Raw genomic sequence first — 65,911 nt, 5'->3', positions numbered from 1 at the left:
AAAAAAATTCATCAATTTTTGGAAAGTTTCAAAAATATTTACTGACATGCGCATACCTGATGATCACACAGTGTTGATGTGCCACCTGATTTTGGGTTTATACTGGTCACCAGGGTAAAATAACTGTAGCCGCCAGGGGGTAAGCCAGGGTAACTGTAATAAAATGGATAGTGTTGCACTGCTGCAAGTTTTATTTAGGTCATATGATTTTAGTTGTTTAGTGTAGTTGTATTTGTCATGAAATGATAGATGTTGTCATGTGTGATTATGTGATGAAGCTATGGCTGTGTTGTTTTTTCTTTTATCATTTTCACATCTGTAAGAATGTTATCTTGTGACAGAAATTCCTTAAAATACATCTAATCATTTTATCACTTTTTCATGCGTAAAAGTTCATGCTTTATTATAAATGCATATTGGCAGTTATTACCTCTGGGCTGTAAAATTCTAGCTTAATTAAACTATAATCAGTTTAGACCAGGCTGTTGATATGACCTGCTTTAGTTATCGTATAATTGATTCTTTCACCTATATATTAAGTTTGTGTATTTTTGAGAGGTATTTTAGTTTATGTTAAATATTGTTCCTACTTGTATTAACGCACACCTAGGAAAGGGACCATGGGATTATTACGGTGAGTCCACTCTTTCTTTGTCATAACAATCGATATACAGGTATAACAAGGTCAATGACAAGTTCTCATTGGTTAATTTAGGTCACATGATTGTCAATAATTGTTCAAAATGTATCTCAGTCATTAAGAATTGAAATTATATTCATTCAAGTATAACTGTCACACTATTTATAAAATACTTTAACTGTATAACTTTCCTGGTGAAGGAAACATATTTTATAGAAGCTTATTTATTAAGAATTTCACCTTTTATGTTGCAGTCCTGTAGAAAATTAGAATTGTTTTAGGTTAATGTCTTGATTCAGTATGGATATACTACATGGTATATAAAATATCTAGAGCAGCATTTTATGTCCTGATTCAGAGATGATAATAAATGTCATTAGCTTTTGTTTGTGTGCTTTTTAGCTCGACTATTCGATAAGAATAAGTAGAGCTATTGCAGTCACCCGAGCGTCGGCGTCGGCGTAACCACTTACGTTAAAGTTTTTGTAATAGTTCAAATATTTTCAAAGTCCATAGACATATGGCTTTGAAACTTTGCACACTTGTTCAACATCATGACCCCAACCTGTAGACAGCAGGAGGTAACTCTATTAAGCATTTTGACAGAATTATGCCCCTTTTTCGACTTAGAATTTACGTTAAAGTTTTTGTAATAGTTCAAATATTTTCAAAGTCCATTGACATATGGCTTTGAAACTTTGCACACTTGTTCAACATCATGACCCCAACCTGTAAACAGGAGGAGGTAACTCTATCAAGCATTTTGACAGAATTATGCCCCTTTTTCGACTTAGAATTTACGTTAAAGTTTTTGTAATAGTTCAAATATTTTCAAAGTCCATTGACATATGGCTTTGAAACTTTGCACACTTGTTCACCATCATGACCCCAACCTGTAAACAGGAGGAGGTAACTGTATCAGGCATTTTTTTTACTATCAAGCACTAAGAATAGTCGAGCATGCTGTCCTACCGACAGCTCTTGTTGTGATGTTGAATCCAAATGTAACTTTATATCTGACGCAAGAATATTGAATAACCTCAAAGTCAGGAAAGAGTTTTGTGCTTTGTTTTAGAGAATTATTTACTCACAAAAGAATAAAATGTTACATTATCTTTACTCCTATGAATGGAGGCAAGTTATACTAGCCTATGCTGCTAGAAATATCATCAAATACCATACAGTATGTCCATACTATATTTCTGATATATTTTAAATTGCGACATGTAGGAATATGTGATTATATTGATAAACCAATGTGTTATAATATCATTACTCATGGAGATCCTTGCATAAATATTTTAGTTTAATTATTTTTATGAATTTCTGGACAAATTTTGCATGGCTTAAATTATGACAAACAATAAAAGAAGGTCAGAAGATCTCAGGTTTTATCTTATATTTGCATCAATTATTATATTAAGCATAATTTTGATAGTTTCAAATATCATCAATGTGTGACATGTATCTTTTGTTGTAATCATTAAATATTGATGTTCAAATAGTGTTCATATTATGAGGAAATAAGATGTTTTATTAGAAATATGTTCTTCTTCCTGATCACCTTTCTATCTTGGTTCAATAGCAAACCTTGCTGTTTGAAGATTTGGAGTTGTAATTTATTTCATAATGAGGATATTCTTCACCATTATCTACATTGAGCCTCAGCATCTGACATATGAACCATTTAATAGAAAAATGCATTTTCAACTTTTAATATATAAACTCAATAAAAGGCATCCATACTTACATTACAGAGTGGGAAAAGTTTGTCTATTTTGATTCTGTAAACCTTTACCCTCATTGATTTTTGTTCAAATAGAGGAGAACATTGCAGATTCCTTTACAATGAGAAAGAGATAAGGCTTAAGCTAGATGCTGTAGATTGTTGGCTCTACCATGTTGTTGACTTGAGGGTGAATTAGTTAAAATTGAGACCTGGAGTTCAAATGTCTAACTTGCCATACAATCTGGCAAGTTTTGTTTTACTTATAACTCAGGCAGCATGAAGATAATTCATACAAATATGACAATTTTAGAAAATTTTCCTCCCTTAAGTAAAGTGAGATTAAAGTTTGAAGTTAATATTTTCCAGTATGGGACGGTCTTTCAGACACGAGCAGCCCTAGTCATAGATCTAAAATTGGTATGTTAGTATTGTAGACATGTAGACAAATGTTTTATTTCATTTCTTAATTATTGATCCCTCTTGTAAGAGTCTATTAGCTTTGCTGGCCAGTCTAGTCTGTTTGTAATTAAAATATTTCTGTGGCCTGATCTTTATCTACCAAATGTTTGACTTACTTTCTTTATTTCATTTCATTTATCCTATGTCCTTAATATGCTGAACAATGAAACAAACACTTTATTATGATTCACATTTTGAAGGTGAATCTTCATTCTGATGGTTTTAATTTAATGCCAAGGACAAAACAATCGTGAACATTCTGTGATCGTTGTAACATTTAACAGGCCGGTTAAGGGAAGGGGCAATATATGTCTTAAAATTGTAACATAGAACTGTTTTAATTTATTCCAATGAATAAAAGTCTTTTATATATTATACCAATGGAATCACAGAGATTATCTTTTAGATTATTATACTGTATTCATTTCAAACATTTTTTAGCACAAACGTTAATGCATACCTTGTACGCTCATTATCATGATTCATTAATTTATCATTATTGATAAACAAGAAATTCCTGTATCTTATTGGATACAGTTAGGTTTATTATGTTACCATTATACGGGACTACTTTTCTTGAGTATTAAAATGGTTGCAATTTGCCTTATGCACACTTGCTAGGATCACACGGGTCACCCAGACATTATGGTTCACCGAGGTTTCACGGGTCAGATGTTGGCTTTGAGTGGGATGATGAATTCTCGTATTATGATGAAGGTACACTGTGTGTAGTGTCAGACTCGTGTAGCTATCTACGTTACAATGATTTTGTTCTACGAATGAATTTTTGAATAATTTTTATATCTATCTGTTTTATTATTTTTATTAAAAATCTGTGTCAAGAAATGTTTGTATGGTGCTATGTTTAACTTGATACTGATTACCCGTTTATGTAAATAATTTTGGTAAATTCTTATAGGAGCTCCACTGAGGTCAAAATACATAATTTGATCTGAAACTTTGCTTAGTTATTAGTCAAGACCTTTGTCAAATGGTACACGTTTAAAAAAAACAAAAACTTCAGTCCCTTCATGTGAAAGAACCTCAGTGGAGTAACCTTTTACTAAAAAAATAAATGAAAACAATTGTCACTATTATGTTATATAATGTTATAGCTTACATACAGTATCATTCATTAGAAATACTGGCACTGTACAATAAAACATTTAATATAGAAAGCAAGGGTCTCCATGTTATATAAGATATATGAAATATTTAGTTAGAAATTACAACAATAATACTATAGGGAAGATAAATGTTTAACAAACAATACCCATAATACACCTTTATAGTATCAGAATTATCTAAGGAACATTGGTGGAGGGATAGAAAACATGTTTTATTTTTGTTTTATTATGTTTTGTTATGCTTTTGTTTCATATACATCTTTTTATTTTATTATTCCATGCCATTATTTTTGTTGCATACATTTTTTTTGCTGTTATGTTTATACAACACTAGTCCAGTGTTAATTATTGCCAGATATTTACCAATTAGAGAGGATGACTTTAATGTTCTTACAGCCAGGTTACATTTAAACATTCAGTATGGTGAACATGATAATATTGTTAAATTGGTACATTTTGCTTGCTGTTCTTTTAAGTTCTTGTTTTTTTTATACACCTGAATGTCCATGGTTGTGCTATTGAAGTGATTTACTTTGTCTCATCCAAAATATACCTTGACACAATGTTATAATAAGTCTAATTAAATACTTACGAAAAAATAATACAAATTACATGTTAAAGGCAGAATGACTTTTTGACACAGAGTACCTGTCTCTGTTAATTGACAGTTAAGGCAACATTTAGATATTTCAAACTTTATTACTTTTTCCACATATGTATTTTTTGTATGTAATATCATTTTTTATGGTTTTCTTTTGTATCATTTTGGCTTTAGTAGATAAGTTTTTTGGTTCATGGTTCAAGCCTCTACACTAGTAATAATCATATGTTGTCACCTTAGTGCAGTAAAGGATTAACTCCTATTAAGTTATATAAGTAGTTTGCCCATTACTGTACTAAAGTGATGATTTGTCATCTTTTCGGAAAAATGAAAAATTGTCAATAATTCTATAGGAAATTTATACTAATTGTTATTTAATTTTAAGAAATGAAAATATAAAGATATCATTATAATGATATGAAGAATTCACTATGATGATATAAATGATATCTGAGATGAGGGAAAGTATATCATGGAGTACCTTGCTCTTCTATCATTGTTGTAACTGCATGTTGTTCTTATATTTCTTTATTCTACCAATAACTCTAATTACTGTAATCTATCAAATAAAACCATATACTTGTTAATATTTAACCCTCACCACAATAAATGTCTTAAATGCACTTGCCCATCTTTCAACCTAGACAAGACCATTATGATTTAATTTTTTATAGGGAACATTAATTTTCAAAACATGTTAAGAAAAAATAGTAAACAATGCAGACCATGATCAGATGGCATGGATGTGCTAGTTGACCTTGGTCTGCTCAGTGGTCACAATGGATAAATGTTACACTGAGGTCTTGAGGAAGTTGATGAAAGATTTTACAGTCTGGCAGCCAGTAATGTCTTCATATTAAAGTACAACTATTTATTAATAAACTTGATAAATCATCCATGTGTGTTCATGTGTACAATGCCTATGTTATCAATTCCTATGTTACATTTACAGCTGTACCTATATTAATAAACAGAGAGAAACATCTGGTTTTCCTCAACAATGATGGTGGAAAAAATTATCATATCTAAAAGTTCTTTGTCACTCTGAACCAAACAACACTACAAATAAATAAAATTTATATAAGCAAAGATCAGTATTAAAACAATTTCATCAAATCAAATTTCAAGTCTTTAAAGACATGAAGGAAACTGAAATAGAAAGCCTTAATTTTGTGTAAATGAAAAAATATGTGTTTGGTAATAATGATATTTTGAAACAAGAAAATGTCATTGTTTAATTTGTTAAATTATTTATTATTTAACTGGAGTTAATTAATAATTATATTATTAATAAACAATTCACCTTATTTGATGACATGAATTTTAATTATTTGTTTTTAAAGTTAAATTGAATTATTTTTAAATAATGACAATATAATATCTTTATTTACTTAACACAGCCAAGGTTTAAAGTGAATCATGTTATTTTATAAGACATGATGCTTTAAAGAATGGAATATTACAAATAAATGAGTTAATGCTTTATAGAGAAAGTGTCAGGAACTACATGAATATCAGATGATACATTCATTTTATTGTTTTTGTTTTTGTTTTTTTTTAATAAAACAGTTAAAATTTGAATTTTGCTATACATGTGCATGTATAATTGTCATATTTAATGTTGTGTTATTTAGGTATTTATGGTATAGTACATCAATAGACATTTAAGTTAACAGATTCTAGTATTCAATGGTATTTAAACTCACTATAATTAACCATGTGCTATGTGTCTGGGAGAAAGATGCCTGTTTATGTAAAAAAGTCTTTAAATAAGTCAAACTTTGTTTTATTGATGCTATTGATATTTATGTCCTATAAATACATGTATATTGTTTTGTAAACAGGATAAAAATGATTATGTTGTTTGTTTGGTTATGTTTATGATGGTACCTGTATTTAATATTCCATTGATGTGTTTTCACCCTGCACATCACGTAATTATATAATGACATATGAGCCGCGTCATGACAAAACCAATGTAATGCGTTTGCGACCAGCATGGATCCCGACCAGACTGCACATCGGCGCAGTCTGATCAAGATCCATGCTGTTCGCTTACAAACCCTATTACAAGTAGAGAAACTAATAGCGAACAGTGATCAGACTGCGGATGCGCAGTCTGGTCTGGATCCATTCTGGTCGCAAACGCATTACATTGGTTTTGTCATGACGTTGCTCATATATTGATCTAACATGAGAATGTAGTAATGTTATCTGACCAGATTTAGTACATATATATTATATTTATAATCACTGTTCTAGCTGTCTGATTACCACTTCACTGTCACTTTATAACACAACTTTTTTGTTACATTATTTTATGTTTTCACTGTTATATATAGAGCAGCTATAGTTTTGTACTAACACGTTAGTTCTTGTTTATGACGACGATCGTCGTACAGATGATGACCAGGAACCAGACACAGATTCTATTGATATCTCGCTGGGAACCATGCAGCCACAACATAAGATGCCGCACGTGGAGATGGTGGCGCCGGCTCATACTGCTGAGGATAAACCACCAGGTGAGTACAGTTATAAGTAGGTAGTGTTTGATTATAATATAACTTTAAATTACATAGCAGTCTTGAAAAAAATAGAGATTAAATAGAGCTGCTTTAAATATTAAAATCTGGAATAAGGGTGATCCTTCGGAAGCATTAATCACAACATAATTACATTGTAATCATAGACTCAGTTGTAATAGATAAGCTGGTCTGTACTAGAAACCAATGTAATATTCTTATGATATTTCTGGACTAACAGAAAAGATTGTATTTCTTTCTGTTACCTTTGAGGTAAATTCCGATTTGAACCAAATGGGTTCTTATTATAACTGTTATAAAAATAGTTGTCAGAAAATAGATATACAATTGTATCATTGTTTTTGTGAAAAATAAAAATCATGATATTGCTGCATGTAACCGCAGACTTGTTTACATATTTCTTCCTAATAAACTGTAATTTATTTTGTGCACAGTTCCACAGAGAGAGTTAAGTGAGGAAGAGAAAAACACAATTTTAATGTCAGAAGGTTTCCGATCATTTTTGGATCACTCTTCACGTGTTATAGAACGTGCTCTGGATGAGGTTGATTGTGACATAGACTACAGTAGATCAGCTGAGGATGATTTAAATAATCAGTAAGTAAATGTGTCATCATTCATTCGCTAGCTAAAATGTTTATACATCACTACATGACCCTAATCTTTTCAATTTGAATTATCAGATTAGTGGATTACAATAAGAATTTCACCACAACATATTTTTAAACACCTGTCAATATTGTTTTGTATTGTCTGCTACTCAGTAGCTACAACATATAGGGATCACTTCTATGTCTGTTCACCTGTCATAAAACTTGTACAGACTAAATGTTAAAAAATCAATTGAAAATTATAAGGATCTCGTGTAATTAGAACACAATGAACAAAACTGAAGCTACCATGAATATAGAGCCTTATCAGGTTGGCCTGGCTTTATACTCGTCACTTAGATTCTGGCAAGTTAATGGTAAAATAAGTTTAGAATAGTTTAACATGAACTTTGCTTAACTTGAACAATAGACTTCCTCTATGTTTAATTTTTAATTGTTTAAGATATTTTAATATTTTTATGCTTAAAATTCAAAACTAGTATCATATTGGTCAGATCATTGGTCAGACTGAAAAGGTTTGTAGGCTGTCCTGACTGTATATTGGTGACAAACTTAAGTTTCTACGTCTAGCATTTAGATAACTCAGGTATAATTAAAGTATAATTCATAAAATAACAAAGAATAAGAGCATAAATTGTAACATATTAAATTTTGTCTGTCTTTTATAGAGAGCTTGCTGGGGAGAGATTAAAGATGAACAGAACATTTTTTGATGAGCGCTGGTCCAAACATAGAATAGTAACTAGTCTTGACTGGTCAACACAGGTATTATATTTCATAATATAAAAGTGGGTTGTATTTTTGGTAATAATGTCACAGGTTGAAAAAAATGTGCAGCCTGACTGGGACTTGAACCCGGGGCCCTCAGAATACTGTACCGCGGCTGTACAGACTATGCTATCCGGCTGCTTACACATCATCTCCCCTAAATAGTGAACAGTTCGGAACAGTGACATAAACAATGTAATTGTACAGTTCTATATAAAACTTATTAATAATAGCATTCTAGTTGTTAGCTTTACATCTTTTAACAGTGTAGAAAATCATTTATATCCTAAGTTGATTTAGTATTGAATCATTACAACATTAAAGTTCATAATTGACTTCACTTTAATATGACTCAAGCTTATGAAATAACCTTTTGTTTCGAGTGCTTACATAAAAAAGGAATTACTAAAAATAATCCACCAAACTTTAAATATGTAATTTAACTGAGTGTATTTTGATCCTAATAGGATAAAAAATTACTTGAAAATTATAACGGAAATCTAAAAATAATGTTACTGAATATTATTTTTTTGTTAAAGTTTACTGGCAACTACCTACCTATTCATACATTTATTTTACAGTTTCCGGAGTTACTAGTCGCCTCGTATAGTGCTAATGAAGATGCACCACATGACCCTGATGGTGTAGCTCTGATCTGGAACTCAAGATTTAAGAAAAATACACCAGAATATGTTTTCCATTGTCAGGTATTATCACTAGTAATTTAGACTAATCATATACCCCCTTGACTTAAATTTTAATGGCAATATTGATTATTACAATTAGGTTTAAAGTCAGTTTGTTGCATCTTATTGGATATATTTTATATAGTGTTTTATCCATACTATAAATTAACTGGTACAGTTTTATATATCTCAGTTGATATAAAATAAGCCTGTTTTGGTTTTTCAAACAATATTGAATGTCATCAACAGAAATATTACCATTTAGTTTCTATAATGTTACTTCAATAAAAAAAATTGTTCAAGGATGAATTGAAATGTGATTAATTTAATATGTACAACATAGCTACATGTATATAGAATTGTAAAAAATGTTATTTGAAATAGAATTATTTTGATAAAATATATTTTATTTAAAACTGTGTATAATTATGATATATAAAATGTTTTTATATTACAGTCAGCAGTAATGTCGAGCTGTTTTGCCAAGTTTCATCCTAACCTGGTTGTAGGTGGGACATACTCCGGTCAGATTGTGTTGTGGGACAACAGAGTACTGAAGAGAACACCAATACAAAGAACACCACTGTCAGCATCCGCACATACTGTATGTTCATTATTATATATTTACTGAAATCATTATCATTATTGATTGTGTACTGTCTCAAAACAAAAATTAAATTACAAAACATAAATGATTATTACAAAAACAGTTACAAAGACAATGTGTCAGTACACGTAAGATTTGTATATTCCAGTCATGGTATAGAAGATATACTTCTGAAGCTACTACTGAAACATCTTATACAATTTGTCCTCTATTTACTGATTCTGTAATATTTGTGTAGAAGTTAGGCAATTATTTGATTTAAACAGTTTGAAATTGGTACTGAATTCAGTTACACCTGATTTGTAACTAACAGCCCCCTAATACATGTATACATATATAACTGAAAAACTGGTACTAAACCCAACATTATTACCAAATAAAGCTAAACATTTTTGTTATATACCTTGTATATATTTCAGCACCCTGTATACTGTGTGAATGTAGTTGGTACACAAAATGCCCACAATTTAATCAGTGTATCTACAGATGGTAAAATGTGTTCCTGGAGTCTGGATATGCTGTCACAACCACAGGTATAATATATATATATATATATACATCATTAGCTGTCAGGTATTATTTATAAAAAAAATAGCTCCTATATATTATAAGTTATAAAAGTCTCTAATATAGGCTGTATGAGATAAATGTGAATAAATACGAGAAGGGAATTTGGCTGTGAACATTCTGTTACAATATGACAGCATTCCTTGTTATAAATGGACAAGGGTTCAATTTGCTGACCTCCAGATTTGTAACCAGATAATACCTCTATTGTTCCCTGTGCGAATGCCCTTATTAACTCACAATTCCTTACATCTCCATTTAATGAATTCAAAAGGGGAATGTACAGATTTTTGGTTGATTGATGATAAAAGAGAGTCCTTTGAATTTTGGCAGCTTTGTGAAAAATATTTTAATTGATGTCATACATTCTTTAGAATAGCCTCTGTGAATAACGATTTTAGTTTGTTTGAAAATGAAGTTGAGAGTGGTAACATATGAAAAATGTTTGATATAATTGTACCTGAATTTATAGGATTGTATGGAGTTACATCAACATAAACAAAGTCGAGCTGTCAATGTGACATGTTTCTCCTTCTTGTCTGGGGATGTTAATAAACCTTGTTGTAGGTAGTGAGGACTGTTCAGTATATGCTGCATGTAGACATGGCAGGTAAATATATACACATCTATATATACTAGTATTTAGGAAATAGGTATCAGTTTTGAGTGCTTTGTTGTAGAATAATAAATGGTTCTAGTTCAAATGTGTAGGAATATAAACATTAAGACCAATAGGCCTGAGAGATTGATTACAAAGCATTTGAATGATAAACTGTGCATTATTATACTTTATCACACACCCGTGCCGATTTTGCGACTCCGTAAATATGGTATTGCACGGCCGTGCATATATTTTGACGTGACGTCATTAGCGTTATACAAACATAGTGTAAAGACGCGCTAAATGTTAGCGTTATACTATAGGCGGGTCAATGAAAAATGACTCTTTTTTCACTTTAAACGGTCTTATTTTGGGTATTTGATAAATAGAATATTAAATTCGTGTAAGTTCATTACTGAATTTATTGCACTCGTTGAATAAAATAATATTATGCTCGCCAGAGGCTCGCATAATATAATTTTATTCAACTCGTGCAATAAATTCAATATTGAACTTACACTCATTCAATATCCTCTATATAATGCAAGAAAAATTAATATATCTATTTCCATTCTAACATACTTATATAAAAGAGAATGGATAAAAATATGTTGAACTACATGAGCTTGAGCATAGAATTAATTTTTCTGACATCATGTGGTTAATTGTCATCATATTTGATGTCATATGACATGTCAGCATTCAGTTTTCATGCTGTCCATATATCATGTAATAATGAACTTGACTGCCCTATCTTTTTGATAGGGAAATAGTGTGAAGCATGTTAGAATGTTTTTTTAGATAATACATTAACTGCCAGTTGATCATGTTAGTTGTTCTGTTATTTACTCATGGAATGAATTTCCTTCTAGCTAATTATAATACTTGTTTAGTTAGTATTAGACTTTAAAAATAAAAAATTTAGTGATATAATAATAAAACTCACAAAAATTATCGGCATCATTTCATAAAACACATTTTAAAAGTACTACATTAAAATTGGCAAAGAATCAAAGAAAATATGTCATTAAACTTTTTAGCAGGGACTTGTTTCAGCAGTATGTGTCAGTTCTCCTTTAGATTTTACCCTCATACAAGTTTATAAATTACCTTGTGAAATATGTTCTATGTTCTCTGTTCAATTAAGATACTGTCGCAGGTTTTAGGTGTACTGGTTGGGGACCACCAAAACCGGACAACCACCAAACCCGGACAGCCCCGAAAATGCTCAATATAGTATTTTCTTTGTTCATTTGTTGTTGGTCACTTTTTTATCAACAATAAATGCATGTTTCTTCTAAAATTAAGTAAATAATTTTATTTCAACCTCCTTAAATGGTAATATTTTAATTTCTATTTCAAAAATGTTGACGTTGAAATTTGGGGGTCAAGAAAGCAATGCCTGACCTCATATATCAGCTATAGTCATTTGCAGAGTAAACAATAGAATATCCAAAACTTAAGCATTTGTTGCTGAAATATTGTTTATCATGTTAGAGATCAAAAATCAAAAACCCAAGCTTTTATCTGAATTAAATCACGTCATGTACATATCTGTCCGGACACATGGTACTGTAACGTAGACAATTTAGGTAATTTTGATACCCTCCTTGTCGAGCCTCAGATGTAAGTGTCAATACGATCAGATTTAACAAACTAGTTTGTTAGTTAGAGGAAGAACCTAACTGAACTGTGTCCAATTTTTAGGTCTCTAGATTAAAAATTTTGAAATCTGTACGTAAAAATGTTCAAAAAGTGTCCGGTTGATGGTCCCCGACCAGTAGTGTATTTTAAAGGGATAATCACTTCATTGAATGTTTTTGTCATTCTAATATTAGATAAGTAAAAAAGGTAATTTTGATCTACCATGTTGAATATTTATGTTATATGATTGATATTTACAGTATATGAGATTTTTATGTATGTTATATGATTTTACATTTAAAGCTGGCGTAAGTGAGATATTTTTGTATGTTGTATATGATATTTACAGCTAAAGCTGCGTAAGTAAGCTGGCGTAAGTGAGATACTTTATGTATGTTATATGATATTTACAGTAAAAGCTGGCGTAAGTGAGATATTTATGTATGTTATATGATGATAAGCTTTACAGTAAAGCTGGCGTAAGTGAGAATATTCTGTATGTTTTATATGATATTTACAGTAAACTGCTGGCAGTAGCTGTGAGATATTTTATGTATGTATGTTATATGATATTTACAGTAAAGCTGGCGTAAGTGAGATATTTATGTATGTTATATGATATTTACAGTAAAGCTGGCGTAAGTGTAGATATTTATGTATGTTATATGATATTTACAGTAAAGCTGGCGTAAGTGAGATATTTATGTATGTTATATGATATTTACAGTAAAATATTTAAGCTGGCGTTAAGTGAGATATTTATGTATGTTATATGATATTTACAGTAAAGCTGGCGTAAAGTGAGATATTTATGTATGTATGTTATATTGATATTTACAGTAAAGCTGGCGTAAGTGAGATATTTATGTATGTTATATGATGATATTTACAGTAAAGCTGGCGTAAGTGAGATATTTATGTATGTTTATATGATATTTACAGTAAAGCTGGGTTATAGATATTTATGTATGTTATATGATATTACAGCTGGCGTAAGTGAGATATTTATGTATGTTATATGATATTTACAGTAAAGCTGGCGTAAGTGAGATATTTATGTATGTTATATGATATTTACAGTAAAGCTGGCGTAAGTGAGATATTTATGTATGTTATATGATATTTACAGTAAAGCTGGCGTAAGTGAGATATTTATGTATGTTATATGATATATTTAAGTGAGAGTATTTATGCAGTAAAGCTGCGTGGCGTAAGTGAGATATTATGTATGTTATATGATATTTACAGTAAAGCTGCTGGCGTAAGTGAGATATTTTTATGTATGTTATATGATATTTACAGTAAAGCTAAAGCTGGCGTAAGTGATGTATATATGATATTTACAGTAAAGCTGATATTTATGTATGTTATATGATATTTACAGTAAAGCTGGCGTAAGTGAGAGATATTTATGTATGTTATATGATATTTACAGTAAAGCTGGCGTAAGTGAGATATTTATGTATGTTATATGATGATAAGTTTTTACAGTAAAGCTGGCGTAAGTGAGATATTTATTGTATGTTTATATGATATTTACAGTAAAGCTGCGTAAGTGAGATATTTATTGTATGTTTATATGATATTTTACAGTTAAAAGCTGGCGTAAGTGAGATATTTATGTATGTTATATGATATTTACAGTAAAGCTGGCGTAAGTGAGATATTTATGTATGTTATATGATATTTACAGTAAAGCTGGCGTAAGTGAGATATTTATGTATGTTATATGATAATTTTACAGTAAAGCTGGCGTTAAGTGAGATATTTATGTATGTTATATGATATTTTCAGTAAAGCTGGCGTAAGTGAGATATTTATGTATGTTATATGATATTTACAGTAAAGCTGGTGTAAGTGAGATATTTATGTATGTTATATGATATTTACAGTAAAGCTGGTGTAAGTGAGATATTTGAAGGTCATCAAGGACCTATCACTGGTATAGACTGTCATAAGGTAGCAGGACAGTTTGATTTCTCCCCGTATTTCCTCACGTCTTCCTTTGATTGGACCATCAAACTCTGGAGTATGAAGGTACAGTAAATATTGTGTATAAGATACCAAGTAAAGTTGTAGTGCATTTATAAATTTCTGGAAGAATTTGTCACTTTCGGTGATCTTTAAATATCAAATAAGCTTTAAATGAGCCAAGATCAAACAAATTTATGAGCAAAACAGCATTCAATATGATATGCCATATACAAACAGAATGTTAACACTTTCAAAATGTGTTGCAGTATAAATGTGTCAATGAAATTATTATTCTGTTTGTTAATTAAATGATATTATGTTTGCCATTATATATTGAAAATGTGAAGCATACCAACTATTCCTTCAGCTGTTGTTTAAGATAGATATTTGATTTAATTCACAATTTGTTTATGTTTTATCATTATTAGGAAACAAGTTTTTCCCCTTCGTTTTAGGACAAAAGTGATTATGTATAATGTACAAAGGTTTACCCATACATCCCGCATTATTTTTCTAGTGTGATGGTATGGGCCAAAATAGATTATGGAACCTTAAAAGATACTGGGTTGGGTTTTTTTATATTACTTTTTATAAATGATTATATTGTTTAAACTGGCCCCAAGGTTATCAAACTTTACTCTGAGTTCTGTCTGAAATCTCAGGATTTTCATTGGTCAGTGTACTTTCAGTGACAGTTTCTGACCAATCAAATACCTGATCTTAGATAATTGTTTATAACCTGGGATCCTGGTCTAAAAGAGGATATAACTTACAGATAAAAGGTGAACAATGAATTACTTGTTGTTTCTTTTAAACTCTACAATTGTTGTTCATGCTTTGATTAGGCCGTGATGTTAGTTGCTCAAAAAAATTAGGCGCTGAATCAGCTGTAATAATGTGAATAAGCTCAAAATTGAGCTTGTCAAAATAGGTTCAATTAATTTAAACCTATACAGCATGTTACTGTTTATAATTGAACGAACATTCAACAACATGTTAACAATCTACTGTGTATGTAACGAAAATGAAAGTAACTTAACATTTCATTTAAAAGTTTATTTGAAACAATTGACAGACAACAAATTGTGAAAATGAGATTAAAGTATGTTAATTGATTTCAAACATTTTAAACCAGTGAAGCTTATTTAACCCAAGCTTTTTTGAATAAAACTTGTTCAGTCATTGCCATATAACCAAAAGTCTTAAATTTACAAATTCTTCAAGATAGAAATTTCTTCATAAATGTTCATTAGTTGTGTAAAACAGTATATGGATGATACTTGTGTATAAATGACTGTTCAATAAAAATGTAGTAGCTGAGTGGTTGCTGTTGCTGGCTACAAATTACTTAATACAACAAGGAAATTTTGATTCTTTCATGGAAGTAACTGATTAAAGATCAGTGGTTCTACTCTCGTACCCACTTGTGTCAGAAATACAGAGAGGCACTTAAGGTCTTCTTGTACCAGTAAGCTGAAGAATCACTGTATGATCTTTACACCAGTGTGTCTTCAAACCAAAACAAACAAACAAACAAAAAATCAAAGAAAATCTGGAAAAGTGGACTGGAATTCAGATACCATCAGTGGAATAGGGATACCAGTCCATTTACCACATTATTATTATGCCCCCATTTCGAAGAAAAGGGGGTATATTGCTTTGCACTTGTCGGTCCGTCGGTCCGTTGGTCCGTCGGTCCGTCGGTCCGTAGACCAAATCGTTTCCGAGTGATAACTAAAGAACCCTTAGGCCTAGGAACTTCAAACTTGGTATGGTGATTTGGTCATGACCAGTAGATGACCCCTATTGATTTTGGGGTCAAGGGGTCAAAGGTCAAGGTCACATTGACCTTGTAAGCAAAAACAGTTTCCCGATCAATAACTAAAAAACCCTTAAGGCCTAGGAACTTCAAACTTGGTATGGTGATTGGTCATGATGCATCAGTAGATGACCCCTATTGATTTTGGGATCAAGGGGTCAAAGGTCAAGGTCACATTGACCTCTTGGGTAAAACGGTTTCCAAGTGATAACTAAAAATTCTTAGGCCTAGAAACTTCAAACTTGGTATGGTGATTGGTCATGACCGTAGATGACCCCTATTGATTTTGGGGTCAAGGGGTCAAAGGTCAAGGTCACATTGACCTTGTAAACAAAAAGGGTTTCCGAATATAATTAAAAACCTTAAGGCCTAGGAACTTCAAACTTTTGGTATGGTGATTGGTCATGATCAGTAGATGACACCTATTGATTTTGGGATCAAGGGGTCAAAGGTCAAGGTCACATTGACCTCTAGGGTAAAAACGGTTTCCGAGTGATAACTAAAGAAATTCTTAGGCCTAGAAACTTCAAACTTGGTATGGTGATTGGTCATGACCAGTAGATGACCCCTATTGATTTTTGGTCAAGGGGTCAAAGGTCAAGGTCACATTGACCTTGTAAACAAAAAAAGGGTTTCCGATCAATAATAAAGAACTTAAGGCCTAGGAACTTCAAACTTGGTATGGTGATTGGTCATGTCAGTAGATGACCCCTATTGATTTTGGGGTCAAGGGGTCAAAGGTCAAGGTCACATTGACCTCTTTGGTAAAAACCGTTTCCGATCAATAACAAAAGAACCCTGAGGCCTAGGGACTTCAAAATTAATATGGTGATTGGTCATGATCAGTAGATGACCCCTATTGATTTTGGGGTCAAGGGTCAAAGGTTAAGGTCACATTGACAATCTTAGGTAAAAACTGTTTCTGATCAATACTAAAGAACCCTTAGGCCTAGGAACTTCAAACTTGGTATGGTGATTGGTCATGACCAGCAGATGACCCCTATTGATTTTGGGGTTAAGGGTCAAAGGGCAAGGTCACATTGACCTTGTAGGTAAAAATGCCTATACGATCAATAACTTAAGAACCTTAGGCCTAGGAACTTCAAACTTGGTATGGTGATTTGGTCCATGACCAGCAGATGACCCCTATTGAGTTTTGGGTCAAGGGGTCAAAGGTCAAGGTCACATTGACCTTGTAAGTAAAAACTGTTTCTGATCAATAACTTAAGAACGCTTAGGCCTAGGAACTTCAAACTTGGTATGGTGATTTTTCATGACCAGCAGATTACCCTATTGATTTTGGGATCAAAGGGGTAAAGGTCAAGGTCACATTGACCTTGTAAGTAAAAAACGGTTTCTGATCAAATAACTTAAGAATGCTTGGAACTTCAAACTTGGCATTGTTGATTGGTCTGACCAGAAGATGACCCCTATTCATTTTGGGGTCAAAGGTCAAGGTCACATTGACCTTGTATGTTAAAACGGTTTTCCGATCAATAATTAAAAGAACCCTTAGGCCTAGGAACTTCAAACTTGGCATGGTGATTGGTCATGACTAGCAGATTGACCCTATTGATTTTAGGGTCAAGGGGTCAAAGGTCAAGGTCACATTGACGTTGTAGGTAAAAACGGTCTATAACTAAAAAACGCTTAGGCCTAGGAATTCAAACTTTGTATGATGATTGGTCGTGACCAGCAGATGACCCCTATTGAATTTTGGGTCAAGGGGTCAAAGGTCAAGGTCATGACCAGTAGATACTTGATAACCCTTATTAATTGTTTGATCACTGGGTCAGAAGTCATGCATAATAACCTTATCACATGACTAATTGGCTGCTAATAGGGGGCATACATGTTTTACAAACATATCTTGTTTATATTGTATATGATTGATTTATTTGTAGGTGCCTTCAGCATCTGTCTCCATGGATACTGGTGTATCGTTGAATCATTTACGATGGCATCAGAGTGGACATACAATAGCTGTAGCAGATGATATGGGACATATTTATAATTATGATGTAGCTGAGGTAATTACTACCATTCTTCTGTATTAAATCCTTTTTAAGCTGGTCATAATAGTAAAACATATACATAGAGACATAGGTCTGTCTGCACATCAGTTTTCTCTCAACTGGTCATGTTGAATTTGACAAATTTAACTGTATCACAAATACATTGTTAACAATAAAACTGATGTTTTTCTTATTAGCTAAATTATATTATTGATCATATCATAAAGCCCCTGTGATAAGAGTGGGTAATGTTTTCAATTTTGAATTACTAACCCATCTCAAATATGAGATTTTATTCCAATTGGACTTGAGATATTTTAATGAAATAGACATTCTGGTGGCTCACAAAAGTGGGATGGGGTTGTGAATATTCTTTCTGCTCAGTCTCATTATTATTATTATTTTGTGCCTAAAATAATAAATTGAGGGGCACTTGAAGTCTTGCTCCATCAGTAAACCTACAATATTACCATATGACATTTACAGTATTGGTGTGACTGATAATACAGTCAAAACAAAATAATTATGATTATAAAGGTTTTAAGTGCTTCAGCAAATATATAAGGTTTTCTAAAATTTTAATATTTTTTGTGCTGTATTTATTAAGTTGGCATTTTAAAAGGATGTGCAAAGTGCAGTGGATTTTCTCCATTACATTATACTTGTCATAGGTAACTTTTTATCTTAATATACACATATATATTAAGGTATTTTAGAATTTCAAGTATTTTATTTCAGAAAACCATTAAAGATAAGGTATTGTAGATGGTAATTCTGCTGAAAAAGTTTTACTGTCAGTAAGTTGGTAGGTTATCAAATGTTTTGATATATTTCAGAGTTTTGCCAACCCCAAGTCAGACGAATGGTCAAGATTTATGTTAACATTACAAGAGTTGAGACAACATGCGGCAGAACGTGAAGAAGATACTAATCTTGGGGGGTTATCCTCACCTCTACGATGACATCTTTAATGTACCATACAATACTGACACTTGCTGGAAATCTTGGCATTGTTTTTCTTCAGCCTTTCTTAGTGCTTATTATTTATGACTTGAATATTAACTTTAAATTATATCATATTGAACAAATTCATTAATCTTGCCTTATTTGTTATAATTTCATAGGTGAAAGTTTCCAGAACTTTTCTTGAAACAGGATTTTCAGACATTAAAGTGCTCTATATAATACATGCATATTTGTACTCTAAATAGAATGCTAAAAACAGGATATCTTTATAACTTTATATTGAATCAATTAAGGAGAAAGTTGATAAATTTCCCACAAAGAATAATGATGATAAGTTTTCAGTCATATATAAAGATAAGATATAAAAGTATTTACTTAATTAAAAGCTTATGTATATTAATTTTTTTAAATTGAAATGGAAAGTTTTTTTAAAATTTTTTCTTAATAAAAGCTTATGTAAACAAAAATATGTTTTGGCTATGGGATTTTGATGATGTTTATTTAAAGTGCTTCATTGTGCAATAAAGGAGAAAACATATATTATGTAAACCTATGACAATAATAAACATGTGGAACTATTATTTTCTCTTATTCTTTATGAAATAAGATAACATTATATGTCAGGAGTAGCTTTGTGACAGTTCCTGTCATAAACGGAAACTTGATTATGTGTTTGTAACAGCTATACATTAGCTACTGCAGTATATTAAAGTAGAAAATAATTGTCTAGTGTACAATACATTGTTTTGTACTGACCTCAAACACTGTTAGTAGAAAATACATAATTATGATATTTTAAAATATGCCAGAGTTAGTTAAGGTCGCCGACTTCAAATAAATTGGCAATTACAATCCAATCTACAATTAAGAATTCTTTCATATGAGGAAACTATCCAGTATGCTTACTGAATATTGATGGTTCTACTCCATATGTACTCGGGTTCCCGATCCTTGTAAGTGGACACCTGAGGTCATGTCCACCAATAAAGCTGGTAAGTGGCAGTATGACAAATACTGTGTTGATGTGACTTAAAATCAAAAGAAACAAAAATGTGTGATTTGTAAGCAATATTGTGATAAATCGGAGTAAATTTAGTAATATTTACACATAAAGCATTGATATGATTAAAGTTTCCAAATGAGCCAATTATCTATCAAGTACATGTAGTTTGCTTTTTATTTTCAATTTTTTAATAAGAACAAGATTCAACATACATGTATATGTCATTGTTTGCTTTTTACACAATATTTAATTACATTTTGCAAGTTCACCATGTATGATTTTTACAGAATGAATGGCTTGGTTATTATGTGGACAAGAACTGCAATGTTACAATGTTTGATGACCACTGGCGATCTGCATACTTGTTCAATACACACTGTTCATTGTGCCATCTGAAACACAACAAATTGTAACTGTTTCAATTTTGTCATCGTAAAGGATGTGAGGAGAAATGTTTACAATCAACTACTGTTTTGAATAAAATATTTGGTAATTATTGTATTAACCACAATCAGCTGAATGTGTGTAATTGTGTGTAATACATTCCTCATGCGTTTATCTTTTCAAAGCTTCGGGGATTTCAATATCAAAACACAAAATAAGAGTTACAAATAGCATAGAGACTGGTCATACTGTCCGGATGTAAAGGTTGGACTAATAACGCTGGTAGTAAGTGCTAATGTAGTAAATGCTAATGTAGCAAATGCTAATATAGTAAATGCTTATGTTGTAAATGATAATGTAGTAAATGCTTATGATGTACAGGCTTATGTAAAAAATGCCTAAGTAGCAAATGCTAATGTAGTACATGCTATTGTAGTAAATGCTAATTTAGGAAATGCTTATGTAGGAAATGCTAATGTAGTAAATGCTTATGTAGTAAATGCTAATGTAGTAAATGCTTATGTAGGAAATGCTTATGTATTAAATGCTTATGTAGTAAATGCTAATGTAGTATATGCTAAAGTAGTAAATGCTTATGTAGGAAATGCTAATGTAGTAAATGCTAATTTAGCAAATGCTAATGTTGTAAATGCTTATGTAATAAATGCTTATGTAGTAAATGGTTATGTAGTAAATGCTGATGTAGTAAATGCTAAAGAAGTAAATGCTAATGTAGTAAATGCTTATGTAGTAAATGCTAATGTAGTAAATGCTTATGTAGTAAATGCTAATGTAGTAAATGCTTATGTAGTAAATGCTTATGTAGTAAATGCTAATGTAGTAAATGCTTATGTAGTAAATGCTAATGTAGTAAATGCTTATGTAGTAAATTGTAATCACTATTGGCTCCAGCAGGTTAAAGGTTAACACATGAGCTGTTTAATTAAATAATGTAATTATTTTAAACATGATTTATTTCATCTTGGTTAAGATGAAAGTTTACAGCTTATTCAAACCTTCCAACAACAGGTGTAATTATGATAAAACAAAGTCATGACCCTTGTGAGACAACCACATATTATAAATGTACCATATTTTACAATAACAGTTCTACTTACAAGAGGATCTTAAGCGCTTGAATTTCACAACATAAACAATAAAAGCGATCATGCCAAGTGTTCCTATAGTACCGAATGTCAAACCCAGTATCAGCGTCACATTAGTTTTTGAACTGGTTGGATTTGCTAAAAAAAGAAAAAGCAGAAAATAAATATAGTATGAATTACATATATAACACATGGTAAGAAACATCCATTTAATTAAAACTAAGATTAGAATATAAACTATTACTATGAATAAAACTGCATTTGAAAAACTAATACGAGTAAGTATATATTATTATCATTCATAGATACAAGAATATTAAAACATATTATTTTTTCTCGAGATTTCATGTGCAAATACTGTATTTTGTCTTCCCAGATTTTGCAATTCTTGTTCAATAAAACTTAATTCTCAGTTACGTACAGGTAAAATTTTCAACGGATTAAGTTCTATAACGTATGGGGCAGACTTATTTTGGATAATTTCTTGAAGTAATGTGAAAAAGGGCATTCAATCATAATTTTGATGTAAATAACTCCATTATGTGTTCTCTTATGTTTGCAAAAAAAAATCGCTATCTGACAAAATATGCGGATATCTAAGGGTGAGGTTGGTTGGAGGGTTTGGGTAAAATATAGAAATATACTAGTACATTTAGTCCTGAAGGCAACAGATGGATCAGCCAGTGCAGAAATAAACGCATGCTCGTTCACGGCAACAACTGTCATGTTGTAACTTGTGTCACTTGACAGTTTATCTAGCACATATGTCCAGGTCTGGTTGATACCATGGTTTGTATAATTATTGTATACCTTGTCGGAAAACTAAAGAAAGACGAATACAATGTTCCTTATTGTATGTTATTCAAAATGTGAAAAAAATATACTGTTTTGGACTTTAATGGGACTTTAAGCTTATGTTTACCCATAGACACATGTTTATATACGTATACGTAAGTTTGAAATAAAAAAGATTAAATACTTAAAATTAGAATCCAGTCTAATAAGTTTGATCTAACTTGAATACATTGATTTGCAATCTCACTTGTTAATATTGGTTTTAAAGTCTTTCTTGAATTTACAGTAGAACTTCTATGAGTCGAACGTCGATTAGTCGATTGTCTATTGTTTTCAAATCTTACTTTCTTATATAGGATTTTAAATTTTAATGCTTGATTACATTGATTTCGACTTTACATGTTAAGTACACCTATTCTAATTGCTATTAATACAGCGTCAGAAACTTGTGTCAAAAAATCAATTACTTGGCGTTCTCAGGAATGTTGCGAGTTCGAATACCATCTTGTGCGAAATTATTATCAGATGCATAATAACTGATTTCAATTTCTTACTTGTATATATTGATTTCCATTCATACTTGTTTATTGATTTTTAGTATTAAAATACTTGTATATATTGATTTCCACTTTGACTTGTATATCTTACTTGTATACATTGATTTCTATTTTAACTTGTATATATTGATTTCAAGTCTTACTCGTATATATTGATTTCTATTTTAACTTGTATATATTGATTTCAAGTCTTACTTGTATACATTGATTTCTATTTTAACTTGTATATATTGATTTCAAGTCTTACTTGTATATATTGATTTCTATTTTAACTTGTATATATTGATTTCAAGTCTTACTTGTATACATTGATTTCTATTTTAACTTGTATATATTGATTTCAAGTCTTACTTGTATATATTGATTTCTATTTTAACTTGTATATATTGATTTCAAGTCTTACTTGTATACATTGATTTCTATTTTAACTTGTATATATTGATTTCAAGTCTTACTTGTATACATTGATTTCTATTTTAACTTGTATATATTGATTTCAAGTCTTACTTGTATATATTGATTTCTATTTTAACTTGTATATATTGATTTCAAGTCTTACTTGTATACATTGATTTCTATTTTAACTTGTATATATTGATTTCAAGTCTTACTTGTATACATTGATTTCTATTTTAACTTGTATATATTGATTTCAAGTCTTACTTGTATATTATTGATTTCTATTTTAACTTGTATATATTGATTTCAAGTCTTACTTGTATACATTGATTTCTATTTTAACTTGTATATATTGATTTCAAGTCTTACTTGTATACATTGATTTCTATTTTAACTTGTATATACTGATTTCAAGTCTTACTTGTATATATTGATTTCCAGACAGCTCCATAACAATAAAATGTTGTCTTGAACCCATGTCAAAACCGGAAGTCCACTGTAAAGTCACACTGTCTGAAGTGACGTCAGAGATCTGTAGTTGTGTGGGCGTTTCCGGTTTACCTTCAGATATAACATGTCAAAGTTTTATTGAAGAGAAACAACTAAAGATTTGATTTCTGTAGAAACAATTATCACAATTTAAGACGTCACATGTATGAATTGTAGCTTTATCAACAACGCATGATTCTTTAACTTTACTGTAATATAAGAATGAGAGTATAGAAAGATAAATCTCCTCAGTGATAACAGCCTTAAAGACATCACATGGACGACTATTTCTGAATTAGAACTTTCGTATCATTGTATCAATGTTCAATGTATCAATCATACATGTATATCGCTTACCGTCTGCTAGTATTTGATAGTGAGCGTAATTTGTTCCTATTGCATTCGACATTTTTAAAGTATAGTTCCCAAACAAAGGTACAGAAAACAAGGGAAATGTTAAGTTTGTATCATCTAGATCCGTGTCTTGTATTGTTATATTTGATATATCTGTGCCATCATCTTTAGACCACGTGTAAGTTGCATGAGGGTTTGCCTTTGCACTCATGTTTAATTGAACGGGTTCACCGACTGTACCTACAATAATGTAATTATATCCTCCAGTCAATGGTTTAGGAGCGCCTGAAATAAAAGATCAAATCGACATTGATGTTATTGTTTATTCAATAAATTGTTAAAACTATGCATTTTATCGTTGGACAAACTGACTCAAAAAAGTATAATGTGAGTAAAGGTCTTACACGAATATAACCTCTCTAAATTTCCTGAACAGAAAAATTTCATGGATATATTGATTGCAAATTTTCTTGGTCTTGGTAGTTAAGTAAGCCTCATTGAATTTACCACTCTGGACACAGTTCAGCCACTGCATCGTTCCTGGGCAGACTGTCAAGCAGTTTACCAGTATTAGTTGCTATCACATTCAAGGACCTGTAATTTTGTACACGCCAGAGCAGAAGTACAGTGCGAATGACCATAGATTGGATTTCATGATCAATAACAACGTTCGTAAGCTGCACCTTCCAGGAATCGAACCCGGGCTCCAACGCCTTACCTATAGAACTAACCGGATGGTGTTCTTTCGATCGGGAATGCACTACTGATATACCAGCGGTACCCAGAATACGCAGTAAAAAGATCTTTTGCGATTCCCGCCACCACATTGATCCAAATATCAATTTACTTTAGAAACAATCATATTGTGTTTTGTTGTTTGCTTTATTTTGTAAAAAGATGCCAATTGTAAAAATAATAACTTACAGTAAACTGTGATGTTATGTCCCCGTGTAACATTGACACCATAATTTAACATGTTTTTCCCGGTACATTCCCAGTAACCGGAATAGTCGCACGTGACCTCTGGCGAGACTTGGGTAGAATTGTTAGGCCCAATAGCGGACTTCATACCGTAGCCCTTTTCTCTGTTGAATATAGACCAGACTGGAGGAGGGTTGCCTTGGAAATCACAAATGATAGTGAACGTATCATCCTCGATCACTTCGTATGGTTCAACATTGAAATTCTTGATTTCTGCAGGATCTAAATGATATTTTAAAGGCACATTATGCATCAGAAAGGAAAAATCTTGAGAAAGATCAAACTGTAAAATAACGGTTTTAGAACTAGTCTCACCCGAAGAAACTTTCAAAGTAGTGCTGAATGTGAAATTACTTGTCAAAATGTAGCAAAATGTAAATAAAGTAGAATTTTGACTTCTTTACAAAATACAAAATCAGTATTATTGTTCATTTGCCAAAACAACAGAAGCCAAAGATGATTCAGGTTATAGGCCAGTGAGTTACTTTTTGGAACCTAATACGGAACACCAAAAAATAAAAAATATTTTGGGAAATAAAACATAAAGCATATCGGGGCATAATGGGCCTTATAACACAGTTTTGAAAACAAACCTGTAGCTTATATTGAATTATATCATTTTCACATAACCTTTAATATATAATGTATATATATTATATGTTATTTTGGTTTTGGAGTGATATATGTGGATATATTACCTGTTAAGATTTTATATCACCCGAGCCGTTAGGCGAGGGTGATATTTTATCTTGGCAGGTAATATATCCACATATATCACTCCAAAACCAAAATAATAATTTTATTACCCTTCCCGTGCCGAGTTAAGACGATTTTAAAATAAATAATTGCTACTTCAAATGAAACGTCGAAATAAGATTCCCTTTAGGATACCTCTTCACCATAACATGACGTCACAAATACATGACGTATTATCTTTCGAACATAACGGATGTAAACAAGAGAAAAGGAGTAGTCTGTTGAACGCACTTTTTTGGAATTAATATCAAGCTTTCACAAGGTCATATTTGTTTCCTATACTGACGAGAATATGTATCATTACTCTATTTTGGTAAATATTTATCACTTGACAGTTTAAAATTGCTTGTAAATTGGAATTTATATCGCGTAAAATCAAACCGTACGCGCATCGCACGGCGCATGTTGTTTACAACGTGGGGTACCCATCGGGGAAATTTAATGTGTATATTACCCGTCTGGCTCGGTAATATCAATTTCTTTCGGGTGATCAACATCCAATCAAAAAGGCGGAAAAAATCTGGAAGGGTAATAAATGATACTTTAAATAATGAGAATGTTTCATTGCTAAGCTAATACTGCTATTATTTATTTATAATAGTTGTTTATTGATTGGTTACAGTTCTTTACAGTTTAAAGAATGGCACGACTTCAATGGCTTTAAAGCTGAACTATCATTCGTTCTGACCATAAGTTATAGCGATTTAATGTTTTGTATAGAAGACAAATACCAGTTTGTTTATATTTTGCTACCTTTATTACAAACCATTTCACGTTCAACGTCGTTTCTTCATGGAATGCTTTACATCCATTATTATCATTATAAAATTGTAAAATACAGGTTTGCGTTGTTTTCAGAGGAAAATAGTACATGTACTTAACTAGAAGGCTTAATGCGTCTCTCATTTGAATGTTTTACTTACACTGGACATCTACATTGATGACTTGAACGATTTTGTCCTCTTCATAATCTCTGTCTTGAACCGAAAATGACGTATTTAATGTGTGACATAGATAATCTCCGGAATAATTCCTTTTTATGTTGAGAATTTCTAAACGTTTTCCTTTCCTCATAAAATAATGACTCGTATCGTTTTTGGTCCAGTAAACATCAACGTCCGGAGTTTGTATTGTAACGTTACATATAACCAGCAGGTTGTCACCTTCTAGAATCTTATAAGATCGAATCCCTGGTTGATTTGTTGCCGCTTGTTGAAAAAGAAAATAAGAATCAAATAATTAACCAAGTAATATCTTTATGTTGACTATTCTGATACGCTGTATCGTTTAAAGCTGCATTTTATATATACATGTACATGTATATAGAAAATAAATATATCGCCGTATGCCTAAAAACTAAATGTTCTACAATGCCATTAATCTTTAAACAGTATTGTTGTAAATCTGGTCAAATGAGGTAGCAGACATTTACGCTTATAGAACTTATTTTGGTCGTCTTGACAACAAAATAAGAATACGATTCGATATGAAACCCATGTTGTTAACAAATTGTAGCCATTTCTGTTTTTTTAATGAAATTTAGATTTACTAAATGCAGCTATATTGTGTAAAATCGTATTCCAACGAGACTACAAGGTAGATGTGAATACATTTCACATTTTCACAATCAATAAAATTTGGTACATTCCACAGGAATAGCACACACGCATGTCAATTTCCTGCAAGACGAGAATCTGAGATAAAGGTCGGATGGAACTATTTTTTCCGTAGGAATAGGGTCACTGCCGTGTCATTAATATGCTGTTACGACATCACTACTCCAACAAAACATTTTATGAGCAAGTGAGTATATAGCAATTTATGACTTTGTAATGTTTCCTTCCACTAACGTGTTGGAACGTTTTTATTGTTTTTAGTAATTTAATATGAATAATTTAAATGATGGAACACAATATCATTATCTGCTATATGTAGATATGTAATATCAGATCATGTAACTATCTCAAACGCTGTTCAGTACCTGGACGGTTTGATCTCGCACCTTACAAAATACAATAAACAAAGTCATTGTGCAGAGGCAAAGAATTTAACAAAATTATTGAAATTATTACTTAAGTTATTCATTTCATATTTGTTGGATAAGTGTATATTGAAATCTTATACAATTGAAATACGATTTAAATTATATCAATGGTATACTTTTGAATATTTTAGTCTATTGTGATGAACTCTTGAAGTCAATAGGTTTGAACCACCTACGTGCCAATACTTTTTTCATAAGAGGAAACATGTTCGTGACCCAAGAGGGGCTTGAACCAACCACCCCTATAGGTATAGAAACGTCATCAACTATATCTACCAATGACACGTACGAAACAAAATATATGGTTTTATGACAATGTCTTCCTTTTTGTTGACTAAACAAACACCTTACATATTTGCACTTCTTGGTTAGACGTTATTTAAGATGATTTATTTTATGCTTTTCGTTGGATTACTGATTTATGCGTGAAAATTATATTTGATAATTTCACAGTGAAAATTATCAAAATATAATTTCACACTTTTCAATGACGAAACTACTTTTTTAAGATTTTCCCCATGTGGTACCTCACTTTTATTTTTGCTGATAATTCTGACAATGTCAGGCTGTTTAAAGAAAAAGCAAAGCTGAAATTGATAAATAACTTAAATTTCAAAAGTAATAAAAGGAAGAAAACTTACTTCTATTCATTCAAATTCCAATCACCAAATTTCGTCTCTAATTTTTTTTGTTTCATTTTTACAGTCTGAAAAATACATTCCTTCCCCATGCAAAACTGCTCTTGATGACATTTGGGCATATTAAAGTATCCTACGAGCAATAACTGCCGTATGCTTTATGAAAAATTGAAAAGCAATGACAGCCATCACGCGAAGAATAAGTAAAACAACCCAGCGTTCCTGAGCAAGCTTCCAAGTTTTCCATTTTCCAAGCCCCTTTTTTGAATGTTTTCACATCCGTCAACACTTATTTTTTGTCTGTTACAATCCTGAAATAAGTTTTCTTTCTTTTAAAAAGGTGTATGACTAACAAATCCAAATTATATCCCTCTGAATCTTACACAATTATTTTCCTCCCATGAAATACACAACTTTAAAAAATGGCTGCCGCTTACATTTTACAAAGCCAGGTCTAATATAAAGTCGCAGTAAGTAACAGAAATATGGATGGATGGTTGGACTTTTTCTCCTACAAGAATTGTTTGTTTTTATTATTAAAAGAAGCGATCATTCATATTTTTTTAATAAAATGAATAAATATCACCGCCATTTAACGTTGATTGGCGGACTTATTTTTTCAGCTCAAGACTTCTTGTTTTAATGAGAAATTCCGACTAAATGGGGCTCTCAATTGGGGGAAACAGATTTTAATATTAACGTTAAAATTATGGAAATTTCGTTTTAACTTATTTTTAAGCATAAAATAAAAAGAAAATTTGTTTGTTTGTTGTGTAAGATGTAATTTTATTTCATCTTACACACAAACAAACAAATATCCTCTATGTATTCATTACTCCAATATGGGGCCTTTTTGCTATTTAAATGGACATATGACGTCACTTGCAAAAGTATTGCTCGAAACGTTCAAAATAGATATAATATTGATATCACTTGCAGCATTTATTTAAAGAAGTAGATGCTATTGAATGATTACGTGATAATGTATATAAATTGTAAGTATAAAATATATTTACCACTAGATATTAGCAGCGACAATACTGTGATGAAGATCGTAACAAATATTTTATTTACATTTAATTCCAGCATATTTGTAAAATACTCTCCCCACCATTTCTATTTTATCAATATAGATGAGGGTATGTTATCAGTTTCAAGATAAAGTTTGGTACTCAATAACAACGAATAAACAAGAGTAGCAAAGATAACTGGAAGGATAATGTACTAGTTTGTTATCACTTATCATAACGGTCTGTTATCACTTATCATAACTAAACAAAGTTTAGAAAATAGACCAGTTTAGGTGAGGAGTACCTATTGTTAGCACTTCTATTTGTAAAGACCAATAAAAGTTAAAAATTTTGAAAATAATTTAATATAAACACTGAAATACATTATATTTACAATGCATTGCAATAAGATATTTGACAAAAAAGGTCAATACAAAAGTTTTTATACCATTAATCAATCTCAATATATTTAATATACTGTTCGTTGGTGTTATCATGGACTTACAGGTTTGAATTACACAACCAATCATTCCGGGGTTAAACATGATTTCAGCCGTGCCATGACAAAACCAACATAATGGGTTTGCGACCAGCATGGATTCAGACCAGCCTGTGCATCCGCGCAGTCTGACCAGGATCCATGCTGTTCGCTGAACAACCCTATTACAAGTAGAGAAACTGATAGTGAACAGCATGGATCCTGATCAGACTGCGCGGATGCACAGGCTGGATGGATCCATGCTGGTCACAAACGCACTATGTTGGTTTTGTCGTGACGCAGCTCATTTATAGATGTTACTCGGGATTATGTTTTATGAATGATGAAATATAGAGATATTGTGAATAATGTAGGGCATGGATTTCTTACAGATTTTGAAAATTTGAGTACTTTATTATTATTATAATCATTATCATAATATTATAAACTTAATATTGAACAGTTCTCTCCCTTTTTATGCAAGATTTCATTTGAAAGAGCAGACAGACATTTAAATTTAGTTAATATTATTGCACAAGACATTGCATACAAAGCATAAACATCTATGTATCAATAGAAATTGTTCTATAAGTAAATGTATTTGCACATTTTAACATAGAGACGCGTGATAATTGCTGAGATATTAATGAGTCAGATCACTAATTGTTCTTGTTGTTGTTGTTGTTGTTGTTGTCGTCGGCGGCGGCGGCTAGCTTGTTTAATAAACACCTTCCTTCATGGTATCATCTGTAACATGAAATAATAACTGTCTAGATAACATCAGTTCTATAAAAGTGATATAATTATAACTGTCATAGATTACATTCGTCCTAAATAAAGTGTAATATAAACTAATAGGAATTGGTATTTTTTGAAAAACAATTAGATCTACTGAAATTTAATAGAACAAAAAGTTTTAATTAAAAGAAATACCGGATGTTAACAAGAACTTTTAGTTTATGGAATTAAGTACAGAAAATCAATTCAGTATACATTTTTATTTCAAATATAGTATAAAGACACAAACAAATATATTTTCGATTTTTGAAAGGACAAACATGAGTTTTAAGACGTTAAAATAATGTTTTCAGAACGTGTCTGATGCTTATCACCCAGAGAATGTAGGCCTGAATTGTTTTTCATTAAAGTAGCAAAATAAAAAAGTAGTATTGTTTCCTTCATACAAGGTGATAAATAATTACAAATGTACTTATTGCCAAAAAGCGACAGAAGCAAAATATGGTTTAGATAATTTGGAAATTATGTAACATTTTGGAAACTGTAACAGGACGCTAAAAAAGGGCTTTTGAGAATTTTGTTTAAAAAAGAATGTGGGGCATGAAAGGCCTTTAAAAATACACGTTCAGTATCAGCCGAAACATTTGTATTAAATTATAACTACATGTTCGTGTTTATATGACTTGTTTGTTAGCAACAATAAAGTTCTACTCACAAGACGTTTTCAAGCGCTTGAATTTCACAACATAAACAATAAAAGCGAGCATGCCGAGGGTTCCTATAGTACCAAATGTCAAACCCAGTATCAGCGTCACATTAGTTTTGTGTGGACTTCCTGAACAAATAAACACATTGAAAATGTTGTAACACTTACGTAATGATATATAAAATTACAAAGTATTGTAAAACAAAGTATATACATAAGATACTGTTTATAATATGTCGGTACGTATCAAAATATTTTTCTTTATTTCAAAATGTTTCCAAAAGTATGAACGTCGTAGCCAATTACGTCTCATGTCTCATGTCACCGGATCCTAAATGAGCCGCGCCACGACAAAACCAACATAATGGGTTTGCGACAAGCATGGATCCATTCCAGCCTGCGCATCCGCGCAGTCTGATCAGGATCCATGCTGTTCGCTTACCAACCCTATTACAAGTAGAGAAACTGATAGCGAACAGCATGGATCCTGATGCTGATGCGCAGGCTGGTCTGGATCCATGTTGGTCGCAAACGCACTATGTTGGTTTTGTCGTGACGCGGCTATATGTTTGATGATGTTTTCACAAATTTAATGTAAATATACAAAAAGCCAAAATTTCATATGATACCTATGCATTATTATCGTGATTCACAAAACTTAATAACGTGTACATTCTATTTACGTTTGATATAATTTGTCAATAAAGGTACAAACGTTTTGTTTTAAAAGCAACAGATGGTTCAGCCAATCCAGATCTAAATCCTCGATCATTCTCGGAAATAACGGTCAGGTTGTAGTTGGTGTCACTTGTCAATTTGTTGAGCACATATGTCCAGTTCTGGTTAATGCCATGATTTGTTGAATTGTCGTATATATAGTTGGAAAACTGGAAATAAAGTCAAACATTCAGGTCGTAAATGTCCCAGTATACGTTTTACAAAAACTATGAAGATATACATGTTACTAGTATACTGGGAAAGTTAATTAAAGGTACATACATTATGCCTCAGACGGAAATAAATATTTCATTTTTAAGAAAGAGAAAACATAAGTTTTATAACGTTTTAATAATGATTTTAGAACATGTAAGTTAAGTTCGTATCATCTGGAGAAAGGAGCGCTGAATGTGAAATTATTCTTCTTGAAACTATCAGCCAGATAGCCAGTGAGTAACTTTTTGGAAGCTATATAAGTACACAAAAATAGATAAATCTTTTGAGACATAGAAACAAAAGCATTTCTGGGGCATAATTGGCCTTAAATTAGTTTGTTATTGAATTACAGTTGCTTGCAAACAATAATACCAGTATTTTATTATATATTATTACATCCTTATAATATTCAGTATTGATTTTAATTAACAGATATACCAGTAGCCTTTATAGTTGTTCTCACTAAACCTTCAATATATATGAGCCGCGTCACGACAAAACCAACATAGTGCGTTTGCGACCAGCATGGATACAGACCAGCATGCGCATCCGCGCAGTCTGATCAGGATCCATGCTGTTCGCTATCAGTTATAGGTTTTGTAAGCGAACAGCATGGATCCTGATCAGACTGCGCGGATGCGCAGGCTGGTATGGATCCATGCTGGTCGCAAACTCATTATGTTGGTTTTGTCGTGACGCGGCTCATATATTAGTTTTATATATAAAAGATAATTTCAGTCTGATTGTATATACTCAGTACATGTATTGATTTCCATCTTAACATTCAAGTCTTACTCGTATGTATTGGTTTCCAGACAGCTTCATTATAATAAAATGTTGTCTTGAACCCATGTCAAAACCGGAAGTCCACTGCAGTGTCACACTGTCCGTCGTGACGTCAGATATCCTTAAATAAGTAGGGGTCTCCGGTTCACCTTCAAACATCAAACAGATGTAATATAGTTAATTCTAACACTATCGGATTTTTTTCTATATAGACAAAGAAGGCCCGAAGCGTGCATTATTCTACAACAATGCACTCGCCGTTCTTATTACCTCCCTGTGAATTTTCACATTGAGGGCGCCATTTTGTTTAAAAAATCTGATAAATAAAAACATTTTTTGTCGAATTTTGTTGTGAAAGCTATCTAGAATGAAAGAAAATGGTCTAACTAAGAAAATGAATCCGAACACCAATATCTTTAATTCAGTCGTTAACGCTGTACAGACGTTTAAAGTGTTGTTTACGTGACGTCACAATATAGCGCCAAACAGCACGTGCAAAACAATCAAATCAAGAACGCTATTTTAATGTCGCAAACAAGTTAAGTTTCCGTTTATTTCACTTTTAAAAAATTGTATTTCGCTTGAAAAATTATAGAATGAAATAAAATAAACAAACAAAGTTTTACCAACGTTTTCAAAATTTGTTTTTCTCAAAATGTTTCTACACACGGTAGGTTTATCGACACCTTTTTTCAACCAACCGGGACAGCCTTTAAAGAACGTTTCTATGGGAAACTCTGAGGCGAAAACAAATTAAACCACCAAACATAGAGTCCAACTTTATAATAATAATTATATTTTTTCTTGACGTGTTAGAATGGAAATAGATATTAATTCTTCGTGCATTATTGTATAATAATGCACGTTTTTCGTTCAAATGCTTTGTAATTAATCACTCAGGCCTATCGGCCTTCGTGATTATATTACTACGCATTTGAACTCAAACCGTGCATTATTCTACAACAATGCACTCAGAATTGATATCTATTTCCTAAACATAAGTTGTCAGTTATATACGTTATCTGTATAAATATATTCTGTATCTATATTTCAAAGCCATAGATTAAGAATTTTAAATATTTACCAACAATACATGATTTTTAAGAACAAAATTTGTATCATAAATTATTCTTTATCATAAATTAAATGTTTTTTATATTAGTGTTTCAGCACCTTCAGAAAGTCAAAAAATGGTCGACTTATAATACTGCACATTTGTAACAACGCTTTACATTTGCTAATCGAGACGTTTTATAGTTTTATTAACGGCTGCTGTCAATTTATGAAGAAATCTAACTTGTTTCTTTAAAAAATGAAGTTTGCTGTATTATGAATCGGTTTTAAAGATTCTTGACAGTTTATATGGCCATATATAAACGGTTGTTTACAATATAACCGTTTATATATGGCCATATAATCTGTTAACTAATAATATACATTGCTCTTAAGATATACTGGTGTAACATCGACTACGGACTATGATAAAAATTCAATAAATCTTAAAATTACGTGTCCATGTATCAAACATGATTGAAATAATGTGATAAAACCACTTACCGTCTGCTTGTATTTGGTAATGAGCGTAATTGGTTCCTATTCTATTCTCCATTTTTAAAGTATAGTTGCCAAAGTAAGGTACAGAGAACATAGGAAATGTTAAATTAGTTTGATCTAAGTCATCATCTTGTATTGTAGCATTTGAAATATCTGTCCCATCATCTTTAGACCACGTGTATGTTGCATGTGGGTTTGCTTTAGCATACATGTTTGATTGGACGGGGTCACCGACTTTCCCATATAGCTGATATTGATTCTTACCATACATCGGTTTAGGAGTGCCTATTACAAAATATATTTAACAACAATTTAGTTTTTTGTTTTATATATGTATTAATTATCATTGCATTTTACATATATAGATCTACATGTACATTTTTTGAAATTGATACAAAGTTTAAAGTGTTTTTTCCTAAGTCAGTAATTAACCCTTTATCATCGTAAGATCAAGAAATGAGTACGTGCCGCTTTTGCGACTCCGTAAAAATGAATTATTAAGGTGGCTGGCTTTTGTTTCTGATCATAATTATTGTGTTGAACTGTTGATAATGATACATATCTTAATATTTCTTTTGTCAATGTCTGTGGTCTTGTTTCAAAATTAGATAATCCAGATTTTATAGACTTTGTAAAAACATTTGATGTTTTTCATTTGCTGAAACTAAATTAGATGACTTTGACCAACCTTGTTTAGATGGTTATGTCTACTTTGGTAAAAACCGTAAAAAAAATTTAAGAATAAATCTGGGGGAGTTGGGTTTTTTGTTACAAATGAACTGTCTGATAATATTCAGGTTTTAGAACTAAGTACAGAAAATTGTCTTTGGTATAAGTATAATGATTCAAATTTAATATTTTCTGTCATCTACTTTCTACCTGAAGGGTCAGTGTATTCTAATATTGAAATTTTTGACAAGATTGAAAATAATATTGTTGATATTATAACTATGTATGGTGAAATCAGCTTTGTTTTGATGGGTGATTTTAATGCTAAAACAGGTTCACTTAAAGATTATATTGAATTTGATAAATACATATTGGATACAAACTTTGATGGTATTACTAGACAACAGCTGTCTGTTGTTAACCTGTTAAATAATGGTATTACATTGGATAGATCTTCCAAAGATAGTAGTAATGTAAACAATTTTGGTAACCGTTTGATTGACTTATGCAAGTCCATAAATTTATTGATAGCTAATGGTAGATGTGGTAGTGACCTTCATGTTGGTCGAACTACTTGTAAAAATACCAGTTTAGTTGATTATGTTTTACTTTCCCCATGTGTTTTTCAAAATATTGTTGATTTTGAAATTTGAGATTTTGACCCCATTTTATCGGATATTCATAATAGCATTTCTTTTTTGGATTAAGTTTGATTCTATTTTATGTTTAACACAAAATAGTTCATGTGTCACTGGTATTCATGACAGTGGTGCTACTGTTTAAAAAACCCATATGGGATAAAGCTGTGAATAATGTGTTTAAAAATAGTTTTGATTTAGACAGTGTTTCTGTATTACAAGTAGAACTCTCAGAATTGTTGACAAGTAAAACTTATTGTGATAATACTATTAATAACTTTACTGAGAAAGTTTCTCAACTATTATATAATGCTGCTGATAGCTGTCACTTGGTTATTGATGTGAAAAATAGGCCTACTGTACAAAAAAGTACTAAAAGACGTAAGAAATCACGTAGGAAATAGTGGTTTGATGATGATTGTGAAGTAGCAAGAAGAACATACTTGTCAGATAAGAAATATTATAGAAGAAATAAGACTGATACTAACTTCCAATCAATGGTGTCTAGTGGAAAATCTTATAAAAAGATGATAAACAAGAAAATTAAGTCTTATCAAGATAATATTAATAAACGGATACTTGGGTTAAAGTCGTCAGACCCAAAAGCTTTTTGGAATTTGTTAAATAGATACTGCACGGATAGCAGGGATACTGTTAATAATATTTCAAAAGAAGTCTTTTTTGAACATTTTGTTAAATTAAATGAATCTGATCTAGATATTGACAATTTAGATGATTTAGATCTTGAGAATATAAGTTGTAATAATAGCTTCTAAAATGCAGAAATAACTATTGAGGAAATTAAAAAAGTTGTAAAAAATTAAAAAATAATAAAAATTCTGTGTTTGATAATATATTAAATGAATATCTAAAAAATGTAAATAATGAATCTGTTTTAAATGTTATTTGTTTATTGTTTAATGTTATTTTGGATTCAGGTATTTTTCCTGATATTTGGAGTCAGGGTATTATTAATCCTATATATAAAAATAAGGGTGACAAATCTGATCCCAACAATTATAGAGGGATTACCATTTTAAGTTGTTTTGGCAAATTATTTACCAATATACTAAATAAGAGACTGAATGAGTATTTGGAATGCCACAATTTACTTAACGAAGAACAAGCTGGGTTCAGATCACAATATGGTACCACTGATCATATGTTTTCCTTAAAGATGTTAATTGATTATTATTTAAGTTGTAATAAAAAGCTTTACTGTGCATTTGTTGACTATAGGAAGGCATTTGATTCTGTTAATCGACTTCATTTATGGCACAAACTTTTGTCACATAATATTGATGGTAAGTGTCTTGGTATAATCCACAATATGTACAGTAAGGCTAAATCTTGTGTTAAAGTAAACTGTGAGTTGACTAGTTTCTTTAGTAGTTTTACCGGTGTACGTCAAGGTGAAAATCTTTCACCAATTTTGTTTTCTATATTTTTGAACGATTTGTCAGAATTTGTATCTAATAAATATACAGGACTTGTAAATATCTCTAACGCAACTCGGGAATGTCTTAGTGGCGATGTCATTGATGTTTATGTTAAATTGTTTCTTTTGTTATATGCTGATGATACAGTGCTTTTAGCAGAAAGCAAAACTGATTTGCAAGATGCCATAAATGCTATGAGTGAGTACTGTAATATATGGAATCTTGTTGTAAATGAAGCTTAGACTAAAGTAGTGGTTTTTAGTAAGTCAAAACCTAAGGATGACTTTGATTTCATGTACGATGGTAAAAAGCTTGATTTGGTAGATAACTTTACTTACCTTGGAGTACTTTTTAATTATAATGGTAAATTTTTGAAATCAAAGAAAATTCTTGTTGATATTGCTAGAAGAGCAATGTTTTCTGTGATCCAAAAGTCACGTAAATTATGTTTACCAATTTCTTTGCAACTACATTTATTTAACTCTATGGTTGTACCTATCCTTCTTTATGGAAGTGAAGTTTGGGGATTCGAACAAGTTCAAATTCTAGAAAATTTCAGTTGTATTTTTGTAAATTTATTTCGAATTTAAAAGCTTCTACACCTAATTGTATGGTTTATGGTGAGTTAGGCATATTCCCATTACAAGTGAAAGCAAGGGTTTTGTGTTTCTGGAGTAAAATTATAAATGCTAAGGAAAATAAGATATGTGAACTTCTTTATAAAACAATGTTGTCTTTGTCCTCTAGGAATATTGTTAATTCTAAATTGATAAATTTTGTGAAAGAAACACTTAGTAATCTTGGCATGTCAGAATATTTTCATTTACAGAAGGTAGATAATATTAATCACTTTAAAATATTGTGAAGCTTAGACTACAAGATCAATTTTCACAAGATTGGCATAGTACTATTGATACATCCTCTAAGTGTTTAATGTATCGTACATATAAAAATACTCATTGTTTTGAAAAATATCTAGATGTACTTCCTTTTGACATAGGCAAATATTTATGTAAATTTAGAACAATGAATCACCTATTACCAATCGAAAAAGGCAGACATTTGGCAATTGATCATAATAATAGGGTCTGTTCCTTATGTCCGTATCAAGCTATTGGTGATGAATTTCACTTCTTATTTGAATGTTCGTACTTTAATGACATAAGACGTAAATCTCTTCTTCCCAGGTTTTACATTCATCCCAATATTTTTAAACTTGACACATTAATGAATAGTTGTGATAAAAATATTCTACTAAAATTATCTTTATTTTGTAAAAACATTATATTAAAATTTAGATAACTCATACTTCTCATTCTCCGTTTCCATTTGTTACAATATAAAATACATGTTGTATTGAATTCAGTACTTGAAATGAACAATATGATCTTCTTTTTGTTTATTTAGCTAGTCATAATTGTATTTTTTATATTGTGATATTAGTGATTTTTGACTGTTATTTTTCTGTTTGTTTGTTGTTATAACCAGTTGCATATGATATGCCTTGGTTTAATAAAAACTTAAGCTGAAACTGATTTATACTATTTCGTGTAAAATTATCATGTCGGCGGGTAGGAATCTTCGCATCGGCGCCCTTTATGTCTGGTGTCGTCCTGTCTTCGCCTTTCGTATTTTGAGGCCTCGAAAGTCGAAGACACCATAAATTGGCCAATAATCGTGTTTTCTTTTTCTTTTTTTATTATTTTGAGGCAATACATGACGACTCGACACATTTAGGACCCCGATACGAAGATTTTTACCCGCCGACACAATAATTCTGCAAAAGAAGATCTCGTGTCGAAGGCGAAGACACGTAGCTTCATTACTTTATTTACTGAATGAAACCATCTCCGTGTTAAATAGTCAAAGGAAATATCACCGTATATATATGCTGATTTCATTACTTAATTTATTGGACACGTTAAACAAATTCTGCAATAAACCTAAACTCATTCAATATCCTCTATGTTACAAAACAACGACCGTAACCATGACTGATGTCTTTTTTATGATAGAAACTTAATTATTGAGCTACTTACAGTAGACGGTGACATTCTGTCCTCGTGTAACATTTACACCATAGTTTAACATGTTTTTCCCGGTACATTCCCAGTAACCGGAATAGTCACACGTGACCTTAGGCGAGACCAACGTCACATTGGCTTGTCCTGTAGCTGCCATCATACCGTACCCATTATCTCGGTTAAATATAGACCAGACTGGATTTGGGTTAGCGTGGAAACCACAAGATATAGTGAACGTCTGATTTTCTACCAATTCTACCGGTTCAAGAGAGAATCCATTGATTTCTCCAGGATCTAGTATTGAAATAAAAGTAACAACGTGTTGAAGGTTATTAAGGTTTCTTTAATATTTTAAAATTTGATTTTTTCTTGAGCAGATCGCTAAATAAAGCTTTAAATAAAGCTTTAATTTGTGAGAGGCGTTTTCAAACGCAAATATTCTAAATATAGCTAGATCTTTTGTAAATATTTTTAGATGATGTATTTGAAAATTTTAGATCATGTTTTATCAGAATGATTGCCATGTGATGTGTTTCATTATTGATGAACGGGCAGCTTGAATATTTCTTAAAGACTTTTTATCAAATAACTGACTTACATTGTACATCTACATTGACGACTTGGACGGTTTTATTTACATCCGTTTCGTTGTAGTCCTGGACCGGAAATGACGTATTCAATGCGTGACATATATAATTTCCAGAATATTCTCTCTGAATATTAAGGATTTCTAAACGTTTTCCTTGTTGTATAAAATGATTATTCGTTTGGTTTTTGGTCCAGTAAACATCAAGGTCCGGACTATCCGTTACATTACAGATTACCAGCAGGTTTTCTCCTTCTAAAATCGGATAGGATCGAATCTCTGATGCTGTAGCACCTTGTTGGAAATAAAAGCAAATAGATATGTTTTTGGTACCTGCTATTCATTAAACATTCTAGATACAGATAAGTGTCAGAAGAGACAACAGCATAAAGCTCACTTCATTGACTATGGTGAATATGTATGTACATTGTATATTCCGGAAAACTAATAACTTAAAAGTAAAAAAACAACAACAACATTTATTCCCTTTGCTAAGTAATTTAAAATGTAGGGTTAGGGTTAGGAAACCCTGATCGAGAAGTATGTGTACATGTTGAACATAAAACCTCAAACATGTACGTCAGGAATTCAACTACATTTTGTATATGGATCTGTTGTCTAAATCATTATGTTACTGGAGAGGTCATCAGACCTCTCCACAGTGTTCAGACTGATTGCTGACGGCATCCATTTCTGCGTATCTGATTCTCATTTACAGCTTAAAACCAATAGGAGCAGTCTACAAAATTTGCTTTGCGCATGCTTCGTTTCAAAATACGACTTAACTTAAACGAAAAATTAACATCGAAGTGAACGAATCGGTACAAAGAAAAATAGGAAAATATCTTTTACGTTACTTAGCGCTACGTGGATGTTTCATTCCGTTTTAATCTTTTTAAACTGTATAAATCGATTACAGTATTGTTTTCTGAATAGCATTTTACTATTTCATTTTCCGATAAATAATAACAGTGACGATAAATAGTAACAGTGAACATTGAGCTTCACTATTATATGACCGAGTGAACCATGTACCGAAATTTTGCTTCTCCCGGTATGACTAAGTAACGCTACGGGGATTTTTCGGCGCAAATGGCACAATTTGACACAAGTTTGATTTTCTTAAAATATTGTGGTTGCAGCTTTATATTCTGTTTATTCCAATTAAATGATATAAAATATTTTTTATGTAAATCCTGGACTTAAAATTGTTTGATTAACATACTTTATGCCCGTTTTGGGAAATGTAGAGGAAATGTTTCCATATACTTACCAAAATATTCACCGAAAATTTGCTTATTGAATTTTACAAGCAAATTTGATACTACTTTTAATATTCATATCATTTATTTTAATTTAGTTCCCTTTGTAGAAAGAAAAAGTATCCCTAATGCGCAAAGAAAAAGTCCATTTCTCCGGCATATAATCTTTCAAAACATAAAAACTTGAAGTGTAAAACAAACTTTCATTATGAAACTATATATTCAATTTATAAAATAAATTCTATTTTGTTAAATAATTGTAATAACCATTCATTGTGTCTTTTTTCCAAATATTTTCAAATTAAACAAATCTTCTACAGCAGCAAAAAGACCTCTCGCATGCTTCTTTTTTAACAAACTTCTTTTTGAAGCAAACTTGTTTAAAACAATAAGCTGTTGTTCAAAATGCCGACAAGGACATAAAGGACGGGGTGTTCTGCTGTATTTTCTTATTTATATTACGAATTTAAGACAAATAAGATGATAAGATATGATAGAATGATGATAAGATATGATAGAATGACGTTTGTTTTATGATTTAAATAACTAATTTTCATTTACATGTATATTGTAATGTTCCCTTTTTTTGATGAGATCGTATTTCGAAAATGTAATATTTGTTCTAAAAATGTTAATATAAAATATAACTGTTAATTGTAATGAACTTTCTGTTAGCAATATATTTGTTATATAAATACAATCATAATGGAACCTGACCTATTATTATACAAAGCGATGTTTCAAAAAGAAAATACGGTAACTGAGAAGTTCATGTAAAATCAAGTAGACATAGGCGGAAATATTACAAAACAGTTCACTCAAAACTGAAACGAGTATAATATAAGGCTGTTGAGATATTTGAATGTTGCCCAGACATGTTATATATATTAATACATGTATATGATTATATGAACAAACGAGAAAATATATCAGCAGTGAATCATTGTAAATTTAAAATATATATTTACCAGCTGATGTTGACATCATCGACATCAGGATAAAGATCATTATACATATTTTGTATACATTTAATTCCAACATATTTGTTTCTGCAAGTGTTCTATTCTATATCAACATTTTAATATAGTACATATACAGTATGTACTATCATTATCAGATCTGGGGTTCATCATGTTTATTTATAAAAGGGGTGATAATTCATGTTGATACATATTATAACTTATCGTAACTAAACAAACAAATATGTCACAAGGTTTATATAGAACAGGACACTGAATATTGCTGTGTCGTGACATATTTTACTTGAACCTCTTTATTTAAGCAAAAAACGGAAACAATAATATTTCCATGAGCATGTTAAACATATGAAAGCAATGTCAGTCAGCCGGTGGGGGCGTCCGTGGCCGAGTGGTTACGGTCAAACCACATGTCTCTCACCACAGTCTGAGTCCGGCGAGGGAATTTAAATGTAGACCATGATCAGTCAACATGCCAGCTGATCAAAGTCTGCACTGACTGCATTGGAAGAATCTGTTTCCCCAAGCAGGTAAATTAAAAACAATTTGACCCCACGCCTGATAACAGGTGCGGGTACCGGGTTTTCTTATAAAATTTCAACAAGGGTTAATAGGCATCTTCCAGGGGGAGATTTGGTAGTCTACTTATTTTCCAGACAAAATGTCAAATAGTTGCATGATTTTCACTAAACTCTAAATATGGATATCAAATCATTACGCACTGAAATATTATATTTTATCCATATTCTAAAACAGAATAGTCAAATCCTCAGAGGGTATACTATAATGCTAATGTAATAATATATTAAAACTTTGATAAATATATATATTTTTACTCGCCATAGAAGAGATTGCTTCACCCACAGATTCACGTGACCCGGTCATTCTTAGACAAAAGACGGTACTGATGTTTCAGACCACTAAAGTGACGAATGAAATTACCTTAGATAATGCTGGTTTATATTATAATGTTAATAGTTAAATGTTTTCATAATGGCCTTGTTATTGGGCTGAAGAATGTCATATTAGCCTGAGACCGAATTATTTACAATTTTATCAATTAACTACGCATCAACTAAAAATGTAAATTACTTACTGAGCAAAATAATGAATGTGAAATTCCGTTGTTGTAAGGTATTGCAAATAAGATTTATGTTTTAAAAAAATTCTCGGAAACCTTCCTTGCAGCAATTCAAAATGGCGACTTTTTCAATGAAAAAAACAACCCCAACAGATTCATAATGGCGGAGCCAATCAAAATTCTCAAATCTCATAATAGCCGAGTTTTCTCATAAAGGCCGTATAGCTCAATCGGTTAGAGCGCGAGACTTGTAATCTCGACATTGTGGGTTCGATTCCCGGGCTGGCCGACTAAAATTACTAATCAGTCTTTCGGATGAGACTTTAAATTGAGGTCCCGTGTATGGGTGCTTAAACACTTGGCACGCTAAAGAACCAGGAGAAGCTTTTGGAACCGGGGCTTCTTTCTGTATCTGTAACTGCACTATCCTCCAAAAAAATAAAATGACTAAAACTCTTCTGGAGGACTTGCCCATATGGGCAACCGGTGGCGAGTATAAATAAACGCAAATACACACAAAAGGCCGTACTTTTTGCATAATAGCCTTGTTTTATTATCATAATGCCGTGCTGAACTTCATTTTAGCTTTACCTTTGAAGTGAAAACTTGTCTAATATTGAAAAATTCATTAATAAAAGATTTTAATGCCTTTATAATATTGACAAGTTCAATGTATTATGATAGTAAAAAAGTAACAAATATCTGCATTCATGCATTAATGTCGATAATTTATTTTATGCTTTTCAGTGGATTACTGATTTATCCGTGAAAATTATATTTGATAATTTCACAGTGAAAATTATCAAAATATAATTTCACTTTTTTCAATGACAAAACTACTTTTTTAAGATTTTCCCCATGTGGTACCTCAATTTTATTTTTACTGACAATTCTGACAATATCAGGCTGTTAAAAAAATAGCAAAGCTGAAATAGATAAATAACTTAAATGCCAAAAGTAATAAAGAGAGAAAACTTACTTCTATTCCTTCAAATTCCAATCACAAAATTTCGTCTCTAAATTTTTTTGTTTCGTTTTTAAAGTCTGAAAAATACATTCCTTCCCCATGCTAAACTGCTCTTTCAAGATGACATTTGGGCATATTAAAGTATCCTACGAGCAATAACTGCCGTATGCTTTATGAAAAATTGAAAAGCATTGACAGCCATCACTCGTAAAATAAGTAAAATAACCCAGCGTTCCTTACAATGCCTTAGCAAGCTTCCAAGTTTTCCATTTTCCTAGCTCCTTTTCTGAATGTTTTCACTTCTGTCAACACTTATTTTTTGTCTGTTACAATCCTCAAATAAGTTTTCTTTCTTTTAAAAAGGTGTATGACTAACAAATCCAAATTATATCCTTCTGAATCTTACACAATTATTTTCCTCCCATGAAATACACAACTTTAAAAAATGGCTGCCGCTTACATTTTACAAAGCCAGGTCTAATATAAATTCGCAGTAAGTAACAGAAATATGGATGGATGGTTGGACTTTTTCTCCTACAAGAATTGTTTGTTTTTATTATTAAAACAAGCGATCATTCATATTTTTTTTAATAAAATGAATAAATATCACCGTCATTTAACCTTGATTGGCGGACTTATTTCTCCGCTCAAGACTTCTTGTTTTTAATGAGAAATTCCCTCTGAATGGGGCTCTCTGAGGCGTTACCGTTGAACGCCTAACGTCATTTTCTTTACATGCGTCTGTTTACAAATCCTTATGAAGTTATTAATCATGCTTAAAAACTCGTTTGTTTTTCGTACAATTTTAGGAAATTTGCAATGGAACATTGTTGTTGTTGTTTATTATGTATTAGTGAAACTCTAAAACAATTTTCCTGATAAGCTGAACATTATTGCCGCACTTTGAAGTCTCAAACGTATCTGCATACGTCGAATTTTCTTACAAAATTACTCACGGGGTGGGGGAAATAAAATCACGTGTACCGAAAAATTTGAGTCGGTGACCCCCTAATTTTTTTAGTTATTTTGACTAAGTATACATTTTAAAGGACGTTTAAAGAAAAAAATCAAAAATTTATTTCAGGAATTTTTTAATAAGCCGATTTTAAGCCTAAAAATGCGGCTAAACTGAACGTCAAATTTTACACAAAATTGACAATTTTCTTTCCATTACTCAAACAATTTTCGGCGTAAAACAATAAATTTTATATCTGCTTAAAGGAAAAAATAATTTCCGTCGAATGCTGTAAAATTTAAGATATTTTATCCGCCAATGACGTTGAAATACCCGTAACAGTTTCCAAGGATACGCAACGACGTCATGCTCAAAAACGGGCGTTGATGGTCAACTTTGACGCCGTGTGTACAAAAATTGGCTGAAACTATTGAAATAAAATCAACGGAACCTAATCAGAAATATGGTCAACTTTTTGCATGCAAATTTTCAAGACGCTACTCGAAAGTTCGCAAAGTGTCGCGTTCTACCTTAATGAGAAATTCCCTCTAAATGGGGCTCTCAATGGGGGAAACAGATTTTAATATAAACGTTAAAATTATGGAAATTTCGTTTTAACTTGTTTTAAAGCATAAAATAAAAAGAAAATTTGTCTGTTTGTTGTGTAAGATGTAATTTTATTTCATCTCGTGAACTTTAAAAACAGTATTCTCACTCGTGGCTACGCCACTCGTGAGAATTCTGTTTTTAAAGCCCACTCGATGAAATAAAATTTCATCTTACACACAAACAAACAAATATCCTCTATATCTTTGGCAAAGATCTGGATATTTCTCGTTGACTTCAAGTAAGATCTTCCTGACAAAATATCATTTAATTTAAAAATTCAAACATATGATATACTTTAGTTTATTCGTTTATATAGGTCTCTTTCTCACATTACAAACATAGTACATAAAATTCATATACATTTAATGTTATACATGTGAAGCAATCAACAGGGATTTATATGAGACATATGTAATCATTATCACATATTATCTGACTATTAAAACAGATAAGAACTAGAATACTCTTGTTAAGTTGATTTAATGTTTGAATTGCAATAAAAATAAGTAGAATGTTTGGCAATATACTTAACAATGCAAATTAGACAATATCCCTTGCATGTAACATAATACAAAATTTATCATCTTCACCTATACCAACATCTTCTCGATTAAAAGTCATTAAAAAACAGATTAAACAAAACTGGAGGTAGACTACGGCCTTGACGTTATCCATATCCAGTTTTTATACTGAACCACTCGCTGTTTACATCATTTAGTCTAAAACATGACTTTACTATACAGTGATCTTAATGCATTCAACATTTTTCCTTTTATTCCATAATTAAACAATTTTTCCCAAAACTGATTTCTATCAATCATGTCATAAGCCTTTTACTATAGTCAATATATGCGCACATTTTTTTTCTTTAAAAAAAAATATTTTATTTCAAAATAAGTTTCACATACATCAGATCACGGCTTTAAATATAAGCCGTGATCAGACATGATGCTATTGGTATTTGTTAAGTCAGCATGTTTTAATGAAATATTTAATCTTTTATAGAAATATTAAGGTAGGATAATTTAACATATTTATTTCGGAGGCATAATGTGCCTTTAACGAATAACAATGTATAATTGGGCTAATGGATTTAATATTTTAATAAACTTGTCGTAACTGTGACATATAAATTATTATTTTATATATAATTAAATTTTATATTAAATATTAAATACTCACATTATATAAATTTATCAACTGTGAGCAATATTCACCACAGTTAAGATACAAATTGTTTTAAACAACATTTAGAGACATTTCATACTAAAACTTACGTCATATTTCTATAAGAACATCTTCCTATCTTTGTAACTTTTGTCATTTGTTTTGTCATTGAAATGACGGAGATAGAACATGAATAATGTTTCAAATGTTTTTATGAATTGTTCAACGAACCTTTCAAACAACTTCTTTGCAAATTCATGTATTAAAAATAAGTTTGAAAACTTCTTTTATAATAATTATGTATTACGTGTCTTGCATAGAAAATGTTTTTGTTTTTTTATGATTTATTTTTCAAATAAGTTTTTTCGAAATCGTTCACATTTAATGTTTACGGCACTTTAATGTATACGGCACTGTATATTCACAGTTAGATACAACAGTTAACATTTTTGAATAATGGCTTTCTTCTCACTGACTGTATCATCTGGAACGGAAATAAAAAATAATTACTTGATTTCTACGATATAGTCAAGTCAAGTCAAATAGTTTATTAATGTCTCTTCATACGTACAACATGATATAAAACTGTAGTTTAAAACATAATAAAATACGTATAAGTGTGATTTCTTACACGATATTGAATTATTGTTTCTTATTTTACTTATATTTGTAACATAGTTTGATTTACGTAAAAAGACATGTAATTGTATAAATGTAACAGACTTTGTTGCCAATGTCGTAATGTACCAAAGATCAGCATATTACAGGATCCACACTTTCATTGCACAATACATGACTTTTTTTATGGCATCAACTTGTTTTAAGAACTACCAAAGGTGATAAAATAAAGATAAAATAAATATAAGTGAACTCACAAGATGTTCTCATTCTTCTGTATTTCACCATATAAACTATAAAAGCAAGAAAACCGAGGGTTCCTAATGTACCAAGTAATATACCAAGTATCAGTCTCAAGTTAGTCGGGCTGTCGTTAGAAAAGACATCCGGGTAATCTGAAATTTTTTTTCCACAGTATACAATATAAAACATTATAAAACACAAACAAAGACCATTCCAAAACACGTACACTTCTTATATTATGCCACATTTTTTCTAAAACAACTACATGTATATAAAAATTGACCCTGACTTTGATATATTATAATTCTTACATATTGTGTATCATGTCCTGAGTGCACTTTCCCAACTTCTCTTATATTGTATACCTTAATATTATGATAAAGATATTTATAATTGTTAAAATTTTAAAATTTGCAACTTTAGGGTCTATATATATAGAGTTTAACAAAGGGCGTACGTTTTGTCCTGAATTTGATGGACGGTTTAGCAAAAGCTGACCAGAGTCCACGATCATTTAATGCAACTACTGTTAAGTTGTATTCGGTGTTACTGACCAATCCGTCTAATTTATATGTCCAGGTCTGATTTATACCATGGTTTGGTGAATTATCATATACAGTATCAGATACCTACAATTAAAGTTAAAATAATGTTATATATTTAACAACCACTATCTCAGAATTATCCATGCAAAATGTGATGAAATAAAGCATTACTTAGTTAAAACATTGTTTAATTAAGCTGGAGTTATTTGAATCACTTTCTAGTACATTTTCTGGAACTAACCAGTACTTTTATCGTATGAGGTCATGTGGTCGAGACCCCGGTACAGCTCGAACCTATGATACCTAGGCTGCGAGGCCATAACCGAATGCCTTAGCTTCCACCTTTCAATTTTAATTTCTAAAATGTTAACATATCATTAAAACCTGTATTATAGTAAAAACAATCTCATTAAAATCAGATCATTTTTTTCTCGCTCCGTCACTCTTCGCTAAAAGCCTACCTAGCGAAGGGTAGAGGGGCGTCAGTTAGGATATGATTTTAATTAGATTGTAATATAATTCTGTGTAATTTTGAATTATCAAATTATATTATCATACTTGAATAAATTGGTTTCCAATTAGCTTCATAACAATGAAATGTTGTCTGGAGCCCATGTCAAAACCTGACGTCCACCGTAATCTCACACTGTCATACGTTACGTCAGAGTAATGAAAATTTGTTGGTGTTTCCGGCGGACCTGATGAGACAACACAACAATTATAAAATTGATAAATCTGTCGAATACAGCTTACCGAAATAGATAAAAGAAACGTTGTTTGGTTTATTTGTTACCAAAATCTATATACGCGGAGTTTATCTAATTAATTTATTTGTTATAAACGATCGAATTTCAAAATGTGTTATGAAGAAGTACATGTACTATTTAATTAAAAAACAATGACTTTATAAGACATGAACGATAGGATGGGGTGGGGTGGGATGGGGTGGGGCAGGTGGTGGGAGTGAGCAATTTAACGCGTTACGAATTGGTGAATGTAAATAAGAATGAACTGTTCTTTATTATGTAGTTTTTGTAGTACCAGTGGCCGTGAGTAATCACTCACCATCAGCGGTTATTTGATAATGCGCAAAGTTAATTCCGTATTTATTCTCCATCTTTAACGTATACGTTCCAAAACAAGGCACAGACACTGGCGAGAACGTCAAATTTGTCTCATCCAAATAATCGTTTTGTACTGCAATTGTAGAAAGATCTGTTCCGTCATCTTTGAACCACGTGAACTTGGCACGAGGATTTGCCTGGGCAGACATCTTTAACTGTGCCGAGTGACCAACCGTTGCCTTAATTGAATATTCATTTTTACCAAACTGTGGTCTAGGTGGGCCTGAAACAAAATTATTGATTAATATTACAACCGACTTCGATGTGCATTTCGTTTAATGTTAATATTCACCAATGTGAAATTTTTTGATGAATAAAACAAACTGTCATGATCCATAATATGAACATACATGTCAGAAATAGTACATACAATATATTATACACTATAACAACATAGAATCAACGTTAACAATAAAAGACGAAACAAAGAAACAAAAACACGACAGTATAGTGATAACTTTACTATAATGATAGTTATTAAGTTATTGCTGAGGATTTAACGTATTATATAATGAAACAGTTTATTATAGAAGATACTTACAGAAAACCGTTATATTTTGCCCTCGTGTTACATTCACACCGTGATTTAATTTATTCCGCCCCGTACATTCCCAGTAACCCGTATAGTCACATATCGCAGGTGGTGAAGTCACCGTCGCAAAACCTGGCAATGTTGCAGTGATCATGGCATAACCAGTATCTCGGTTACGTATAGACCAGGTTGGATAAGGGTTTGCTTGAAAATCACACGTGATAGAGAAAGTTTCATTCTCCATCACTTCATATGGTCCACCATAAAATGTGTTAATTTCACCAGGATCTGAGAAAAAGTAATATGAGTTTAGAATAGCACATTTAATGTACAGTAGAGGGCTTTACCCTATTACCATGAATGTACAAAAGTCGTGAATCGATATTCATAATATACGTATTTAAGCTTGTACTTTAGAGAAAATTCCAAATATCATTAGACTTCAAAACAAGATTATTTAACAGATTAGATACATTTATTTTACCTGAAGAACAACCCCTTTATTCTCCGTATAATAAACGTCTCTATTCACTTAGTAAGACCTTAAGTACATTATAAGTCTACTTGCTTTAATTGAATGATTTTTGGTTTTTATTAAATTTGATTGTATCAATCTTACATTGCACATCTACTTTGATCACTTCAATGGTCTTGTTCACATCCGTTTCGTTGTAGTCCTGGACCGGAAATGACGTATTCAATGCATGACATACATAATCTCCAGAATATTTCCGCGTGATCTTGAGTATTTCCAAACGTTTACCCAGTTGCAAGAATTGGCTTTTTGTTTCATTTTTAGTCCAATAAACATCAATGTCTGGATTTTCTGTTACGTTACACATGATTAAAAGGTTGTCTCCCTCTAATATCTTATACGTCCGAATGTTTGCTGATGCTGCGACCACTATCACGGAGAAGAAAAAATGTCTTATACATATGTATATATAAACGCTACCTGTACTATAAATTACAACACTTAAAATAGCACAAACAATATTATGTAACATTGTTAAGCAAAGTAATAGGTTGTGATAAACAATTTTAGTACATCATATGAAATAATTTTACAGATATGTTTGTCTATTTGCCAGGATTCAACACTGTGCTTAAATTCTGTAAATAAAAAAAATCTTAACATAAAATATGATAATAAAATTAAACTTTAAGTGGCATTATGCCCATATTCTAATTGTCAAGTTGAGCTGAATTAACAATATATTACTATTTTAATGGTGATTGACCAACGTTTGATACTGAAAAATGTTTAGGATAAAATATGAATCGGCCTTAAATATGAAAGACTGCCCACTCTTTTATGAAAATTGATTATTACAGGTAAAATCTGATAAATGTATATAGAACTTTCCTTGGGCCGCATGTGTTTTTTATGGTCCACGACAAAGCATTTATCATAAGGTTTTACATTAAATTCATCTTTAAGACCCATTATACCCCATAATGCTTTTATTTTCGTATCTCAAAAGCTTTTTATTTTTGGTGTCCTGTTTAAGTTTACAACAAACTTCTAATTAGCGATTTATCTGAACCACTTTTTTTGTTGCTGTTACATTCTTGTTGTTAATACAGATACAGTGACTTAATATTTTGTATAGAAGTAAAAATTCTACTTTGTTTACATTTTGCTACCTTTACGACAAATTATTTCATATAACACGCTATTTTCTTCAGGTAACAAACATGCTCTAAAACCATTCCTTATAATATTTTCTAAGTTATACGTACAGTGCCTTTAACATAAGAAAATGTATGTAAAAATTAACTTACCAGCAGATATGTGTAGCAGCGACATTAAGGTGGCCAAAGTCAGGACGACATTATTTATGCTTACTTTAAACATGTTGTTACAGTTGTTCCTTTACTCAGTGTGTGTTTTATATACACAGTTTTAATATTTATAGAGCAGCTTTATCTTTACGAAGATTACAAATGATATTGAACAACAACCTAGTAAGGGAGATTACTCATGTAAGGTTAGGCTAGGCTGATAAAGCCAATATCACATGTGTATTAATTAGAACAGTAACGAATATGGTATTTTGCAATAATTTGTTAATCGGGTCAACTGGATATATTCAAACTGGATACATAATGGCATAAAAGTATACCCTACTTAAATGTTTTTTTATGAACAAAATAAAGTAATTATATCTTTTTGATTAAGTTTTCTTTATGTCCTGTTTAAATATCATAAAATCCAATTATAAGACTGTGTATAGGTAAACAGTCTAAACACTGTCAGGAATTAAGAGAAATACTAAGCCTATAATAATAATAAGAACTTTACCCCCCCCCAACCCCTCCCCCACCCAACACACACACACACACACACACCCCCGCGTTAAGGTGCAACAAGTATCTGTCTCCATAGAGAACGAACTAGCTCCAAAACTTTAAACATTTACCCCTGATAAACTTGAGATTTACTCATTTTTTCGTTTTTTTATGATATATAAAAACCCAAAATATTTGGTTTATGTACAATGGAAACCACAAAAATAGCAAAAAAACATGAAAATTTATAGTAGTATTCCAGATAATGTTATTCTAAAACGAGGAAAACTTCAACCGCCATATGAACACATCTGCGGATGTTTCTAAATTCAAAATTTTACCATTTCATGTTTAAATGTTGAATTCTGCTTAAGCCGGTGCTAGAGGGCGACGACGGTAACATGCACTTTCCATCCGTCCACGAATAGGCTCAATCAAACTGAGCCTGCAGCATTTTCAGTTTTGCCGTTTTTTGGCTTCCTTTGGGGATTATTATTTTCTCTATGTTAACGTTAACAGATATTTCATATTAAATATGTTAGAGTCGCAGCAATCTTGAAGGATTATTTAAGCCAAGACTTATAAAAAATAATGATTATATCAGGAAACGTCGCATACTGCCAAATTCCGCCAAAAACAGTAGAAAAGTAGTCCATACACACACATATTTACATTTCAATACCAGTATATATCAAAGGGCAATAACCCCCAAAACATAGAAGGCTGGGATAGCAGAGCTATTCACCCATGAAGTTTCAAGCTGGTATCTCGTTAGAGATAAGTTTTATAGGGCAAAAACCACAATATATAATGAAGTAAATAGTTATTATTCATTTGCTATTCAACGTTATAAGTGGAGATAACTGCATTCCCAGTTGGAACACTTCGATGAATATTCATAAGCATCTCGGACTTAATTACGGATTAATAATACAATGCAGTTCTTTATTTTTCGTTTCCTGTTAAAGTATCCTTCCTATTGGATATATATACAATTCTATTTTCCATATCTTTTGTAAAACCACGATGAGATGTTCTTCAACCCTTTGTGGTTACGTGATAGAGCAAATAAATTGTATAAGCCATTATGATCCTGAAGAAAATAGTTCTACCACTTGACTCTAGAAATAAAGAAAAACAAAGGGTGTAATATTTGTATAATGATTAACACCAAAAGGAAAATAAAGTCTATTTCGATAAATAAACAATCATAATTAATTTAAAAATGCCCATTGACGTACACATATATCCGCATTCTAATTAATGTCAACAGGTATACATTTTCTACAAACATAAAAATTCATGTAATATGAATAATGTACTGTTTTCTTTTATATCTATAAATTTACTTTAATTTAAGTTGACTTTTATATGATATATAGGATTAAATGTAGTCAACAACTCATTATTTGTTTTCATGTTTTGGTTTTACGGGTAGGTTTGCACCTAATATTCGTTCCTATAGTGTTCGAGGTCCTTATCTGAAGATTGATAGAAAATGCCGAAAAGTTTAGAAAAGGTCGAAAAGGTTAGAAAAGGCCAAAAAGTTTAGAAAAGGCCGTAAAGTTTTAGAAAAAAATATCATAAAGTATTATATGGTAGTTCTAAACAAAACTTGAAATGTACAGAAACACTCTTTTTGCCTTAACAGACATATCCTCTGCCATTTTGTACGTAGATAATTTGCTGGTAAAATGAACACCTTCATAATCAAATCCTTTAACAACTTCAATATTTTTTACCAGAATAGTGCCAATGCTCATGTTTAGACAACTGTCCCCATTTTGAAAAAAAAAACATAATTTTTATTTTGTCTATGTTAACAACAAGTTTATATTGATTATAAAATTCTGGAAGCTTTGAAGACCAAAAATAGTATCAGATACATATGCTATATCATCTGCGAACATAATTATAGATATTTCCAGAGTATCAGGATACAACTGAAAAAAAAACCCTTATATCATTATTTCATAACAGGTTTTTTTCCAGAAAAAAATGTCGGGCATGAAACACAACAAAGGGAATTAACTAAAAATATGAAAAGTAGAGTTATTATTTTTATATACTGCACTCCTCCTCAGTAATATATATCCACCTATGTGGCGGAGAATATTTCTATTTGCACAAAACTCCGCCATACACTGAAATTTATTTATGAGAGTTCGGTTTTAAGGATTGAACTTGTAAGTCCAATTGATGATGAATATTTAATAATTCCAAATAGAAACACATAAGACAAAATTTAGACATTCCAATAAATTAAATTCCAAGTATCATTTTCACAAAAATGCGGAAAAAAAATTATATCCAAAATATCACCACCTTATCACTAAACTCTGCTCAAAAATAATTTTAACAAAATGGATTCCCTCCAAATAACACGTGGTGTATATATAAAAATGTAGGAAAACAATATAAAAATGAAATCACGTAGAAATTATGCCTATACAAGTCGGAATATATGTATATAATAAAATTCCGGAGTAATTAACTATTTATGAAACTTTATTTACGGGTGCAACATTAACAATAACAATATTTCCCAAGTAACATTACAATAAAACAAAAATAACATCATTATTCGCGATCTTCGCGACAACCTTCATGAAATATTAAGTTGATGTCTCAATCATTTTTTTTTATTATTATAATTAAAAAAACTGAAACTGATATTCAAGTGCAATAAAACAAATTTGAAAGGTTGTTTCGGTCTTATAAAATTTTAAATTGTTACAAATTTCTATTACATTTTGAGCTATGCTCAGAACAAAAGTATTGGACGGAGACCATTACACCAGCCCCCTTTGTTCGTTAATACGAAAACGTCTGATCATTTGTTGAAAAATACTTGTACATTTATTAGAAAAACTAAGATTAGATTATTATACATGTACATGTATTTGTTGTAACTTGTAAAAGGAAATACTCCTATATCACCATGAAATAAAAATTAAACCGAAATTGTTGAACAAATGACACGACACAATAAAATACATAGCTTAAACATAAAACGTACACAATCCGTAGCTTAAACATATGACGTACACAATACAAAGCTAAAACATATAACGTACAAATTACATAGTTTAAACATATAACGTACACAATACATAGTTTAAACATATAACGTACACTATGCAAAGCTTAAACATATAAGATACACAATACATAGCTTAAACATATAACGTACATAATACATAACTTAAACATATAACGTACATAATACATAGCTTGAACATATAACCTAATTTTAATTAAAATAACATAACACTATATATTTTTCTCCTTGGTTGCCTGTATTTCATCAAATAAACAAGAAATATAACCACAGCAACTGTTCCCACTGCACTTAATGTTAACACTACAATCGTTTGTGTTTTTGTGTTATCATCATCATCCTTATTATCATCATCACCGTCATGCGATGAATTGTCACTAGCTGATTTAGCTGTAATAAAGAAAATAGTGTTACTATTTCAGTTCATGTATATAAACTGTAAACCAAATTGTAAAAATGATATTTGTGCGATAATAGTATTATTATCATGAACGATGAAATAAATATTTTGCCTTTTCATTTGAAGATCTAGAATTATTTATACAATATGGCAGAAGTCGATAACTTCATGGTCACAGTTTTATTCCAGCTATTATTTACTCGGGTCATTTTAAAACAGCATACCTCCACATTCATGACAATTTTCATAACAATTTTTGAAAATGTCTTTAAAAATTAAGTATTCTGAAGTGAACAAAGAAAGTAATTTACACATTTCAAACGGCACTAAGAATCCACGTTAGTTACATAAAGGGGTCAAAATAATAAAAAATAGCCCCTGCTGCGTTAGTCAAGCACTAGAAAAATAGTAAAAAATGCTCCAAAATCAGACATTAATCGCGCATGACTTTACTTATTAGTTGGATCCCTTAACTTTTCTAGTGATATTTGTAGATTTTTTCTTAACATTTTCTTGAAATAGTTTCACTCATCTGGAGGCATGCAGCTTTAATTAATATCATTTTTGCATGGAATAGTTCTAATATAGTTACTATCATTGGTTATTTAGAATCACTCTTAACAAACACTTGTTTAACAAGTCTTTTATCATATTGAAATTTTATCATTATATATCCTCTAATCCTAAGAAATACATGTATAATGCAAGTACGTATCTATGTTTTGTATTTCATTCAATTTACTTTGATTTTTTCAGTCGACACGTATTATACTGTAATAAAACTAAAAAGGTTAATTAGTGTGCTTTGACTGTATTCAAAGGTATGACAAGGGATATTAGATGTTATTTTTCCTTTGTATTTGTTGTTTTACAGTAAACATATAACATACAATTAATAAATTACACAAATTCATAAGTTCTGAGTTATTATAAGAAATTCTATTAAAACACTTCCTTAAAAATCCAAATAAAATGTATATTTGTCAATCCCAGCACCATCGTCGGATACCCACGATTGATAAACATGTCACATAACATGCAGATAAATGTTAATGGTTCGGCCGTGGGTATCCGACGATGTCCCAGCACATGTACTTATCATATATGTCAAACAATATGTGCTGGGATTGACAAATTTACATTTTATTTGGATTTTACGGAGTTTGGAGCTGCACACCCCAAATGTCTGCACATGTGATAAATTAAAATAGCAAATTTTATAACCAAATTTCATACGCTGTGTTTTTCATAATTTAGTTAGTTAGTGGAGTTTATCTTGTGCATAGTTACCTTGTTTCACCTGCCCGTTTGGTCGTTGGTTACGGTTGTCAACTTGCTTGGCATCTAAAATATAAAACGTAATACATGTACAGTATATAAATAATATTTATACGTCTATCAATATATCTTTATACTGATATCGTAACCGGAAGTACTATTTTTAATTGAGCCGCGTCATGACAAAACCAACATAATGGGTTTGCGACCAGCATGGATCCAGACCAGCCTGCGCATCCGCGCAGTCTGATCAGGATCCATGCTGTTCGCTTACAAATCCTTTTATAAGTAGGGAAACTGATAGCGAACAGCATGGATCCTGATCAGACTGCGCGGATGCGCAGGCTGGTCTGGATCCATGCTGGTCGCAAACCCATTATGTTGGTTTTGTCATGGCGCGGCTCAATTATGCTTAATGATAATGATAAACAATATGATATTTAATGACCGAGCATGTTAAGATAATGTTTACATTTATAACATTTTTATTAAATGATAGTAAATCATATTTCAATGGCTTAGTATAACACAGCTGCTTTAAAGATATACTATGCTTATTTTTGAGTGAATTTATTGCAATCTTTTAAATTTCTATTGAATATGTCTAATTTGAATAAAAGAATGAATAAACTATGTATGGCAAAGTTGGTCTTTCCTTAAAAACTGCCAGTTTTAACGACACTACATATTCATATTGTGACCAGCTATATAGTGTGTTGAATTTGAAATCTTCTGTGTGTAAAATCAAACATGTCTATTTTATATTTACAAAGAATCTGTGTAGCAATCATCAATATTTTCTAATATAAATTTGAGCATAATATATCTTTAAACATTTTAGAGCATTTTACAATCATGTTAATTTACAACTGACCTAGTACAACTATATGGATGACATCCACGATGGTGTCGGCTGCAGTTCCATTATAAGCCGGAAGTGACGTATCCAATGAATGACAAGTGTAATACCCCGTATTATTTTGTTTTATATGATCGAGTTTTAAATATTTTCCTGGTTTAAATGTATAACGAGTATCATTTTTAGTCCAGTAAACTGTCGCATTACTACCGTCTGATATATTACAAACTACCGATAGATTGCTCCCTTCTCGTGCCTCCATATATCGTATATGTGTATCATCTCCTACAATTTGAACAACAAAAAACATGTTTACTAAAATTTGTTGAGATAATCAAAGAGCGGCGCGTAACTGTCAAGAAGAGATAAAATAATTAGCTTCTTGCTTTTTAAAATAAGTAAGATACAATCATGAATAATGTACATATAATAAATAACTATATAAATTACTGATATTTATTACTTACCAATAACAGCACATATACAGAACGTAATTATGGCAACTAGGTAGCTGTCAACATGCCACATTTCCTGTTTCTTAGTCATTTAAATTCTTTATAATTAGCTAAACTTGTGTCAGGGTTGTCCAAAGCAATACCGTTATTCGACTGAATTGAAATCTAATATTGATAAAATTATAACAAAATTATCATATTTATTTAAGGCGAATCGTGTATCTTTTTTATCTACATATACACATATCTAAAATCAATGATGTAATAGATGAAATACCCATACACAAATCATATACATTTCTGTACCTGATAGCAACTCCATCTATTCAATAGAAATGTTCGCTATACTATAACATTTCATAAGTTAGTTCTGCTAATAATAACAAAATAACTTTTGGCCAAGTATTTTGTTTATATATGTATATTTTATGTAAGAATCAAAGTATTGTATATGACACAATATATTTGAATTATCAAAACTGTATTCGCAGAATGCATGACAGATGACAGTGTATTTCTCATTGCATAGTTATACAAATCATATAATTATGTTTTGAACGTTTATCCAATGATTTAAACAACTTTTAATATCTTTACTCGGACAACTTTATCCAATTAATATATATAATTCGACCTCTTTATATAATAAAGAAGTAACTCTGATCGAGGTCATGATTATAATAAAGAGGTTAAATAATAATTGGATATATACTGAAAGTGAAAAATAAGATGTCCCACTATATAACTAATTCCTTTTGTTAGAATGTTGCATACAAACAGGCCTATACATTGGACTATAGTAACATGTCAACTTCCGCGTGTTTAACAATACTATTATCTTGTTACAACACTGATATACTGGTCAATATTGATAGTTATTTCACGTATCTAATATTTTAAATTCAAAATAACACGTTACAAGTGTCAGTTTTAATTCACACGTCTGACCATTGTTACATGTACTTGTGTTTCTTTCATTTTATTGTTGCTGTTGTTGACTTAATTCACATAATTATTTCATTAGTTCATTTCAATATATTAATTAAGATGCGCTAAAAAGAATTGTTCATATATAATATAGTCTATTTCTTATATAATCTGTCAGATCCACTTAATGTACTCTCAATTTTCCTTCCACGGAATTAATGTAATGAATTAATGTAAAGTAATGAATACAAAATGTTGAAGATCGCAAACTCAGTTTTATCAAGTCTATCCATGAAAGGTAGCGGAAAGTGTTACATCTCGCACATTACCTTGCACCGGCTTTGGCTTAAGTGGTCTTTTGATCGAAAGCTTTCAAAATACATCTTAATGATATAATATATTAGTAATAGAAAGAGCCTATCTGATGTGTAGGAGGGGGCGTAACCCCTGAGTATGAATTAGATTGCCGAGTGTTTTGATGTTCTTTCTCTTTTGCATCATAGTCAAACATAAAAACACGTTCCCTGTTGTCACAATTTTAGGCCCCAGAAAAAAAGTTACCAATGAACGGGAACCTGAATATGATATTTCTATCGCTTTCCGTTTCTCTGCCGTCACAATAAGTTAACCCCAGAAAAAATGAGCCAATCAATGGGCATTCTCTGGAGTGCGGGTAACTAATACCTGCACTCCATTTAACGCACTGTGCATGTATATGTATGTATACGATTTAACTCTGACACATTTTCAACAGAAAGGTCCCCAAACTATGATACAATATAATGATAGAAGAGCATATCAACATACACACAACAACATCGACAGGGAGGAGTAAGGAACGACGACTGAATATGTAAGGTGTCTAATAAAGTAACAACCATGTAACAGGCATGTTTTACATATGACACCATTCACACCAGCACTGGTTAACGCCAGGAAACGTAGTTCAAAAATTTATGAGGCACCATTTCAGGCTTTTCCGAAGCCTCAATGCCGGTGATGAAACATTGTAGTGATCTTTAGAGTCCACTTCTTTTAACTAAACAGTACTTGTGTCAAAAGAAAATACCATACTGTCATCACTCGAGTAGAGCTCGAACTCACGGTCCATGTGTTGCGGGACAGACACGGTAAGTAGTAGTTCACCGCTCCTAATTGATACTTTATTAAAATGTTCCACAAAAGATGAAACGCCATTTACAATGATGGACAAAAATCAATCTATAACTATGTACACGCCTTCTGTTTTCGTGAGCTTTGTCAGTTGAGCTAAAATTCATTGGTAAAGATTGGATAATTCACAACAACTGGAATATGCAAGTAGTCATAATTTAATGTGTACACATTCATGCTTAACATCTTATCTTACATTTACTGTTGTCTAGTACTTTAAATGAACTTTATCATATACTTGTATGATAAAAATATTTGAAAATATCACGTACATATATTATTATGATACTTCCTCAAACACGAGATAATGTAAACCGCGCGGAACTCTTCTTACATTAATGGTTGTGTTCTTTACGGTGCGAGACAAATTCACATTAGAGGACCAAATATAAGAAGTCAGTTCTTGATTTAAATTTAAAACAATCTGAACATTTCCTGAATGTGGTCGCACTAACAACGGTTCCTTAAAAGTAAGTTCATCTTTGTTCACACAGAAGGCGATGTCTTGTCGCCCTGCATTAGATGCGTTTATTTTACAAACTTGTGATGCGAAGTCACCTTTTATTGATACTAGTTTTACAGGACCGGATGTGTTAAGGAGAACCACACATCCTTCATAAGATTGTGTTATAACGGTGTCATCTATATGTAATACTACAGTTCTCCTTCTACATGAAAACTTGCCGATCATATCTGCTTTTTCCAAGGACGAAGATTTCGTCGCAAGGTGGTGATACAGTTTTAACATTTCTTCACTCGTTAGAATTTCTGTTGTAGCCACTTGTTGTGCAAATGTTTCTATAGACATTACGGGAAACCTGATCAAATATATGATATCACCTAGACATGACCTGACATTAACTGGGGTCACCTCTAGGTTTTTCGTCTTACACTGATGTTCGGCCCAAATTTTTGCCGCCGTGAAAATGACAGATTCATCGCTAGCTAGATGATTGCATTCTATAATTTGATAAAGACTATCAGAAGAAAGTGTGCGGAAACCATCTGTCCTAAATACACCGTTAGAATTTTCAACAATATAGTCGAAACATTTTTCCTGAAGGCGTGTTTCACCATAAAATTTCGTCTGCTCAAGGATGGCACACGAAGACTCTACATTAATAGCATCCTCTAGAAACTGTAAACATTTATTAACTAAACCATGTAACGCATATTTCTTAGCAGCATACAAACATTCCATGACATGTTTACCATCTAGAGTGACATCATCAGTATAGATGTACCTGAAAAAAAAATATCGTGTATTAATTCTAGCTATATCTATAAAGACGTAATACAAATTCAATTATTTCCGTTTTATAAATTCTTTTTAAAAACTACTTTCTTTACTGATTAGTTGAGTTCAATTCGATATAAAGGAGCCGTTACGGTGCTCCTGTGTGTATGTTACGCGGACGCCGATTGTCCTTGCTATGCTTAATATAATTATCAATATTTTAAAACAAGCACACACACACACACATACTGACACAACAGCCCGCATATACACAATTGTAATGAAATACAAACATAATATAAAGAACTTTAAGAAAGTTAACAATTTTTCGTATCAACATGTAACTGAAAGTTGCCAAGAAAAATATTCAGCAATTAATAACGGTCATGTTATTTACATAAGGTCTGAATAGATTCAAAGTTTACAACATATTGAGTTTATGTATTGCAAATAAGTAGACCTAGCAACACCTATCGAAATATTCTAAACTCAATAAATTCAATATGCAAAGATTTTTGGATAAAACTGAAAGCAATTGGTTTTTTTATGAGTTTCGTTGAATGTTTAGTTGAATTCTTTATGTTTAGGAATTACACGGCATTTACTTAATCAAAACAAGAAAACTTACCTATAAACATTTAAAGAAACTGAAATTTATAATCATATATTATTGCTGACCTCGGCTTATTGTATTGATTTGTTCTAAGGCAAAACAGAACGTTAAACTTTAATAAAAACGACACTATGGCAAAATATGCAACATATGTTATCCGGAACTTGTCAAATAGATTAGTTAACCTGTTGCGCTCATTTTGAAAGCTATATCAGTTAAGGTTTGTTTGTATCTACGTTATTAGCTGGGAAAACCCAAAATATTTTTGATTCCGGAGTAAGTCTATTATGATGTTCAACATATACCGATCTTATTTATTCCTTGTTCTGTTTTCTTGCAAGTCATGCGTTCCTGGTGAGAGAGCCGTATTTCGTCGATGGCAGTTGTATGTGGCGTTCTTACTGTCGGTGCATTTAACATTTTATTTGTAGATAATAACTTAATATGAAAATATAACTAACCTTAGAAGTAATTTCATTGTAGCCATTTCAATATCTTCTATAATAACCGTGTCACAACTCTCAGCCATTGGTCCATAAAACATCGCTTCAAATACTTCACTGCGCATGCTCAACAACATCTTGTGGGCGGGGATTTTTACAGAGCTTTTTTTAGAAGAGAACCAGACGTCAGACAGACGCTCGGAGAGACAAAAATAGCCCGTATCTTCTTTAATAGTACCGCCATTTTGTCGACTTCTGTTGCGCAGAGAAAATTATAGTATAGTGTTACTACGGTAGTCAAATATATTATTGTTTATAATAAATTAAAGCATATAGCACTACTTTAATTCACATTCACTTTATGAAATGTCAAAGTTTTAAGTAAACATGGTGAACGGAGCATAAAACAGTTTAAAAACATAAAATTAAGAAAACACTATTAAAATATAATCTATCTTTCCTGCAAAATAAATTTTAATTCCATCAATTTCGATTTAATTCTTTATTTTTATAAGTAAAGAACTATTAGGAGAGTAATTCAACAGTGAAATTTGCACGAAAGATAAATGGAATAAAGTAAACATCATCACCGACATACACCCATGGTGTCTATTATTGTCTATTTATAAACTCGTTGTTGGAAAAAGTCACTTTTTATAGATGATATATATATTTGTACCTTTCATTATGTTCAGTTTCAGACGCTGGTAAATCTGTCGATCTATTAGAATCATCCATGCTACTGTTGTACTGTAACAAAAACACAATCATAACGTCATTAAGTGCACAATTATTAAACATTTACATTATATTTTCATGTCTTCTTTTCACATATACATGTACTCATGTATACATGTTACACTTTGTAAAAGATAACCAATGCAGTTTCAGCATTTGTATCTTGTGATGTTCAAACAGAAATCATTATTGGATCCAATCTAATTAATTTAGCCTCGTTTTCATTTCCAGAGTTCGAAACGTCTCTATCAATTCAATATCGCACTCCATTTAACCTCGTTTTCATTTCCTGAGAGTCCAAAATCCATATCAAATCCTAATTGTTATTGAACCAACAAAATGTCAAAAAATGGTGGTGTGAAATAAAGAGGTTATTTAACATGGTTGAGAACAATACTGATTCTACTGGTCTTGTACACAGCTCCAGAACACATATCAGAGTCGACAAGCGCATCGTTCAATACAGGTTTGACAGCTGTGTTCAGAATTCAGTATTGAACTAAATAATGAATAAAAACCTCATATCATCATATCAAATCTTATCAATATAGCCTCGTTTCCATTATCAGAGTACATAACATCTATATTATCAAATACCATTATTACACCCCATATAGTCTCGTTTTCAGTTTTAAAGTCCAAAATGTCTGTATCAAGTGCATATCGTACTCAGTCTAGCATTATTTTCATTTTCAAGGTACAGAAAATAAAATATATCAGTGCCTCATTGTATTTAAAAAGTAACAAAATTATGTCAAAAAGTATAAAGACTGTGAAGTAAATAATCATGTCCTTAAAGATCCTGTATGTTTTGTAATTGAGATTGCATACCACTCTTCATTGAATTATATATGTATGTAATTATGCAAATTTGTCAATTTTCAAACATGGATGAATGTTTAAAATATTATTGCAAATATTTGTACATATTTAAGGTAATCATTAAATTATATGCATTCATTTCTTATTGGAAAAATTGACTTAGAATTTATAGAAAACTAAATTCTAATTACCTCCCTTTATTTACATGAAATATTAAATTCGGTAATTTCTTTATAAATAATGTTTTTTGAAACTTACAATATCGATAAATCTTAATTTGAGCATCATAATTTGTATATAAAACCATAAAAATAATGTGTTACAGGATCTTTAAACAATACTAATTATACATATACGATACTCGTATACAGCGCTTTGTCCAATAGAATTCAGCATTTAACTCAATAATATATAATAACCTCATTATACTATTCTTGTCATACATTGTTCGTTTGTGTGTCTGTTGATGACCTCTTGTGCTTTCGAAGCCTATTTCAAGGTGTCACATTGGATTTTCCATGATTATCTTATTAGCATATCTGCAGGTCTTTCTGATTTCTAAGTTATACCAAATAATGTTTGGACCAGGTAAATGGTAGCATACATTAACCACTGCTCTCCATGCAAGGCACAATCAGATTGAGCATGCGGCATGTTTATTTGTGTCTTGTCGGAACAAAATGATTTTTTGTTCACTCTGGAACACGTCGCGACACGTATGCAATACCTACGTTATGTTTCCAAAACAGTGATTTTAAAAAGCATCTAATGAATCAAATTTATGATATATTTTACTTCAACACATAGCATCCATATATTGTGTAAGGGATGATATGTTTGAAAATAATCCTGTCGAAGTGAAATTAAATGAAAATTTACTTTTCAATTTCAATTTATATTCTACTTTCACTTTTAAATCTTTTAGATAAAATATCTGTAAAATACATCGAATAAATTGCGGAACAATGCTCGTATTTTGAAATAATATAAACGAATTTGCTCTAAGAAGGAAATGTTAGTTAGTTATATGTAAAATATAATCATAATCGAAAGAAAAAAGCCGAGATAAACATAAAACCTTACCTTGATCAACCTTGCCCATCCGG

General features: G+C 31.3%; 6 protein-coding genes and 1 non-coding gene across 7 annotated transcripts in view; 2 read left to right on the top strand and 5 right to left on the bottom strand.

The window, feature by feature from the left end:
* Positions 1–6,958: 6,958 nt before the first annotated feature.
* Positions 6,959–19,539, top strand: LOC132753653 (cytoplasmic dynein 1 intermediate chain 2-like; the record flags this gene model as incomplete). Its single annotated transcript, XM_060744150.1, is given in 13 exon segments — positions 6,959–7,081; positions 7,537–7,699; positions 8,382–8,478; positions 9,063–9,188; positions 9,625–9,771; positions 10,194–10,307; positions 10,814–10,894; positions 10,896–10,951; positions 14,479–14,623; positions 14,989–15,031; positions 15,034–15,125; positions 18,284–18,409; positions 19,231–19,539. Coding segments are annotated over 13 exon segments (1,439 nt in total), but the record flags the coding sequence as incomplete, so codon positions are not given.
* A 606-nt stretch (positions 19,540–20,145) lies between these two features.
* Positions 20,146–30,053, bottom strand: LOC132753633 (nephrin-like). The gene is made up of 8 exons (XM_060744129.1): positions 29,883–30,053; positions 27,108–27,392; positions 25,372–25,650; positions 24,451–24,732; positions 24,026–24,165; positions 22,504–22,675; positions 21,866–21,991; positions 20,146–20,755 (listed from the first exon to the last, which is right to left on the bottom strand). Exons 1-8 carry the CDS (start codon positions 29,953–29,955, stop codon positions 20,730–20,732), a joined length of 1,383 nt encoding a protein of 460 aa, XP_060600112.1. The 5' UTR covers positions 29,956–30,053; the 3' UTR covers positions 20,146–20,729.
* A 170-nt stretch (positions 30,054–30,223) lies between these two features.
* LOC132753643 (hemicentin-2-like) lies at positions 30,224–42,821 on the bottom strand. The gene is made up of 8 exons (XM_060744139.1): positions 42,658–42,821; positions 40,440–40,721; positions 39,857–40,135; positions 35,075–35,356; positions 33,527–33,666; positions 32,514–32,685; positions 31,808–31,927; positions 30,224–31,101 (listed from the first exon to the last, which is right to left on the bottom strand). Exons 1-8 carry the CDS (start codon positions 42,728–42,730, stop codon positions 31,073–31,075), a joined length of 1,377 nt encoding a protein of 458 aa, XP_060600122.1. The 5' UTR covers positions 42,731–42,821; the 3' UTR covers positions 30,224–31,072.
* A 1,141-nt stretch (positions 42,822–43,962) lies between these two features.
* Positions 43,963–44,036, top strand: Trnat-ugu (transfer RNA threonine (anticodon UGU)). Its single transcript has one exon. It is a non-coding gene; the product is annotated as a tRNA-Thr (tRNA).
* Positions 44,037–47,651: 3,615 nt separating this feature from the next.
* LOC132753623 (hemicentin-1-like) lies at positions 47,652–52,467 on the bottom strand. The gene is made up of 8 exons (XM_060744120.1): positions 52,293–52,467; positions 51,127–51,411; positions 50,517–50,795; positions 49,917–50,198; positions 49,410–49,549; positions 48,764–48,935; positions 48,321–48,458; positions 47,652–47,929 (listed from the first exon to the last, which is right to left on the bottom strand). Exons 1-8 carry the CDS (start codon positions 52,363–52,365, stop codon positions 47,886–47,888), a joined length of 1,413 nt encoding a protein of 470 aa, XP_060600103.1. The 5' UTR covers positions 52,366–52,467; the 3' UTR covers positions 47,652–47,885.
* A 1,245-nt stretch (positions 52,468–53,712) lies between these two features.
* LOC132753615 (uncharacterized) lies at positions 53,713–59,000 on the bottom strand. The gene is made up of 4 exons (XM_060744107.1): positions 58,865–59,000; positions 58,413–58,682; positions 57,551–57,604; positions 53,713–56,250 (listed from the first exon to the last, which is right to left on the bottom strand). The coding sequence occupies exons 1-4, from the start codon at positions 58,941–58,943 to the stop codon at positions 56,057–56,059; spliced, it is 597 nt and encodes a 198-aa protein (XP_060600090.1). The 5' UTR covers positions 58,944–59,000; the 3' UTR covers positions 53,713–56,056.
* A 2,094-nt stretch (positions 59,001–61,094) lies between these two features.
* The window catches only part of LOC132753600 (uncharacterized), a 25,821-nt gene continuing 21,004 nt past the window's right edge, over positions 61,095–65,911 (bottom strand). Inside the window, exons 3-6 of the mRNA XM_060744088.1 lie at positions 65,889–65,911; positions 63,925–63,995; positions 63,264–63,500; positions 61,095–62,196 (exon numbers count right to left, since the gene is read on the bottom strand). The exon at positions 65,889–65,911 is cut by the window's right edge and continues 67 nt beyond it. Of these exons, the coding sequence (XP_060600071.1) occupies positions 61,233–62,196; positions 63,264–63,500; positions 63,925–63,995; positions 65,889–65,911 (1,295 nt within the window). The 3' untranslated portion in view covers positions 61,095–61,232. The remainder of the gene's footprint in view (positions 62,197–63,263; positions 63,501–63,924; positions 63,996–65,888) is intronic.

Source organism: Ruditapes philippinarum, unplaced genomic scaffold, assembly GCF_026571515.1.
Source record: "Ruditapes philippinarum isolate M1 unplaced genomic scaffold, ASM2657151v2 ctg1119_1_1_1_1, whole genome shotgun sequence".
NCBI classification, from domain to species: domain Eukaryota; kingdom Metazoa; phylum Mollusca; class Bivalvia; order Venerida; family Veneridae; genus Ruditapes; species Ruditapes philippinarum.
The sequence above is the reverse complement of the archived record's forward strand: the minus strand, read 5'-3'. Positions and strand labels throughout refer to the sequence as shown.

What these genes read in the sequence shown, in the direction of transcription:
- LOC132753623 (XM_060744120.1), bottom strand. Translation starts at nt 52,365, where the DNA reads ATGTTTAAAGTAAGCATAAATAATGTCGTCCTGACTTTGGCCACCTTA. An exon ending in GCTGCTACACATATCTGCTG is followed by an intron (nt 51,412 to 52,292) that starts GTAAGTTAATTT and finishes TCTCCGTGATAG; the next exon opens with TGGTCGCAGCATCAGCAAAC. An exon ending in GCAAAATATAACGGTTTTCT is followed by an intron (nt 50,199 to 50,516) that starts GTAAGTATCTTC and finishes ATTTTGTTTCAG; the next exon opens with GCCCACCTAGACCACAGTTT.
- LOC132753633 (XM_060744129.1), bottom strand. Translation starts at nt 29,955, where the DNA reads ATGCTGGAATTAAATGTAAATAAAATATTTGTTACGATCTTCATCACA. An exon ending in CATCAATGTAGATGTCCAGT is followed by an intron (nt 25,651 to 27,107) that starts GTAAGTAAAACA and finishes AATATCATTTAG; the next exon opens with ATCCTGCAGAAATCAAGAAT. An exon ending in TGTTGCCTTCAGGACTAAAT is followed by an intron (nt 21,992 to 22,503) that starts GTACTAGTATAT and finishes TTCTTTTTTTAG; the next exon opens with CAAATCCAACCAGTTCAAAA.
- LOC132753615 (XM_060744107.1), bottom strand. Translation starts at nt 58,943, where the DNA reads ATGACTAAGAAACAGGAAATGTGGCATGTTGACAGCTACCTAGTTGCC. An exon ending in CTGTATATGTGCTGTTATTG is followed by an intron (nt 58,683 to 58,864) that starts GTAAGTAATAAA and finishes TTCAAATTGTAG; the next exon opens with GAGATGATACACATATACGA. An exon ending in AAACGGGCAGGTGAAACAAG is followed by an intron (nt 56,251 to 57,550) that starts GTAACTATGCAC and finishes TCTTTATTACAG; the next exon opens with CTAAATCAGCTAGTGACAAT.
- LOC132753643 (XM_060744139.1), bottom strand. Translation starts at nt 42,730, where the DNA reads ATGTTGGAATTAAATGTATACAAAATATGTATAATGATCTTTATCCTG. An exon ending in TGTTGCTTTTAAAACAAAAC is followed by an intron (nt 31,928 to 32,513) that starts GTTTGTACCTTT and finishes TTATTTGTTCAG; the next exon opens with GAAGTCCACACAAAACTAAT. An exon ending in CAAGCGCTTGAAAACGTCTT is followed by an intron (nt 31,102 to 31,807) that starts GTGAGTAGAACT and finishes TTCATGTTACAG; the next exon opens with ATGATACCATGAAGGAAGGT.